Genomic DNA, 57787 nt, shown 5'->3' with positions numbered 1-57787 from the left:
AATATGTATATTTTGTGTATATATAAATATAAAATATATATGTATATTTTATATGTATGTATATATATGTATGTTGTGGTTTTTTCACTTAACGTGAAAATTTTTAAATATATACTGAAATGGTGAGAATAGTGATCTTTAAACTGGGGATATGAGGACACCCAGGGGTGAAGGATTCTCCAGGGGATCAGCTTTAGCTGAATATCCAGGGTAAAATTGACACCCCAAATATGCTTTGTCCAGTTTCCCCACCATATGGGGTGCAAAATGGAGATGGTTCTTGGTCATGAAACAGATACTATTACACATAAACGCACAAACACTGTTGGGAGGAAAAATTTTCTTTTGTCACCTTAGGTCCTAGTGCTTGGGGCCTGTGTATTAATTGACAGCCGCCAGTTTGAAGATCACTGTCAAGGGGTTTGCAATTCTTTGCTTTAAATCAAATTTTAAAAGGGTGAGTATAAATTTCCACTAAAATTTTACTTTCACTTAAAATTTGTCATGTTTTGATCAATTATGTGTTAACTCAATCAAAATAATTTTTTATTTTGTTAAACTCAATCAAAATAATTTTTTTGAACATTTACAGCTTTAAGATCATAAGAAGTGAAGTTTAAAATTTTTTAAAATAAAATACTTTTGTAGTCAAATACTTTTGTAGTCAAGAAGTATGAGCAGATGATCAGTAGTAGATCTTCAAGCATAAAAATATATCACAGTCCAATAAACTTCTTTGAAGGAAGTAGGGTGAAAGTGTAAGTTCAAAAAGAAAAAAAAAAGAATGATGTTAAGAAGAGTTAGTCAGGGACTTCCCTGGTGGCGCAGTGGTTAAGAATCCGCCTGCCAATGCAGGGGACATGGGTTTGAGCCCTGGTCCAGGAAGATTCCACATGCTGCAGAGCAGCAGCCCGAGCGCCACAACTACTGAGCCTGTGCTCTAGAGCCCCCCGAGCCACAACTACTGAGCCCACGTGCCACAACTACTGAAGCTCACACGCCTAGAGCCTGTGCTGTGCAACAAGAGAGGCCACCTCAATGAGAAGCCCGTGCGTCGCAACGAAGACTAGCCTTTGCTTGCCGCAACTAGAGAAAGCCTGCACGCAGCAACGAAGACCCAATGCAGCCAAAAATAAATAAAATTTTAAAAAAATATATTTTTAATGGATAATGACGGGTATCATATTGCTATGGTATTTAGATTCCACTGGATTCATTTCAGAAAGTAACGTTTTATTTCAAAATGTTAAGATTTATAATACATTGGAAATTAGATTCTTTGCAATTGCTTAAACTTGTGATGAATCATTATAGATGTCAACTGAAAAATGTACAAGGGAGAACATGCATTAAAAAAATTTTTTTAAGGGCTTGAGAAGGGAAAAGTGAAGATCACTGCTCTAGATGGATTGCTTCGTTTCCTTCTGGAGGGCCAAGGACCATTCACTAGAAGGTAATTTATTTTAAACCTTTTCTTCATAGTTTAATGAAGCAGAAGTTGATTCATACTTCACAACTTCATCTGTATTAGGACTGATAACTAATAAACTCTGCAAAAAAAAGTGTGCTTATGGAAATTACATGGATGTGTTTTGTATGTGCACGGCATTTTCTATCCATTCTCTGTCTGTGAAAGACAAATATGTCTGTATAGTACAAAGTTACTTTTGCTGTTGTCAGTACTTATCAATATAGCTTATGTCACAGCAATAATTAAATCATTCACTCTGATACCAGCCTCCAGTTCCTGTTAATTTTTAGTCTATGTGACCTATGTCTATAATCTGTTTTTTTTTTATTAATTTTATTTATTATCAGACCTCTCGGCAGTGAAAGTGTGGAGTTGCAACCACTGGACCTCCAGGGAATTCCCTAGTATGACTTTTATTAGCAGGAATAGCTACCAATGAAACTCACTTTGGTGTATGTTGCTCACACACTATTAGAACTACGCAGAGGCCCATACACTGGATGTGCTCTTACGTTTCAGTTCTCCAAGGCTTTGCTGACATGCTTTGCTGCCAGCTTTACCTGAAGCAGAAAGTTTTCATTTCTTATCAGTTACATTTTGTGCATATATGTATCTTCTCAAAGATGATCATTTTATCTGTTCAAAATGGTACACATAAAATGTAAAATATGCATGAACAAAATAAAAAAGTGAAAATCCTGAGATCAGGAATAAGTGGAGACAAGGATTTGTAGTCCTGCTTTAAGCTTTAAGTACATCAATAATTCTTCTGAAATTTACATCTGGAAAAACCTACATATTTAGAGTGTTTTCTTCTCCCTCAATTTATGCAATATTACTATATGACAACTTTATGGCTAGAAGAGTTTAATTTTTTTTCTTTTATTGAAATATAGTTGATTTACAATATTGTGTTAATTGCAGGTGTATTGTGTTAGTTTTCAGGTGTATGGCTAGAAGAGTTTAATTTTTCTTTTACTGAAGTATAGTTGATTTACAATATTGTGTTAAGTTTCAGGTACAAAGTGATTCGGTTATACATATCTATATATTTAAGTGTATACTTTTTAAAAATTCTTTTCCATTATAGGTTATTACAAGATATTGAATATAGTTCCTTGTGCTCTACAGTAAATCCTTGTTTATTTTATATATGGTAGTGTGTTTCTGTTAATCCCTCCATCCCCTTTCCCTTTGGTAATCATAAGTTTATTTTCTATGTCTGTGAGTTTGTTTCTGTTTTGTAAATAAGTTCATTCCACATATAAGTGATACCATATGATATTTGTCTTTGTCTGACTTACTTTACTTAATATGATAATCTCTAGGTCCATACACATTGCTGCAAATGGCATTATTTCATTCTTTTTTATGGATGAGTAATATTCTATTGTATATATGTACCACATTCTCTTTATCCATTCACCTGTTGATGGACATTTAGGTTGCTTCCATGTCTTGGGCTATTGTAAATAGTGCTTCTGTGAACACTGAGGTGCATTTATCTTTTCAAGTTAGAGTTTTCGTCTTTTGCAGATATATGCCCAGGAGTGGGATTGTTGGATCATATGGTAACTCTATTTTTAGTTTTTTAAAGAACCTCCATACTGTCCTCCATAGTGGCTGCACCAATTTGCATTCCCACCAACAGTGTAAGAGGGTTCCCTTTTCGCCCCACCCTCTTCAGCAGCATTTATTATTTGTGGACTTACTATTAGTGACCGTGTGAGGTGACACCTCGTTGTAGTTTTGATTTGCATTTCTCTAATGATTAATGATGTTGAGCATTCTTTCATGTGTTTGTTGGCAATGTATATCTTCTTTGGAGAAATGTCTCTTTAGATCTTCTGCCCATTTTTTGATTAGGTTGTTTGTTTTTTTGATATTGAACTGCATGAGCTGTTTGTATATTTTGGAAATTAAGCACTTGTTAGGCACATCATTTGCAAATATTTTCTCCCAGTCAGTAGGTTGTCTTTTTGTTTTGTTTATGGTTTCCTAGACGAGATTAATTTTTTTGAAGAGGTTTTTATTGTGAAAAATGAGAAAAAAAAACACACCCCATGAATTAACAGAATAGATTCAAAACCAAGATTACCTGAAACAGAGAAGTGGAAAAATGGACAATGATAAATAAAACCTGTGGCATATCCCAATGCACTTTTGGTATACATAGATACTCAAAATAAAATTTATCATTATTGTTATTTTTAACAACTCAGTCCCTTCAGTAAATACAGTTGCCTTGAAATATGACCGTAAAAGATAGCTAGAAGTAGATATAAACATGTTCATTTTTAATACATTTTAAAGAAGCAGCATAAATTGCTTTATTACACATAAATTATTTTAAATAAATAACATTTTATTATTAAACATGAAGCAAAATTGTTGAAAGATGTTGTCTCATTATCCTGCCAATCTCCAGTTAATCAAGGCCTGATTCAGTATCTACTAGGGCTCAGCACACCCAAAAATAGTGTTTAATGATGTACAAAAACAGATCCAGTTAAGGCTTTGTTGTGATTGTTACACGTTATACTGTTATATGCTATTTTTCAGAGCTATATTGAAACATATTAGCTCAATTAATATTTCTGTCTCACTTTATAGAAAATAAAATTTCACTTATCAGTGAAAAGGAAGAGGCAAAAGGCAAAAAAAAGAAAGAGAAAGAGACATTTAGCATTGATCAAGACGTAAGCCTCGGAACCTCTTTTTCAGAAAGCAGTGGAGATTAGCAAGAATGGAAATGAAAAAATAAGAAAATTGAATTCTCAGTGTTGACACAGTTCCTAAAAAGTAAGATAATTACAAGCAGCTTTTTAAAAAAAATTATTTTATTTTTGGCTGCACTGGGTCTTCATTGCTGTGCACGGGATTTCTCTGGTTGGGGTGAGCGTGGGCCACTCTTCACCGTGGCGCATGGGCCTCTCATTGCGGTGACCTCTCCTGTTGCGGAGCACGGGCTCCAGGCGCACAGGCTTCAATAGTTGTGGCACGCAGGCTTAGTTGCTCCGCAGCATGTGGGATCCTCCTGGACCAGGGCTCCAACCCGTGTCCCCTGCATTGGCAGGTGGACTCCCAACCACTGCACCACCAGGGAAGCCCAAAGGCAGCTTTAAAACATTTTTTTTTCTATTTTAATTTTTAAATTTTGGTTGCGCCTGGTCTTAGTTGCAGCAGGTGGGCTCCTTAGTTGTGGCTCTCTGGCTCCTTTAGTTGGTGGCACGTGCTCCTTAGTTGTGGCCTGTGGGCCCCTTAGTTGTGGCATGAGAACTGTTAGTTGTAGCATGCATGTGGAATCTAGTTCCTGACCAGGGATCGAACCCGTGTCCCCTGCATTGGAAGGCAGATTCTTAACCCTGTGACACCAGACAAGTCCCCTAAAGGCAGCTTTAAAAAAAAATTTTTTTTTAATTGAAGTACAGTTGATTCACAATGTTGTGTTAGTTTCTGGTGTATAGCAAAGTGATTCGGTTATACATATTTTCTTTTTCATATTTTCCATTATGGTTTATTACAGGATATTGAATATAGTTCCCTGTGCTATACAGTGGGGCCCTGTTGTTTATCTGTTTTGTACATAGTAGTTTGTATCTACTAATTCCAAACTCCTAATTCATCCCTCCCCCACCCACTTCCCCCTTTGGTAACCGTAAATTTGTTAAAGGCAGCTTTAAACAAAAAGGTGGTGAATGGATTAATACCAAGACCAGCCCCTAGTCTCCCAGTAGCTCACCTGCTTCGTGCTGCCCAGCACTCGGCCCTCCCTGGGATACAGCATCCTTCCACTCTTCCTGTCCCTTCCTTCTCCTCCCCATGCTTCCTCAGCGGGCTCTTAGTAGGAAAACAGTATGATTTAGTACCTCACGCTAACTGATCAATCACCGGTGGATAGGCTTAATCTCTCTTGCTACACCTTAGCACCAAATGCGTTATTCACTAGAAGGAATGGCCCCTCCAACTACATTCCTCCCTCTCCCAAAGAACAGGGAACTGAGAAGTCAGAGAAGTTCAGGAGAGGGCAGGGTTGGGCGGTCCAGTCTTTAGGGTTCTCCACATCCGACTCTCAACTCTGCTTTCTGCTCTGAAGCATCTTCATCACTGAGCAGAGGATGCTGTGCTGGGCCATCATTGCAGATCCAGCAACATCCCTCCTCCCTCCCCTCAGAAGGGGAGATACATATTGTTCCATAACCCTTTGCCGGGCGGGAACCATTATGTTTCCCCAGGGGGAGGCAGCTGCCTGAGGTGTGGGAGGCGGGAGAGGAGCAGCAGCCATCCTTCACCTCTGGCAGGAGGGTGGACTTGGGGAGGGGGTAGCCGTTTGTCTTGCACCGGCCAGGATGTGAGGCTGCAGCTCTTCCTCGGTGCTGTTGGCTTCTTGGCTTCCTGAGATTCCCTCATTTCCCCAGCGACCTCAGGGCAGTTCCTTGACCTTCACTTTCCCAGCCTTTAGGAAGGGGAAGGTTGTGGAAGCACCTGCTCCCTCCCTGCTTTCGGTTTTCCTGGTGGAACTCTGGCTGATAGGGGCACTTTGGCTGACTTGCTTGTTCTCTGCTGTCCTCAGAGTGAGTTGTTAGTTTTCCCACCAAGAATGCAAACCAGTGATGACTCTGGATGTGCTCTAAATTTGTAATTAAGCACATTCCTTGGTATTTCCTAGTCATTTTATACACTTTTCTTGAAATCTCCGACACCCCCTCCCGGAAAGACTCAAGAAAACAAAGGAAAGCACCATCACTATCGTTAAATCTTTTCATTTATCAAAGCTGCTATTGTTGTTATTGTATCTTGCTTCATACCAGAATTGTGACAAAGGGCAATTAGTTTTAGAGAAAGTGAAGAAAGGTAGGAAGGTTGCTTTAATTTTTCCCGGACCTGGCTGGAGGGGAAATTCACACATCCTTCCAGTTTATGAAACAGGCGTCGGATCTTTATTAAACTGGCTAGCAGAAGAAGGTCGTCCCCGTTCAGGTGTCGGAGTGCTGGAATCTCTTCAGGGTTTGGTAGCTTTTCAGGAAAGAGAGAAGGGAAGTTCAGGGTCCAGGGTGGAAATGGTGACTGCAGAAGCAGGGGGTGGGAGGAGGCGAGAGGCGACACTAATCTGGGGCTGGATTCCCTCTTGAGTCTAATTATCTATAAATAGGGGCAGTGGTGTTAATTCTAGTCTGAACAGGAATGAGTTGAGATGCTCTGGAGATTTGAGAGACTACAGCAGGCCAGACCACATAGAAATCGGATACTTTCTTTCAAATGCTTACAATGTGTTCAAGTCATTTACCGGCATCTGCTGGGGGAAGCACAGAGATGCTGCAGGCACCCCGTCCCTGGGACACGCCCAGTGCGGAGAGCGTGGTGGGTGCGGGCCTAGAGGCTGGGAAGGCCCTGAGCTGGGCTTTCCAGAAGGAGCCGGGATGACTAAGGCACCTTTCCTTCTAAAGCGCGCCCCAATCTCCAGGAGGCCCTTCCACACGACCCTCCTTGCCCTCCACCCTCCCCACTTCCTTACGGCCTTGAGTGATTCAGGCTGATGCTGTCTCCTCGCAGCTGCGGGAAGGTCAAGGGTCTGTTAGGGCAGCCTCGCCTGAGGTGTTTCCCGGCTGCGGCTTCTGAGGCAGCGCAGGAGGGCTGTATAGCCTCGGCGGGGCGGGGCGGGGCTAAATGCAAGCCCACCTACTACCTCCTGCAAAGCTGAGTGACCTCTTACCTGCCAGAGATGTGAGAACTCGCAGCATCTTCCTGCATTTTTATCCCTCCCCTCTTTGGAAGGGAGGAGGGAGGGAGGGAGGGGGGAAGGAGGATGAGATGCCTGAGTAATGAGGATAGATCTCCATTTTTAGTTTTCCTTCGATCCCAAATCCCATAAAATGGCAGAAAACATTTTCAGAGAGTAAATCAATAGGAAATAGGAAAGATTTTTTTTATCTGCAGGAATAATCTTAAGGAATTCCTGAAAATCAAGAAGCAGCTGGGACCACATCCGTACAGAGATAAATGACCAGATGGAACCACTAATCCCAAACACACACATTCTGAGATCAAAGTCAACAGCAATGGGAGGAGGAGAGGCCTTGAGGTAAATATTGCCATGGTCCCCTGGCCTCCCCTTTGTGTTGAGCCGCGGTGCCCCCAGGCTGAGGCTGGAAGCCTGGCGCTGGAGCTCGCCTTCCACCCCTCAGCAGCACATGCCGCTCCTCCACAGTTAGCAGAAGGACACTTCGGTAAGGAGAACATGCAGGAAAACAGGGCTTCTCAATGAGAGGCACCAGATTTACCTGTCAGAGATGCTAATATTCAGGGAAACAGACCTTAGAATATATATATACATACATATATATGTGTGTGTGTGTGTATAGTTAATATTTTCTGAGGGATTTGGGAGAATTATTGTTGTCAAGGAAAATAGAGGATTTGGAACTTAGTTCTATGCACATAGAAAAAAAGATACGTTACTTTTAGAATAACCATTAAAATATAACGTATTAAAAGATCAAGTCTGTTAAGTTGAGGAAAGCAACAAAAGTTAGATGTGTTTGCAGGGACACATCTAACTCAAAACTACATAAAAAGGTTGCAAATCAAAGGATGAAAAAAAGATGTATGAAGCTAGTGCAAACTAAAAGAAAGCAGGTGTAGCAATTTAACATCATATGAAGTAGCATTTAAGGCAAAGACCATTAAGAGGGAAACTGGGAATAATACATACTGATGACATTAAATTTTTTTGTCAAAATAGAAACAAAAACCCTCAGTGATATGCTGAGTCATGTAATGGGCACAGCTGAAAGGCAAATAAATGAGGTGGCCCAGGGGTGAAAAGTATAACTCACCATGAAGACAGTCGACACCTTTAATTTCCTAACCATAGAGCTTTAGGACAGATAAAGCAAAACCTGATAGAAATTGTAGGAAAAATGTACTAATTCAGTCATATTGGGAGACATTCATACATCTCTCAGAAATCAACCAACCATAATAAAAAGAAAAGGATATAGAGAGAAGTGTAAATAGAACATTTAGACATATACAGTTTTGTGCTAGTAAACCTTTTGGGGGGGTCAAATATACATGGAACAGTCATAAGTTATGTCATCAACCACCAAGAAAATATCAGTACATTTTGAACAGCAGGGAAAAAATGCAAGCCATATTCCTTGACCATTTAGAAGTTAACAAGAAAAAGAAAATTTAAGAACTCTATTTGAAAATTCAATAACTACTGAGTTGAAGAAATCAGAATACAAATCATAAACCCTTTATAGGTGAAAGAAAATGGGAGCCCTACATATTAGAACCTGTGGCATATATATGTGGCCAAAGGGGCACTCAGAGTGCCAGGGTAGGGGTGGGGGTCGTGCGAGTTTACACGGGGTGGTCAGGAAAGGACTCCGAGAGCAGAAACCTGAGGGAAGTGCAGCAGCTATGTGCTAAAGGGGGGAGGAATATTTTAAGTTGAGTGAATAGCGAGTGCAAAAGTCCTGTGGCAGCGACATGCCTGGTATTGTCTAGCAACAGCAAAAAGGCCAGGGTGGCTGAAACAGAGTGGGTAGGAAAAGAGGACTACAGAGGGAATGTTAATAGAAGGAAGTCCAGATCACATACAGTATTGCAGTTATAGGATCTTGGCTTTTACTGTGAGTAAGGTTAGAAGTCTCCAGTTTTGACCAGACTTTTGTTTTCAAAATATCACCTCCACTATCATGGCAGAATTGACTTTGGGATCATGGCAGAATTGACTTTGGGAAGACCGGAAGCAGGGAGACTTAGGAGGAGGCTACTGTAATAATTTAAACAACAGATGGATTAGGTACATGAGGCAGATAAGGGTGGTAGTCTTGAAGGATGCCAGGAGTGATAGAGTCTGGAGATATGTTGGCGGTAGAGTTTATAGGACTTGCAGATGAAAGATGTGGGGTTGTGAAACAGAGAGGAGGGTAGCAACCCCCAAGTTTTGGGTCTGAGCAACTGAAAGAAAGCAGTTGCCATTTCCTAAGATGGAGAAGACCCAAGGTAGAGCACGCTTTCAAATGTCATTTTGCTCTGTGAAGTTTCTAAAGCCCTTTAGACACCAGATGGAGATGGAGGGTTGGAATCAGATCTGCAAGTTTAGAGTTCCTGGGAGATCCACCTGGAGATAAATGGAGGGGTCATCAGCAAGCAGATGGTATTACAGGACAGAAAACTAATGAGATCACCTAGGGAGTGAGTATAGCTAGAGAAAAGATGAGCCCAACGACAAGCCCTGGAGCCCCTCAATATTTAGAAAAAGGCAGGGGTGAAGAAGATAGGCAAAGAAAAATGAGAAGGAGTAACCCTTGAGGTAGAAGTAAAATCAAGGGAGAGTAGGTCCTGGAAGCAAGGGAGGAAATTCTTCTAGGAGGAGGAAGTGAGCAACTGTGCCCAATGCCACTGAGAAGGCATTAGATTCAACATAAATTAACTATAGTACATATGAAATATTAGGTAGCAACAGAATAGGCAAATATGCTTGGATACGTAGACATGAAAGGATCTTTAACACGTTAAATGGAAAACAAAAATAGAACAAGCCTAATAATACAATCAGTGTAGTCTGATCCAATTTTTATTTTAAAAAGATGTATGTGAATAATTTATAAGTACATAGGAAAGAGAAGTACACACCAAATTTTCAGTGGTGATTACCTTTGGGAAGAGAATTAGAAGAAAGGATGAAGGGGGGTATCTCATTTTGTTACTCTCTATATTTCTATATTATTTGAATCTTCAAATATGAGAATGTATCCACATATCACTTTTGGAATTTTAAAAAAGTGAAAGGGTGTTCATGAGGATGATGAGAAAAGCAATCACTTTTAACATCAAATTCTTTCTTTTGCACCAACTCTCTTTTCTGATTAAAATTCATTTCGAAGGAGGGAGGTGAGGAGAAAGAGCATTTTAGACATTTTTGGTAAAAATGTATATTTACCATGAATGTAATGAACCAAAAAAAGGCTATCTTGTAAATTTCTAACCAAGGAAGAAGCTTGTTTGGAGCATGACAGCTGACTGCAGTAGCTAGACTGACTGGAAGTAGCTCAAATAGTGCTTAGCACATTGTAGACCCTTGCTCTGTGTTGGCTGAATCTGGAGTCTCCTTTTTGTTTGGTGTTTATGAAATATCCCTGCCTGTGTGGAATCCTGAAGTCGTATTTCCACTCGATTAAACGTATAGACTTTTTAGAAGCTGAAGATGTCTTTGAAGTTTGGAACAATCTCTTCCTTGAATAATTGATGAAACAAGGTCCTCAGAGTTTAGAGGACTTATTCAAAGTCACATACTATATATGCTCTATATGTGACCTAGATCTCTATCTATATCTTTCTCTACATGCCTGTATATATTTCAGCTTTACTGAGGTATACCTGACAAACTCTGTATCTCTACTGAGCTGTCATTTGCTAAGTACTTAGTTCCAAGCACCATGCTAAGTACTTTGCATTCTCATTGAATCTTCACAGCAATCTGTAAGAGGGGAATCATTATCCCCATTTTGTAGAGGAGGGAACTGAAGTTCAAGTTCAGCTACTTAGCTAAGTGGCAGAGCTGAGGTTTGAAACTACGTCTCTGTAACCTGAAGTCTGTGTTCTTAACCGTTGTGCAGCATTTCTGGTCACTGAGAGTGTACTCTGGGCCATGCCCCGGGCAGGATAAAGGAATCAGTAAGACAGATTCTGTCCTGCAGGAGCTCACCATCCAGTAGGAAAGACAGCCATGAAGGCGAGTAAGGCACATGGTTCAGCAAGTGCATGGACAGAGGTGAGTACACGGACAACCCAGAGAAGGACATTTTCGGCCCTGATTGGACAAAGGGCTAGGAGCTCTGGGAAGTGTTTCCAAGAAGATGGGGCTTGTGCTGGGTCTTGAACGTGGTCAGAACCCAGGTCTCCTGACTCAGCCAGGCGCTTTCTGCTAGAGCACAGAGAAAAGCAAACCCAATACAAAATCCCAAAACCAAACCCCCAAAGCTGCAGTACCTCAGTCAGAGAGTAAACACTCAGTAAATGTTATTTGGAATCAAGTCTGAACTAAAAGGAATTTCTGAAGAAGAAAAAACAGTAAGGTTGCCTCAATCCATATGAAACTTTCACTATATGTTTTTTCATTGAACTCCAAAATTCACAGTAGTGCACAGTGGATTACACACAAGTATAATCTATCAGTAATAACACTAACAAACATTGCTTTACTCTTATTATTCTAAATGCTTTCAACTGTTTATAAAAATGTACCTACCTTCACTTTGGTTCCGACACTGATTCTTGCCTGTTGGCCCATTGCTAGAAAAGTGATTGAAATCTTGTCTTGTTCTAAGATGCGGATTCCAACATAACGGTTCAAAGCCAGAAAGACAGGTTTAAATGAAACGAAGGGTGAGGAAGTGACGGAACTTGACCAGTTCCAAGCCCTTACTCTGTTGCCAGCTTGATCTGAACATTGACCGCCCAAGATATTGATGTATACCCTGGGCAGAAAGGAAATTAAAAATCATAAACAGTTACATTATAATTCAACCTTGAATTAGCCTGCTCACTTGCTAACCAAAGGGAATAGCAGTTTATACTAGCCAATAGCATATGAATAGTGGAAAACCTCAGGTAATCTTAGGAGCAATAATACTGTGACCGACTTCTATACTAATTTGAAGTACTGGGTATGATTTAAGATGTAGTAATAAACCAAAATGGATCCAAAGGCTGGAACCGGGATGGTAAAGGGATCTGGAAAATGATGTGCTGGGGAGGATGAAGAGGGAGCACAGAAGGTTTAGTTTGGATAAGAAGAAATACAGGAGAGCAGGCTCTACATGGAAGAGGGGAAAAGACTCGTACTTAGATTTTCCCTGTGTCAAAATGAAGATCAGTGAGTGTAAGTTCTGGGAAAGGCCAAATTGGCCTCAGTACAGAGACCTGTTTCCTAACAGTGCCCAGCAACTGGGGGCCAGGAGTCCTTCTAGGAGGCCTCTCATCAGGGCCAGTGTGGGCAGGAGAGGCTCAGGGATCATCTCTGAGATCACTGTGGTTTAGAAGAGTTTGGTAATGGAGCAGAAGGGGGAACTGAGGCCAGCAGGGCCTCCCCAATCTCTTAGAGTTGTTAATGCCACATTTTACCACATTACCTACAGATGTAGCCCTGCACAATCTGAGATCTAGTGGCACTAGTGACTGCCATCCTACTCTATGAGCTCCTTTGCATACCCTCTCACTTTCTTCCATCTGGGGTCACCATCTCTTTCTCAAGGAGAGAGGATAGGTAGAGTTCTGGGTACTTAGCTGGCTTAATTTGATAATAAATTATTTTTTTTTAAACCAGATGAATTGGCCAGGAGGGCTCCCTAGAGTAAGATAACTCACATAGTATTTTCCCAGCTTTGATGAGTGGCAGTAATCTGATAACAAAAGTACAACTGAGAAATTGAGGTGATTATCTTTGTATCTGGGAGGAGGGAGATTTAGTTTTATCTTGGTACGTGGGTGAAAATAACATTTGGCTAAAATTATCTAGATAAATTGTTTATTTAATAAACTTTCTTTGAGTCTATGCCATGTACAGATAAATGTTATGTAGTGGCAAAGGTGCAGGGTGTGCCTTCAAGGGACTTCAGTCCCACAGGGGAGGTGGGCTTGCTACACAAGAAGCAGCGAGAGGGGCTATGAGAGTGTCAAGGAGTCATGTCAGTGGGCCCAGGAGTTCAGTCGGTGGCTGGGAGGTCTTTACTGGTAAAGGGAGAAGTCCTAGAAGCCAGTGAATATCTGGTGACAGTTGATATAGTGCCCCACCAGATGTGATGCAGAGCTGCTACTGAACCCTGAAGGATAAGGAGAAAGTCTCCAATAGACTTGGAGGTAATGGATTGACTACTGCTTTGAACTAAAAGTACAAATACCTCCCTGTGTCCTAACTTTCTCAAGTACTGGCAGAGTGTTCAAATTTCTGTCAATTATTGGCAGAGTGTCTCAAGATAAGATTGTTATACCTGTAAATAAGTTAAAGGGAGAGAATATCTCTTTCTGAAAAGCTTCAAAAGATTAAATTGTATTTGAAGTTAGAACCCAAATTTCACTTTCTCAGACTAAATGAAATAATATGAAATCACAGAGTGTGTAAGTTAGTAGATCGAAGGCATTAGGACCTTCATTTCTCTAGAGATTTTGTTTGTATATTATTGTTGGTTGTGGCTATGGGAAGCCTACTTGTTAGGGATATATCTCAAACAGTAACAACACAGTATGGCAGCTGTCCATTGCGAATTATTTCCATAGATGAAGCCAGGATAACATTATCAGGGCATAGCATCTAGAGAGACTGCCTGGGTTCATATCTCAGATCCCTAGGATGGCCATACAATTTATTTAGAGATGTTTTTCTAATATTAAAATTGTATAGTTTATATTTTCTTTCTGTTTATAGAAAAAATATGATGAGCTTTGTTTTATGTAGTTGCCTGGGATTTTTCCACTAAGCAGCATATGGAATGACATAAATCAAAAATTTATCTGAGTTGAACATTACTATCTAAAGACCACTAATATAAATAAATCTTCTTAAAGCTACTTTTGTCCTTCTAGTTATAAGATGAATAAGATCTGGGGATCTAATGTGTAGCATAGTGATTATAGTTAACACTGTATTATAAACTTGAAAGTTGCTAAGAGAGTATATCTTAAATGTTCTCAACACAAAAAAGAAATGGTAATTATGTGACATGTTGCCTGTGTTAGCTAATGCTATAGAGGTAATCATTTTGCACCATATAAGTGTATCAAATCGACACGCTGTACACTTTTAACTTACACAGTATATGTCAATTATATCTCAATAAAGTCGGAAAAAGAAAAGGAAAAATAAAATTTTACAAAACCTGGGAAACAAAATGACAGCAGGAGGAACCTAGAAGCCTACCAGACATTTCCGTTGGGATGATAGCAGGAACTTCGACCCGAAGAATCTAGCACTGCCAGGATTGCAGGGTTAGTGGGCATGTCTTCTTGGACTATGCAAGTGAAGCCATTTATCTCATTGGGCACTCGGATGATGGCTAGGTTTCCAGATGGGTAGCTGAGATCAGATAAGGTCATTTGAGTTATGCTAATGGTCTTTATACTGGGAATAAATTCAATTTATAAGAGAGCCCTTTGAAACTATAAAGCATTCTGAAAACGGGAGGGTTATTACAAAATAATTTCATGCTTTTTATGTGGATCAAAATATATTTATGAAACACAAAAATCCTCAACAAAAATACCAGCAAATGGAATCTAGCAACATATTAAAAGGATTGTGTACCACGACAAAGTGGAGTTTATCCCAGGGATGCAAGGTTGGTTTACCATCTAAAAATAAATTAATGAAACATACTATATTGATAGAATAAAGAGCAAAAAACAGATGATTATCTCAATAGATGCAGAAAAAGCATCTGACAAAATCCAATACCTTTCATGATAAATGATTCAATGAACTAGGAATAGAAGGGAGGCTCCTCAACCTGATAAAGAATGTCTAACAAAACCCCAGAGCTAACATCATACTTAATGATGAAAGACTAGGTGTTTTCCCCCTAAGATCAGGAACTAAACAAAAATGTTCACTCTTTCCACTGCTGTTCAACCTCACGCTGGAGGTTCCAGTCAGGAAAATTTTGTGAAAGAAAAAGAAATGAAGACATTCAGACTGGAAATGGAAGAAGTAAAACTATCTCTATTTGCAGATAACATGCTCTTGTATATAGAAAATCCTAAGGAATCCACAAAATAATGTTAGAACTAACAAAAGAGTTCAGTAGGGTTGTAGGCTAAAAGATCAATGTATAAAAATAAGTTGTATTTCTATACACTAGCAGTGAACATTTTGAAAATGAAATTAAAATAATTCCACTTAACAATAGCATCAAAAAGTATAAAATATACTGAGGATAATTCGCTAACTGTTAATATTCAGTCCTATCTCAGCTGATCGGAAGTCCAGAGATGAAGTAAACACAAAATTGATTCTGAATCATTTTGAAAATCAGCCATAGCCTTCAAAGGAGTGAAAACGAATTAAGGCCAGGGCAGGAAATGATAACTAATGATACAAGCTGGGGAAGTTATTTAAAATTTTTTGATATAATTAAAACAAAAACCCTACACTCTTTCTCAAAGGGCCTAGGGAACTAAAACTTCATTACACTTCTATGCCATGAAAGCCATTTTTATGGTTTCTTACTGGGGTTTGACTAAACATTTAGGCAACTGTGACTAAAAATGACTTTCTCCTACAAAATGAGGCCCTTAGTTCGCCAAAAAGTCCTTCTCGTTTCATAGTTTTGTTTTACTTTCCTTGAGATATTAAATGGCCTTTGCGTCAAAATAGCAAATGGTCTGATCATCAGGCAGAAGTTCAAGTGATCAATAACTTGAACACTCAATAACTGAGTGTTGCATAAAATGGATACTGAATTTTTGTTTTAAAAAATAACATGCTGCTCATGGATGTGTAAACTGGTACACATTTTCTGGGGGGCAAAATCTATTAAACCTTTAAAATGTCCATAATTTCTTACCCAGAATTTCTATCCCTAGGTATTTAATTCAAGGAAGTAAGTGATAAGTGTGCAGCGAAGGATGCACAAAGCTGTTCATGTAGCTGTTGTATAAAACAGCCAAAAATTGTGAAACCACCTTTGATTAGTGATAGGGGATAGATGAAAGGAATTACAGTACATCACTGTGATGGAATGCCATGTGCTTATAAAGATGGTGTTGTTATCTCTATATTTATTGCATATTATATACTCATAACATTTATGAGTATTGTATAATATTATGTAAAGGGCGCAAGTTACAAAATATGAATAACTAGTTGAATTAATTTTTAAAGAATCATATAATTACTCATAGGAAAAAAGTAAGGCAAGATGTATAAAAAGATGTTAACAGCTTTGCTCTGGGTGGTAGGATTTGGTAATAACTATTTTTTTCTTCATATTTTTCAATCTATTTTTTCTTTATCTTTCTTTTTGTGAAGAAATAAAGCTAACGAAAATAAGTTGTTGAAAGAAAGGATACAATATTTGTGTTGTCCCGTCTGGAAATGAAGTCAGAAATTTGCTCCCATGTTTGTAGTGCTTTTCAAAGAGCTCATTTGTCATGATCTATACACCGTAGAAAACAAAAGCACAGTTACATGATGACAACAGACATCCTTTGCTTGCTAGACACTCACACAAACCATTTCTTAACTTAAATTTTTGATCCTAAATCAGCAACAGGGAACAATCCTTAGGAATCATTAAAGATTGTCCCTAACCCCTGCAGATAACCTGATTAAACCTTTCTGGCAGGAATCTGACATTACTTATCTGTTTGAAGAGTGTTTTTTGTTTTTTGTCTTTTTTAAAAAATTAAAAACAATTTTTATTCAATAGAACAAGATAGAAGAGAGTGCTCAGGCTTCAGTCAGAATTATATTTTAAGTAATCGTCATCATCATAACAGCAAACACTTAAAAAGAACTTATATGGTAGGTATTTTTTTTAATTGAAGTATAGTTGATGTGCAATGTTATAAAGTTTCAGGCGAACAACATAGTGATTCACAATTTTTAAAGGTTATACTTCATTTATAGTTATTGTAAAATATTGGCTATATTCTCTGTGCTGTACAATATATACTTGTAGCTTATCTATTTTATACATAGCAGTTTGTACCTCTTAAACCCCTACCCCTATCTTGCCCCTCCCCACTTCCCTCTCCCCACTAGAAAATACTAGTTTGTTCTCCATGTCTGTGGGTCTGTTTTCTTTTTTGTTATATTCATTAGTTTGTTTTCTTTTAGATTCTACATATAAATGATATAATGCAGTATTTGTCTTTCTCTGACTTATTTCACTTAGCCAAATACCCTCCATCCATGTTGTTGCAAATGGCAAAATTTCATTCTTTTTTATGGCTGAGTAGTATTCCCATATATATATGTGTGTATGTGTGTTTTATATATATATATATATATATATATATATATATATATATATATATATATATATATATATATATATATATATAAAACACACACACACCCCACATCTTCTTTATCTATCTGTTGATGGACACTTAGGTTGCTTCCATATCTTGGCTACTGTAAAAAATGCTGCTATGAACATTGGAGTGTGTGTATCTTTTCGAATTAGTGTTTTCATTTTTTTTCAGTTATACACCCAAGAGTGGAATTGCTGGGTCATACAGTAGTTCTATTTTTAGTTTTTTAGGAACCTCCATACTGTTTTCTACAGTGGCTACACCAATGTACATTCCCACTAACGGTGCACAAGGGTTCCCTTTTCTCCACACCCTTGTCAACATTTGTTATTTGTGTTCTTTTGGATGACAGCCATTCTGACAGGTGTGAGGTGATATCTCATTGTGGTTTTAATTTGCATTTCCCTGATGATTAATGATGTTGGCCATCTGTATGTCTTCTTTAAAAGAATGCCTATTCAGGTCTTATGCCAATTTTTCAATCAGGTTTATTTTTTATTTATTTACTTTTACTTTATATGCATATTGTTATAAAAACAAAAGAAGATTAAAAAAAAAAAACCCAGCCCTAGCACAGTGGAGATATTCTGTGTCCTGGTTGTAGTGGTGATTACATAACTGTCAAAATTAATGGAGCTGTACATATAAGAAGGTGAGTTTTACAATAAATTATACTTCAATAAACTGACTTTACACTCCAGTGTAAGCTGCAGCATCTGGTGTCTTTTCAAGGTTGCTCTTGAAGTTCATTTGAGAAAAACACTAGTGGAATATGGGAAGATGAAGAAAGAAATACAAAAGATATTCCTTGTTGTACCTGTAAGCTTAACTATTTTACTTTCTATGTAATACTCAATAGGGGAATGAATTTGTAGCCAACAATATTTTATTTTTTATAGACATGTCTTTTTAAAAAAATTAACTTATTTTGGCTGCATTGGGTCTTCATTGCTGCGGGCGGGCTTTCTCTAGTTGCGGCGAGCGGGGGTTACTCTTTGTTGCAGTGCGCGGGCTTCTCATTGCAGTGGCTTCTCTTGTTGCGGAGCACGGGCTCTAGGCACGTGGGCTTCAGTAGTTGTGGCTCGCGGACTCTAGAGCGCAGGTTTAGTAGTTGTGGCGCACAGGCTTAGTTGCTCCGTGGCATGTGGGATCTTCCCGGACCAGGGCTTGAACCCGTGTCCCCAGCATTGGCAGGCGGATTCTTAACCAGTGTGCCACCAAGGGAAGCCCCCAACAATGTTTTAAAATGAACTAAAGCTTCAGTTGAATTCTGTTTCTTCCTAATCTTGAATTGTAATAAAATGCATACAAGAATTCCTAGGGCTAAACAATGAAACAATCTAAATTTTCATGTAAATGTTGCCATTTATTTTGAAAGATAATACACTTTTCACTTTTATGAAATATAAAATAGATCCAGATAAGCACTAAAATATGCTATTTTGTTAATGAGCAATTATAATGTGAACACCCATGTTATCACCATCTGGGTCAAGATATAGAACAATGCTGATACTCTGGAAGTTCCCTCTGTGCTACCCCAAAGTCAGTGTTCTGTAATCTCTAAACAATATAGTTTAACTTTTCCCATTTTGAATTTTACATAAATGGAATCGAACATTATGAATTTTTAATACTTTGTTTCTTTTAGTCAACATTATGTTTTTAAGATTCATACACGTCCCAGTGTGTAGTTGTAGTCCAATTACTTCCATTTGTGTGTAGGATTGTATTGTATGACTTCATCATTATTTACTTATCCATTCTATTGTTAATGGATATCTCAGTTGTTCCCAGTTTTTGGCTTATAAACAATGATACTCTGAACCGTCTTTTGCATGTATGCTGGTACCCAGTTACTCTCAGATCTTATACCCAGAGGTAGAATTGCTGAACCCCAAGATATGCCTGTCTCCCACTTCACAAGGTACTGCCAAAATGATTTTCAAGTTGTACCAATTTGCATTCACACTAGAGGCAAATAATAGGGACTGTTACTCTATATCCTTTCCAACACTCAGTAGTATCAGACTTCACAATTTTTTTTTTTGCCAATATTATATGTATGTACTGATCTCTAATTGTGGTTTCAATTTTCCTCTCCCAGGTTACTAATGAGGTTGAACACCTTTTCATATGTTTATTGATTATTTGAATTTTCTCCTTGGAGAAGTGGTCAAGTTTTTTAAGTTCATTTTTCTATTAGGTAGACTTTTTTTTCATGTGGATTTATAGAAGTTCTTTATACATTTAGGATAAAAGCCCTTTGTATATCCTATGTGCTGCAAAATATCTCCCTTGGCTTGTCTTCCAAATTTTAATTTTTTAAAATATTCTATTTATTTATTTGGTTGCACCAGGTCTTAGTTGCAGCAGGTGGGCTCCTTAGTTCTGGCTCACCTGCTCCTTAGTTGCAGCTCACTGGCTCCTTAGTTGTGGCATGCAAACTCTTAGTTGTGGTGTGCATGTGGGATCTAGTTCCCTGACCTGGGATCGAATCCAGGCCCCGTGCATTGGGAGCGCAGAGTCTTAACCACTGCGCCACCAGGGAAGTCCCCCAAATTTTAAGTTTAATTTATCAACTACTTTATGGATACTGCTTTTTTAAAATTGGTTAGTAAATCTTTCCCTAACCTTAAGTAATAAAGCTAGTCTCCTATTAAAAAAAAAATCATTGTAGTTTTGCATTTCACATTTAGGTCTTTAATCCACTGGAACTGATTTTTATATGATGTGAGGTATGATTCCAATTTCATTAAAAAATATGGATATCCAATTGTCCCAACAGTATGTATTGGAAAGATTTTCCTTTCTCCATTACTGTGCAGTGCCACTGCTGGCATAGATCAGAAGTCTGTGTGTGCATAAATCCGATTCTGAACTATTCTGTATCATAGATTTATTTGTTTATCCTGCTCCAACACTACACTGTCTTAATTACTATATTTTGTAATAGATCTCAGTATCTGATAGAGCGTGTTCCCCTCCCTCCCAGGCTTCTTCTTCAAGAAAGTCTTGGCTCTTCTAGGTTCTTTATATTTGCATGTAAATCTTAGCATCAACTTGTCAAGACCTTCCTTCCCCCTGCACACGCAAATATACAACCTTGTTAGAATTTGAATTACAGTTGCATTGGATCTATAGATCAATTTGGGAAGAATGTCATATTAAAATACTCTTCCAATCCATGAATATTAGGTCAAATTTGTTAAATGGGTTGTTCAAATATTCTATCGTACTACTGCTTTTTTTTTTTTTTGGTCTAATAGTCCTCTCAATTATTGAGAGAAGCAGGCTAAAGTATCCCATTATGATTATGGATTAAATTTTTTCCCGTTTTACTTCCGTGAAATTTTGCTTTATATTTTTTGAGGCTATGTTAATAGGGGAAACATATTTTGTAACATTATACCTTCCTGGTGGATTAAAACTTCTGTCACTGTGAAGTGGTCCTCTATCTCACTGATGTTCTTTAATATTTTCATGATACGTCATTTTTGTTTATTTATATTTAATCTTTTTGTATCCTTTTATTTTATTTTTTATTTATTTTATTTCACTTTTGGCTGTGTTGGGTCTTTGTTGCTGCTCACAGGCTTTCTCTAGTTGCAGCGAGCGGGGGCTACTCTTCGTTGCGGTGTGTGGGCTTCTCATTGCAGCGGCTTCTCTTGTGGAGCACGGGCTTTAGGCGCACAGGCTTCAGTAGTTGCAGCACACGGGTTCAGTAGTTGTGCCTCGTGGGCTCTAGAGTGCAGGCTCAGTAATTGTGGTGCATGGGCTTAGTTGCTCCACGGCATGTGGGATCTTCCCAGACCAGGGATCAAACCTGTGTTCCCTGTGCTGGCAGGTGGATTCTCAACCACTGCACCACCAGGGAAGCCCCTATCCTTATATTTTAGATATAGTCTCTTGTAATCAGTATATGGTTGGAATTTTTCCTTAAAAAAGTTGTCAGGCAGTCTTTGTTTATTAACTGAAGCATTTACTCTATTTACATATAACTACTGACATTCCTTGACGTGTTCTATTTGTCCTCTGTTATGTGTTTTTCTTTTCCCTTATCCTTTCTTATCTTTTGGGGGGCATTTAAAGTGAATTATTCTAATTTTTTTGCTCTGCCTCTGATAGCTTGGAAGTTATACTCTCTACTTGTTATTTTTCTGGCTACCCCAGAAATTTCAGCAAGCAAAGTTAATTTATCAAAGTCTGAGTTTAAACTATGTTTGCCCTTCTCCCAAACCAAGGACTTTTATAACAGTATAATTGCATTTAGCTTTCTTGCCAAATCATGTACTATTTTTTCAAGTATTTTTACTCTATACCGTTTCTTGAAAGTCCTTGAGCCATTATTATTATTATTGTTTTATCAGTCAACTTTTAGTTTTATACATATATCCCATGAACAGTTTTCTTTGCTCTTCATCTTTCTTGAATCTCATACTATCCAGCTACACAAAGTACATTCTTTAGAATTCCTTTTAGTCAGAGGCTACTAGTGACAAACTCTGTTTTGCCAGACCATGTCTTTTGGGGGCATATTTTAATGAAAGATATTTTAACTGGGTATAGGCTTCTAGACTGACTGTTATTTTCTTTCAGCACACAGAAGACATTATACTGGCTTCCATTGTTGCTGTTGGGAGGTTATCTGATTTCTAACTGTTCTCTTTTAAATGTAAACAGACTTCTTTTTCTCTGCTAATCTTTAGATTTTCTTTTTGTCTTTGTGCAGTTTCACTGTACTGTGTCTAGGATTTATTTTTATTTTACTTTATTTTATTTTTTTAATTCATCCTGCTTGGGATTCTTAAATCTGTGAATAGGTCTCTTTTATCAGTTTTGGAAAATTATCATCCATTCTCTCTTCAAATACTGCCTCTGCCTGATTATCTTTTTCCTCTCCTTCTGGGATTCTGAACAAATACATTTTAGACCCTTCATTCTATTTTCATATTATACACACTTTTGTGTATTCCTTACCTTTTTTTGCCCCCATGTAAATTTTGATAGTTTTCTTTTAACCTTTCTTTCAGGTCATTAGTTCTTTCTTTAGTTGGGTCTAACCTGCATTTAACTCTCATCTTTTAAGTTTTTAATTTCAGTTTTTGTATTTTTCATTTCTAAAGTTCATTTTTTTCTTTTCAATTGTATGTCCCTTTATAGTTTTCTGTTCCCTCCATATATCTTCAAGCTGATCTTTTGTTTTCATAAACATAGTTAGATTACTTCAGTTTTCGAAGTCTTTGTAGATCTTCTCTTATTGATACTAATCCTCTGAGTTTTCATTTGTGGTGTTGAGTTTCCTTGTGTTCTTAATTATTTTTCACTGTGTGCTGGTAATTGAACTTGAAAGATAATTTGTAGGAGTGATTTCAGGGCTAGATAAGCGACCTTCCTTCAGACAGGATTTGGATTTGATTCTGTCAGAACCTCAGTTCACTGCCATGCCTTAAATTCTATATCACCCAGGAGAAACAAAACTGGTCTCAGGAGTTTAATTTCTAGGGATCTATTCTGGGGAACTATATTTAGTATAGTGTAAATTTATACACAAAGATATTGAAAGCAATGGTTAAACTATATGAAAAGGCACATAGATATTAAAATGATGTTAATGTAAGCTATGTAATATCATGGAAAAATTGTTGATAATTAAGTTAAAAGGATAAAAATTACATGTGTAATATAATTACAAGTGTTTTAACAGAAACCTATGCTTAAAAACTGTAGAACAGTGCTGTCTAATAGAACTTGTAGTGACCATAAAAATTTTCTATATCTGCCCTGCAGTATGGTTGCCTTTAGTCACACACAGCTATTTAACACTTGAAATGTGGCTAGCATGACTGAAGAATTACATTTTATTTACTTATTTAATTTAAATTATTTTAAATGAGTTATTTAATTTTAATTATTTTAAATTTGGATAGCCATGCGGAGTATTTGTTACCATATTGGGCAGTGCAGATCTAGATAATATTGAAATACTAATAATGATTTGGGGGATGTGGGTGAGACTTCTGATGATTTTCTCCCATTCTTTTTAGTTTTCTAAAGGGTTCCAAATGTTCCTTACTATACACTGATCACATTTTAAAGTAAAAAAGCTTTAACCAAAATACCCCCTCATAAAACATATGTAAAGCATTGTTATAAAGTCTAGTATAAGTTAAAAGGCCAAGTCCGTACCAATTCTTTTTGACAAATAGTTAAATGTGTCATGTAGCCACGCTGCCATATTCATCATGACAGCTTTTATAATTTTAGGTAAAACTGATTTTTAAAGAGTAGCAAATAAAAAACAATTACAAGCTAATTACCTTTCCACATGCTATCCTAGAATCACAACAAACAATGGATATATTTCTTTCGTCTAGTTGATAATCAGTTAGTTCTTCCTTAGCTGACTCTACTTCTGGAATATCCATGGAAAGTTGATAAGAAATTGTTTTAAACTGCTTTGCATCTAATGGGAAAAGAATCACATGAAATACATATACGATGTTTAAAACTTTCCAAAACCTCTCTTCTAAAATGAAATTGCAAACTCTGTTACGGATGCGTTGATTCATTGGACATTTTTTTTTTTTTTTTTTTTTTTTTGGACATTTTTTTAATGGAAGAAAAATGAGGACCTCCTTCTTTTGTTTAAAAAAATGAGAAATTCTCATTTGGTTGAAAGAAAAATAATGATGATTTTCATTACGTGGAATTTTCTGGCCTTAGGTTTAGTAGAAAACAGTTGAATACCAAGGAATTTTATACTAGGGGTTTCGTTGAAAAAAAAAAAAATCTTCTCTAAGTATCTTTTCAATGGCTCTGAGTCACAGAGGAGGAGCCTGATGCTCAGAAATATTAAATAATTTATCCCCAATTGGGCAGCCTATGAGGAGAAAAGCAAGGACATAAATCCAGAACTTCTGATTCTAAAATCGGTGCCCCTTCAGTCGTACCAGTACTACAGCTATACTGGCCAGCTGACCGATGGGGCCTGCCTATAAGAAAGGAATCTGATTTGTTTTTGACAGATTTTCCATATCCTAGCTTGAAACAAAATGGAATGTATGTTTGATAAAATGAGAGACAATGAACTCAAAAGCTCTTTCTAGCTATCTGTAAAGTGCTCTATAGATGTTGCTAATTTATTTCAATCAATAACAACAGTGAGCTGAAGACTAAAAGCTTCAAAAACCAGATGACGGAAAAGCGGGATTTTCTGAGCCATTTTGACTGATGTATTGACCAAGATGAAAAATTTAAATGTTATTTTTAGAATATGTCAATTTTTGCTCTTGGTCAAACATGTGAGCTTTCTGATCTATAACATCAGTGTTAAGGAACTTACCTTCTTCAGAGAAAGGAGTCTGTTCTTTTGTAAACATTGCATAGTGTTGGGCCATTCGTCGCTCCAGTTTTCTACAAAATCAAAAGATGATGCATAAGTCTGAAATATGTTGGAAGTTTAAAACAGTATACTATAAATTTTTACTGTTTAAATGCTATTCCTTGTTATTTTTATCTGTTACTACTTGTGAATCAAGTCATTTAATCAGTGTGTGTGTGTTTCTACTATATTTAGTGGACAGATTTCTCCAATATAGGAATTCCGAATTGCCCTGAGAATTTGGGATTGGCAAATTTCTACTCTAAGTCAGTGAGTTCACTGAGTTTCTGAAATCTTCTGACTCTTACAGTGTCCACCAGGAATTGCAATAGGTTTGCTTTGGCCAATTTTTGTTTCTTCACTGGGAATGCATCTTCAAAATTATCTATTTTGAGAAAATGAGGTTCATTTTACAAAAAACTAACTAAGTGGGCCTATCTGAGTTTCAATATCAAAGGCTCACTGTTACCTCCGCAAAGCTTTTTCCTTTGCTTTGAGTCTGTCGACTTCACTGCCGTGGGCGGCATGAGGGTCAATACAGATTAATTCAGCTTTAGAGCTTTGGATTTTTTGTTTTCCCTCATAGATGTAGTCAATCAGGTTTTGGAAATAACTACAACAGGAGGTCTGAAAAACAGAGTTCATTTTCATCTCATCAGTCCTAGATGATAATTACAGGAGGGAAAAAAACCCCAAAAATGTTAATGGGGTTTTGGATAACAATCTATCATAACATTTTTTTGGTAACAGTTTTATTGAGATATAATTCACATATCATACAGTTCACCCATTTAAAGTGTACAAGTCAATGGTTTTTAGTGTTGGGTTGGCCAAAACATTCGCTCAGGTTTTTCCATAACATTGTAGGAAAAACCCGAACGAACTTTTTGGCCAATCCAATATAGTCACAGAATTTTGCAACCATCACAACAATCAATTTTAGAAACTGAAACCTGTACCCATTAACAGTTACTCCTTATTCTCCTCTCGTCTCAGCCCCTGGCAGCCACTAATCTATTTGCTGTCTTTATAGATTTGCATACAACATGTGGTACTTTGTGACTTGCTTCTTTCACATAGCAAATATTTTCATTTATGTCGTAGCATGTATAAGTACTTCATTCCTTTTTTATGGCTGCATAATATTTCATTGTATGGATACCCCACATTTATTTACCCTTTCATCTGTTGCTAAATGTCTGGGTTATTTTCACTTTTTGGCTGTTATGAATCATGCTGCTGTGAACATTTGTATACACGTTTCTGGGTGGACATATGGTGTTAATATTCTTGGGTATATACTTAGGAATGGAATTGTTTGTTGGGTTATATGGCATCTGTATGTTTAACTTTTTGAGGGATTGCCCGACTGTTTTCCAAAGCGGCTGCATCGTTTTATATTCCCCTTCAGCAGTGTATGAGGGTTCCAGTGTCTCTACATCCTTGTTATTATCTGTCTTTTGGGTTATAGCCATCCTAGTGGGTGTGAAATTGTATCCCATTGTGGTTATGATTTGCGTTGCCCTGACGGCTAACACGTAACTCTCTTAAGAATGGCAATGCAGGGAATCCTCTGGCAGTGCAGTGGTTAGGATTCTGGGCTTTCACTGCCAGGGTCCCAGGTTCGATCCCTGATGAGGGAACTACGATCCCACAAGCCACGCAGTGCAACCAAAAAAAGGAAAAAAAAAAAGAAAAAGAAAGGCAATGCATTGGAAAGATGCAGAAGAAAATACTACTTATGCTTAAATTAGTGTCTAAAAGTAACACTATTTCCTCCGTGAACCTGCTTTAGAACTTACCTGTTCTACTAGTTCAGAGCTATTGTAGTCACAGGAAAGATCCACATTGGAGAGAAATGGTCTTAGATCGCTCCCACAGAACTCACACGTGGGCGATACCTCCTCCTCTTCTCTCTTCAGAGAGGAGAAAAAAAAATGAAGACATGCCCACAAGGAGGCCCAGAGCCTCTCAGAGCAGGCGGAGCCAGAGCCCTGGACGGGGCCAGCGAATGTCCAGTCAGACAACAGGTTGATGAGGGATGTACAAACCTGCTTGAGAACTCCTGTCAGACAACATGAGGGCTCCCAGCGGTGGTTCGTAGGGAACTTTCAGGGGTCTGAGATCCTATATCAGAAGGCACGAAGCCAGCAGGATCTGTGTATTCCAGAAATGAGACACCATTTCTATTCAAGGGCTCTTAAGGGCTGGGGAGGCGGAAGTGGTGTTTTGGAGGCCTCTGTCTGGTGCAGTTCGTTGGGGTGCAGCTGAGCCCATCAGGAGCTCTGTGGGTCCTTGGGATGCCTCCTCAGTGTAAGAAGAAAGTTGCAGAAATGATTTTACTGTTGACATCAGTGTCCCTTGTCGAGCAGGGGGAGGTACAGTGTGTGACTAGATGCGGGACACAAAGGATAACACATATTTGATTTTGTGTAAATGGTCTAAGGTGTTTAAATACCATAAACTCTTTCAAGACGTGTCGGCTAAGGGCTTCCCTGGTGGCGCAGTGGTTGAGAGTCCGCCTGCCGATGCAGGGGACACGGGTTCGTGCCCCGGTCCGGGAAGATCCCATATGCCGCGGAGAGGCTGGGCCCGTGAGCCATGGCCACTGGGCCTGCGCGTCCGGAGCCTGTGCTCCGCAACGGGAGAGGCCACAGCAGTGAGAGGCCCGCGTACCGCAAAGATAAATAAATAAATAAAAATTAAAAAAGAAGTGTCAGCTAAGAAAAAGTCTTGACATTACTATGTAGGCCACTGTTTACAATGCTCAACTTTCTAAAATAAATTAGAGTCCTTTCTCAAGGGAAGCCCCAGTTGGGGCACCACATTCTCCTGTCTGTGCTGTGAAGGTAATCCAGGAGGGGAGGGGAGGCTAGGGAACGCAAGAGGAGGCTGGGAGTTACGGGCGCAGGTGACTCAGTGAGGGGTGGATGCACTATGGCCCTCTTAGTGATCTGAGGTCATGGCTGTGACTACAGAGCCTCCTGGCAGGTGAGCAGCCAAGCCTCGGCACAGGCCTCCAGGAAAAGACCCAGATCATGACTTGCATGTCATGAAACCACCAGGGCACCTGTAGTTGCCATGGAAACCATTCTCCGAGCCTGGCAAAATGACCGCCATGGGGCCAAAGGGTGACTGAGATGGCCGGTGCAGCCAGGGACCGTAGAGTACAGTCCAGTATAATTAGGACATGGAAAGTACCCGATAATAAGCACTGCACATCGCTGAAAGCAGAACACTCAGGGAGGAAAGCCTTGTAAGAGAGAGATGGTGGTGACGAATCCAGGACAGCTACCAAATGATGGAATGGGCAGGAAGAGCTTGGCAACGCCAGGCCAGCTACAGACTGTGCTGCCAGCATGTCGGTAGTGAACTCCTCTGCCCATGGCCCCTTCACCCCTTCACTCCTTCACCTGGGGGCGAAGTAAGTAAAGATGCTTCAAAAGACATGAGTGGGGTTGGAATTTCCACCTCAAGAGGGTGTGGCTGAAGAGGAGAGCTGGCCAACCAGCTGCTGCTGCCCCTGAACTAGACCAGTGTCCAGGCCCATCTCAGAAGACCTGAAAGGTTGGCCCAGGGATGCAGGGGGAGCCAGCCCTGTCCAGGGGCCGGTGTAGGGACAGCTCTGTGGAAGGAAGTCCCCAAGGCCTTCCTCATGTTCAGGCGCATCTCTGGGTGTCAGGGGAAGAGAGCTCAAGAAACTTCCTGGATACAAGTCTTTGTGCTTCAGAAAAAGGAAGGTGCTATGTTTGAAGAAAGAATTTCAGCCTGAAGAGTCTATAAGGTGACCATAAAATTTAGAAACCTGGCAAATATGAACAGTAAATGTTGACTCATATTACGTTACGTGATGTATTTAATGTATCACCATGCATTAGATTGCATAGTTCAACGTGCTGCACAAAATGACAGTGAACACCAACCACACTGGTGCATCCACACGGCATTCCCGTCAACTCCTGCACACGCATCTGTGCCGTCCTGCCTCACGTGATTGGTATCTCTGATTTCTGTGAATAAGCCTGTACCTTTAGTGTACCCCAAAAGAAGTAATCAAGGAGGTTCCAGTCTGGGGAGTGTGCAGCTCTCTCCACATGACCATGCCGTGCAAGTTTGGAAATAATCATACCACCGGTCAGTCCCTTACGTCTGTGGCAAGGCAGGGTGGTTGGTGTCCTGTTGGAATTACTAAGGTGACCTCTCCCTTGCCCATTGAATGCAGACATTAATTGGTCATTTAATGTGATCAAATACAGCTCACGTTCACCTGTGCTGCCTGGCTTTATGACCACTGTTATAGGTTGAGTCGTGCTCCCCCAAAGGCTCTGTTGAATTTCTGACCCCTGGTACCTGTGAATGTGGCCTGATTTAGAAATGGGGTCTCTGCAGATATAATCAAGTTAAGATGAGGTCATTAGTGGGCGCTAATCCAATATGACTGGTGTCCTTGGAGAAGAGGGACATTTGGACAGAGACACACAGAGTGTGCTGGGACAACCAAGGCAGAGATTGGAGTGATGCAGCCGAAAGCCAAGGAATGCCAAGGATTGACGGCCACCACCAGAAGCTCAGAAGAGGCAAGGAGGGACTCTCCCCTCCAGGTTAGACTTGCTGACACCTTGATTTTGGACTTCCAGCCTTCAGAACTGTGAAACAATACTTTTCTGTCGCTGTAAGCCACCTAGTTTCTGGTATTTTGTTCCAGCAGCCCTAGGAAACGAATAGAGCCACCCTAAGTGCTATTCCAAGTAAATGAGCTCCTTGCCTTTTTTTTTGTAAAAGTATGTTCACTGTCTTTTGTGCAGATCATCATGGGGCTTTTTATACCATTTATTACAGTAAAAGCAAAAAGAAATATAGATGAAAATTACCTTGAACTTAATGCCTAAATTGGAACTCTCTTGTTTGAATGTGAAAATAGATGGTGGTCCGATGCTGGGTAGTGTTCTCAGAGAGGGCTCAAAAAGTGTTATGAAGTCTTCCTTAAACTAAATTTTAAAAAGAGGGAGAAAGAAAAAAATTGAAGATTGAATAAGTGATTTTTACCATGAGTTCAGTGTACTAGTTGGACTGATAAACATTTCTTACCTCCAGCTCACATAAAATATTTAGTTTTGGCTCTTCTGGGTTAATTACCCATTTTGCTGAAGACAAAAAGACAGATTTAGAAGGAATGTTTGAAAACTTTGTGCAGTGTATTCCATTTTCTCTAGTTTGAAGATCCTAGCCCATGACACACACACACACACACACACACACACACACACACACACACACACACACACACACACACACACACACACACACGCTGTCTAAATGCCCTGAAACCCTACCTTCACCACCTTCTTGCATATACTCCTAGGGGAGCTCTTTTCTAAAGGGGTTGGACACCGTCCAAGTTAAGGCTGGTTTCCTAAGGGCAGTTTGCCTTTGCCAGCAGAGGGGATGACGCCAAACATCCAGTTACCTCTTAATTTAGAAGCTAGATTTTCAGATTCATCTTCCTTCTCTACAGAGGGCACTTCCTTCTCTGTAAAAAGAGTGTACATTTGTCATCAATCCTGACAGAGGATGAAAGAAGTCTAATAGAAAAGAAAATATGCCTCTTGGAAAAATAAGTGCCCTTTTTGTGTTTTATTTTTAATTTTTTTTTGCCTTTTCCCAAATAACATTTTGTCAACAGTAAGTAAAAAACAGAGAAGGCTCACCACTAATGAATCACATTAAAAAATGCTTCCTTGCTTCTTTTTAGTCTTAGAATGTTACACGAATGCATATTTTATTTGATTATAATCATGGTTTGCAGATCCTTTTGTGTTCTGCCTTTTAAAATTACTATTCTGTCTAATTTATGACTGTTATTCTGCAAAAGGTTTTTCAGGGAGAAGAGTGCTGGCGTTGGGTGAGAGGGCAGTTCCCAGTTCAAGACAGTGAACTAAACCACCAGAATAATTCCCTCTGCAGATTCCAGGGCAATACTGGAAATGGGGAAGACAGCCATCTATCAACACACGAGCCGCTTGGAGTAAATATCTGGAAAGGTAAGCAGACAGGACTGGGATGATGAAAAACCAATCAGAACAACCTACAATGAAACAGAGGTAAAGGGAGAGGGCAGACCCATTTTCCCTGTATAGCCAGGGCTGGTGCTGGAGAAAGAGATGGGCTTCAGAAAATGACATACTTCATATGTTGAGTACCTGAACAATTTAAAAATATGTTTTGGGCATTTTGCCCAACAGGAATACCAGCACAGGTATTAAAAAACAAACAAACGAATGAACCAGACTTTCATTAAGGCATTATTTGTCATAGGGAAGAGGTCAAAACACAAAACCAAACCAAACCAAACAACCCTGCAACATCTAACAATCAGATGTATTCATAAGTCACAGTAACTGTAGGTATATAAGGCAATAATACTACATAGTCATTTCAAGGAATTAGATCAATATTTCTTGACATGGAAAGGTGTCCCTGATACACTGCTAAGTAAAAAAAATTAAAGAAGAGATAAAACTGCTGTTATTCACAGGAAATGTAATTGTCTAGTGGACTTTTAACTGATAAAATATTAGAATAAGAAAGTTCAGCAAGGGAATCAGATACAAAATTAATGCATTGAAATCAATAGTTTTCCTATACATTGACAATAACCAATTAGAAAATATAATAGGAAAAAAAATTCCAATTATTACATCAATAAAAGACAACTGTAAAACACCTAGGCATAAACTAATAAGAGGTGCATATCAGTTCTCTATTAAAAAAACCTACAAAAAAAGATATGAAAAAATTGAAAAGGTACATTAGGTTCCCGCTGTTAAACTAATCAAACAAGGAAGCCATTAGGTGAGGGGGCTCTAATGCCTTGGTAGCCAATTGTAAGCAAAGTGAAACCTAAGCCAGAGTCAGTTCCTCAAGGTTAAGAACAGCTCATAGCAAACAGCCAACCGGGCTTTCCCAAATACAGTTAAGTCCTCTACACACGAACCTTCAAATTGCGAACTTTCAAAGATACGAACGTGCGTTCCCACGTCCAATCACATAAATTAGTTCATGTGTCTGGCGTACATTGTCACGTGAATGCATCCTCTACAAGTGGTTGTGCTTTTGTGTACTTTACTGTACAGTACTGTTGGCTGTGCAACACGAGGAGCTGACTGATGAAGACCTGATGGAATTGGAGGCCCAGAGAAAGGACGAAGAGAGACAAGAGGAAGAAGTAACTGAAGAACCGAAGAGATTGACGATGCAGGAAATGGCAAGGGGATTTTCTTTATTTGAGGAGGTGCTGTTAGCTTTTGAGGCATAGGATGGTACACGAAGGTTGCAGCAGCCGCTCAGAATGCAATCCAGTGCTACCATGTCATCTATGACAAGAAAAAAAGAGCTACTACGCAGACATCGCTGGATCCTTTTTTCAAGAGGGTAGATAGAACTGAATCTGGCAAGGAACCAGAGCCTGTGCCATCAGCGTCAGGCATGAGTGAAATTGTAGTTTGCCCTCCGTCTCCTATTGCTGACGATCCTTCAGCTCTACCACCTCCCACCTCATCTCCCTTCTCCAATCAGTAACTCTTCTTGCCTGTTCACTTGATGCCAGCCCCTGGATGCCAGCTGTTGTACTGTACTACTGTACTTTTCAAGGTACTGTACTGTAAGATTAAAAATGTTTTCTTAATTTTTTTGTTTTTTATGTATTATTTGTGTGAAAAGTATTATAAACCTATTACAGTAAAGTACTATATAGCTGATTGTGTTAGTTGGGTACCTAGGCTAACTTTGTTGGACTTCGACCAAATTAGACTTACGAACACACTGTCGGAATGGAACTCGTTCGTATGTAGGTGACCTACTGTAATGCAACCTTGAGCAACAGCCAAATGATTTCCTTGCTTTGCTCCCACGACTTCTCTATAAAAACCTCTCCTTAGGTCTTGTCTGTGGACATAACCACTTCTGGTTTGGCACTACCTGTTTCCAATCCACATCTGCTCAAATAAACTCTTAAAAATTTGAAAATGCCTCAACTTATCTTTGAACGCTGCAGAGCAGGACCAAAGAATCAACTTGTCAAACTCTATTGAAAAACTTCATCACAATTACATTGAATATATAGATTAATTTGGGAATAATTAACATGTTTTAATATTAGGTTTAATATATTAATATTAATTATATGTCTGATTTTTAAAAAAAATTATTTATTTATTTTTGGCTGTGTTGGGTCTTCATTTCTGTGCGAGGGCTTACTCTAGTTGCAGCGAGCGGGGGCCACTGTTCATCGCAGTGCACAGGCCTCTCACTATCGCTGCCTCTCTTGTTGCAGAGCACAGGCTCCAGACGCGCAGGCTCAGTAGTTGTGGCTCACGGGCCTAGTTGCTCCGCGGCATGTGGGATCTTCCCAGACCAGGGCTCTAACCTGTGTCCCCTGCGTTGGCAGGCAGATTCTCAACCACTGTGCCACCAGGGAAGCCCAAATTTTTAATTTTTATGTTAGATTGTGTCACTCCTCTGTGCAGACCCTCCAGTGACTTCCCACTTCATTCTCATTGAGTAAGATTTGGTCCTCATTGTCTCTCATTTTATCCCGTAGGGCTCACCTCCTTACTTACCCCACTGCAGCCAAGCTGGCTGCCTCCTTGTTCCAGAAGGAAGCACTTGTTCTTCCCTGTGCCTGGAACACTCTTCCCCCAGAGATCATTATCACTCTCTCTCCTCCTTGAGGTCTTTACTCAAATATTTCAGCTTCTCAGTGAAGATTTCTCTCAGCATCCTGGGTAAGCTTGTACCCATCTACCCAACATTTCCCATCCCTCTCCCTGCTTTATTTTCCTCCTTAGCACTTACATTATGTAAGATATTGTGTATTTCCTTACTTTGTGTATCATTTATCTCACTATTACTTCCACCTCCCACACTTTAATAGAAGACCATTGAGACAGAGGGTTTGTCTGCTCTATTCATTGCTGTTACCTTAGAACAGGAAACTGACCTATGACAGGTGCTTGGTGTGTGCTCAATAAACATCTCATGAATAAGTGATATAACATAAAACAATAAAATTGAAAGGAAAGGCTATTCATAACGATCACTTCTGAGGAATATACTGGGATAAGTTAAAAACTTAATGTTTACATTATATTTTTCTTAATGGTTTGATGTTTTAAAAACGGCACGCCTGTTACTTCTATAATAAAAAATAAAGATGTGTTTCAAAATATGATGGCAGGTTATTTCTTGATGTGAACACAGGTGCTACCATTTATTAAAGGCTCAGTGCCAAGGAGTTTAAATGTTGAGTTTCATTTTGATCTCCATAACAGTCCTGTTGCAGAAGGATTATTAAGGCCAACAGAGAAAGAAACAGAGTCAATGAGGTTAAGTGACTTGCCCAGTTGTCATGGTGTTAGTTTGTTTTGGGGCTGGGATTCAATCCTAGCTCTCCTGGCCATCTACACCAGTGCCCTTTCCAGTGTACAATCCCATCTCCCAGCAAAAGCTAAAAAACCGAACTACTCACTCAGCTGCTGCATGCCTGACAATTCTTGAAGCCAACTTTCTTCTGTTTGTACTGATGTTGAAATTCTTGGATACAGATTGTGATAGACAGCCCTGAAATTTAGACAAAATGTTAGTTTTCAGTATACCTATAGAGTTGTTAGCAGTTCTTCTAAATCTAGTACATTTAACAATCAAATAACAGATGTTCTTAGAAGATCCTGATTTCTTTTTCCTTTGAAATATTTTCTTCCGTTCTGTGTCTTCAGTAAAGTCAGGCACAGTGTGTTTGCATCATATCTGTTCTTTGCAAAGCACTCCTCTCTCAATCCTGGAGGCTCCCAATACCGTAGTATTTCTCTCACGGAGTAAATTACTACCCCTCTATCTGTGCTGTGTGTTGCTGGTGGTGGTGGCGATGATGGTATGTGTGTTTAAACATTTACTTGAATTTAAATTAGAACGTGTTGTTCATTTTAAAATAGCTCTTTTTAAAGGGCTGAAGTTAAATGCGTTGTAATTAAGCAATCTGTATTCTTTCCACAAGCAGTTTAACCAGTTAGTTACCATCTGCATGATAGGAAGCAGGAATTTATTGACTTTTACTAGCTAAAATGACTGTTACTGGTAACAAGTAAACAATACCTATTGCTTTTCAAGTTCCTTTGCCTCTTTGAATTTCAATTTTTTTTGCCATAATTTGCTGGCTCTTCTAAAATTATCAAACAAAATTTCCCAAATAATTTAGTCAACTTTAGGATTGTCACTTTTTCACCTTTCTCAGTTCTCTTATGTCTCCACCTTCCTTTTTTGGTGCTTTGTTCCTTGAAACATTGTGTGTTGAGAACTCCTCTGCAGAAGCCACCTGAACAAGTGTCTGGGGGAGTCCTGATTGTCTAAGTTCCCATGGAAAGAAGTTATGGGACCAAGAGTAAAGGAACATTGACGAGCAATCCCTAGACAACATTTTACATTTCAGTGTTTTCCCAATACAGTAGTTAACAAAATCAATACATAACTCATCTAGGTCTCTGCCTCCCTTGAACCAACATGAAAGATTGTTTCTGAAATTCTGTGTAAAGATGGCAGACATTGGAGGATAAGAACAAAATTAACATTTCCTGAGAACTTACTGTGTTGTAGTAGATACATAGTAGTTGCTTTACTTACATTACTTCATTTATCTTTACAAAAACCAATCAAGGTAGGAATTAGTATACCCTTTCCTTTTTTTTTAAAATTTTTATTGGAGTATAGTTGATCTACAATGTTGTGTTAGTTTCAGGTGTACAACAAAGTCAATCAGTTATATATATATACGTATTTCCACTTTTTTTTTTTTTTTTTAGATTCTTTCCCCATATAGGCCATTACAGAGTATTGAGTAGAGTCCCCTGTGCTACACAGCAGGTAGTATTCCTTTTCTATAGGCAAGGAAATCGAGGCTCTGGGGGGCCTTCTCAAAATCAAGCATGGCAGAGGCAGATGGGGCCCAGACCTATTTGGTTCCAAAACCTGTGTTTCTCCCGATTCATCTGCCTCCTAAAGTTTGCCCCAGAATAGTAATAGGGCAATTAAAAGTGGAAATTGAGCCAATATTGGTTGCATTTCTGTTTCTTTTAAGGACAGATTTCCTTAAAAACAAAATCTCACCAAATTCACCAGAGAATGCTTTGAAGTACAGAAGAAGCATCTTCTTAGGAAGATTTATGAGGAGAAATTAAGAATTTGATTTAGGAAAGAGAAGTTCCCACATGATAGAAAGTCCAGGTCAAGATGGCACCTGAACACGCAATTCTCCCCTTCCTTCCAAGATCTTATTGAACTAACACTTCAAACCCACAAACAAGCAATAGCCCTGGAAAACAAGAGCGGTGTCGTCAGTAGCCAAGTAATATTGAAGAAGTCCTTGAAAGAAAGAAAATAAATGACCTCAGGTTGATGGAAAACTAGAGCAGAGACCGCCACAGCTCAAGATAAGAGACATAAGTAAAGTTCTTCCAAAGGGAACTCCTGAGAAGCTCCTAGCCCAGACTCGACCAAATGCACAGGGGAGGGGGCTGGAGATGGTCATCAGGGTAGTTCAAGGAGTGAACATGGGACAGCTGGCCAGTCAGACCCCTTCCTCTCCTCTTACACGGGGCAGTTGGCAGCAGTTGTGTTTATTTCCGGATGAAGCCCAAAGAACTGGTTTCTAAAAAGACTGCCTGGGGAAGTTTAGGTCTGAAAGAGAAGCAGAGTGCAGGATGAGTTACTCAGGACCTACCCAATAGGCTTGGGTGAAAGAGGAGGAAGGGAGAGTCCCATGAAAGAAATGCATGAGGAACTCCAGCCACACAGTAAAGTGTCCTTATCATAACTAGTAATAGTGGGCTTACCCACCTTGCCTGCTCCCTGCTGACACCCCACAGGAAGCTGGCTGTGACTGCCCTACCCACCCACGCAGGACTCACAGTCAACCTTCCCCTGCCAGCCCAGTCAAGAAACAGAACTACTTGGCTGCAGGACTCCTATCCTGTTTCAGCTACCTGTCAGTCATTCATTGATAAATACAATTGGATAACCAAGGATTACCAGTCACTGAAGGACAATCCATAGCATGGAATAGAAGGACCAAGAAAAACAAATAGAACAAGTGATCTTGAAAGAAAAAAGAAGAAATACAAAGAACAAATGAGAACTTTAGTATTTTATAACAGTACCCTCAAAGAGATTTAAACACACACACACACACCTCTTCAGAGAGTAAGAATCGGTTCTTGGAAATTATATGAATCCCCCAATAAAAAATTCTGTACAAAGGCTACATCATAGTATATAAACACCAAGAATCTTGAAGATATCCAAGAAGTCCAACAGCCAGCTAGTAGCAGTTCCAAAGGAAAGACTAGAGAAAATGAAGGGGAGGAAATAAATATTAGAAGGGTTTGAAAATCAGACTGATCAGCAATACTGGATACTAGAAGGCAATGAAGCAATGTCTTCGGAGCTCTGAGGGGAAATGGTTTTAAACCTATTCTTTTATTCCAGGTTATATTATTAATAAAGTATGATAGCAAAAGGAAGAAATTTCAAGACAGGCGAGAACTCAGAAATTTGACTATGCATGAGATCAATAAGAAATAATTACCTGGGGAGTTTCTCCAGCAAAAAGAAAAGGAATAAAAGAAAGAAAACAATATGGAAAACAAGAAAGTATGGCCGTTGAGCCCAACTCAGAAAAATTGAAGACAACTAAAAACAACTGAGAGTTGAGAAGTTCTTCTTTTAGGAGCCAAGTTTTACAGACATAGGATTTCATTTTCTTGTGCATGAATTCAGTCACATCATTGGGTTCTTAGCAGGAAATTGTGAGTATTGGTTATTGGTCTTCAATGTTTAGAATCAACTTGTACCCAAAGCACTAAGAGCTAGCTAATTATAATTACAAAATATGCAAACACTATAAAACTTGGTAAAGTAATATGACTTTATAGGACTATATATTATATATTTTAATAAAGTCTGTTACATAATTTGTTGTTAATTGGGAGAGGAAAGGGTGAGAGAGAGAAGGAAGTAGAAGTGCATTAAGGTGTTAATTTTTCAAAATAGAGTTAATAGTTACTAAAATTGATAAATCAAGAAGTAGAGGTTTAAATACTTTAAAGTCCTAAAGGTTAGAAAGTATAAAAATAATCTAACTACTGAAAATGGAGAGGAGGGAAGTAGTGTGTTACGTTCCTCAGCTTTCATGGTGGGAAGTCAGTAGCTATGTCAAAGATTAATAAATCAAGGAATGAAAATATGCTATTTAAATTATACTGGAAACAAAACAAACTGTTAACAATATGTTAACTCGGGTGAGTGGAAGTGGGAGCAGAGAAGGGTACAGAAATTTTAAATTTTATAGCTTTGTCTACTTTAATGTTTTAACCATGTACATATATTTTATTAAAATGTTGACTTGGATAAATAAAAACATATTAGTGGGGCAGAACAATTCTCTTTCTGCTTAAAAATGGAAATTTGCTTATAAAAGCAAAACTTAGGTGAACAATAATGTGAGATTGTGGACCCATGTTTGGTGTGAGGTTTCAGGGAAGACTGATAAAGATGTTCCAAATGTGTTTCTCTGGTGTCTTCCTATTATAGTTAGAAGTGCTTGGAGGCTAATAGCAATAACAACAAGAAAAAGAAACCGTACGGTCCACTCTCCACCACAGGTGTCCCTGATCACTCCTAAATTTAGCCAATAGAGACTTATGTCCTACAGCCTCATAGCACTTACTGTTGTGCACATGACATTTATGATTTCATGCTATATTAGTAAGTAGACATGTCATCTCTACAGGTAGATAATAAGCCGGTGATGGGCAGGGACCCTATCTATCTCCTCCAAAGTGTCTAACAGTGTAGATTAAAAAAACACCTTTTTGAATAAATTGGTTGTAAATGCCCTGGATGATTTTACTCTACTTCCTGACATGTTTATTCTAAAAGTAAACATCATCAGCTTCAAAAAAATAATAATATAGAACACTGAAAACAATTTCTTACCTATCTAAATTCGTTTCAGACATGTCTTTTTTAAATGTCTGAAGTATTTTAGGAAAACCTGTTGAATGAAACATTAAACAATTTAGCCATTCCCTTTAAATCAGTGGCTCTCAAAAGGACAGTTTTGCCCCCCAGGAAACATTTAGCAACGTCTAAAGACATTTTTGATTGTCACAGAGCCCGGTAGGGGCTAACTGGCATGGTCAGAAGTGGAGGCCAGGGATGCTGCTAAACATCCTGTAATGTGTAGTCCATCCAACTGCCCTCAACCCACGCGGCCCCAGCAAAGAATGATCCTGACCAAAATGTCAATGCTGGGAGATGGACAAATCTACTGTAAGTAACTGCTGTGCCTCTCTTTTTAAGGAAGTGGCTGGAGTGGTTTCAGTCCAGGAAGTTAAGCACAAAAGTGAATTATTTTTGGCTGGGCTGTTTCAGTAGCAGAGCGCCCTTAAAGCACTACTTCTTCAGGAGTGGGGCGCGCGCGCGTGTGTGTATGTGTGTGTGTGTGTGTGTGTGTGTGTGTGTGTGTGCGCGCGCGCGCGCGCTCGTGTTTGAGGGGGGCGGCGGGGGGAGAGAATGAATGTAAGAGGACGCGGTCACTGAAGGCACGAAGTGTTATAAAATGAGCACTCCGTACAGCACTGCCTGTTTCCAGTTTGACGAGGCTCAACTGTGGACCATCACAACCGCTCAGCCAAGATTTCAGTGTCTTGAGGGACTGAGATAAGGGTGTGTGTGAAGTCTTGTGTGTATTTGGAAACAGACTGCCGGGTAGACGGAGGCTCTAGAGGAGTTGGACCTGCCCTCCCCTAGGGACAGGGAAGCCTTCGAGGAACGGGTTGGGCGGGCCGGGGAACGGTACTTTTTGGGGAGGAGGTGCTGGAGGGTGCACTCTCGCTGGCCACCGGCGTCTGGCTCCACTTCAGGCTCGGCGTTCGGCTGAGCGTCGGCGTCGGGCTCAGGCTGGGGCTGACTACGCTGGCTGAGCGGGGACGAAAGGCTTTCCATTCTTCCTCATTGCCATCTCCGAAGGCCAAAAGCTTCCATAAGTACTCCTCGCTGAACCCCCCATCCTGGTCCGCCGCCGCCGCCGCCGCCGCCGCGTCCTCCTCGTCCTCCTCGTCCTCCTCCTCGGGCTTTCTGAAGCTGTGATTAGAGTGCATTTTGGCCGCGGCGGGAGGGAAGCGGGATCGCGGCCAGCGCAGGGGACACCGGCGGGTCTAGGCCTGGGGCGCGCAAGGCCTCCTGTGCGTCCGTCTCCCTGGGCAACGGCCGGCCGCGCGGCCCCCGAGTCTGGAGATTAAAGTCGCAGGACCCTTCAGCCCGGAGGACTGGCGCTGCGGGGAGGACTGGCGGAGAGGCACGGAGCGACCATGGGGGGAACTAGGACCACTGAAAGCTCCTTTCGCACCTGCTCTCCGGAGTCTCGGAGAACCCTAGCGGCCTGCCGTGAACTGATCTTCCTTTCCAATCTCTCTCAGCTCCTTTGGAGACAGTCTTTCGAAATTTTTTTTTTTTTTTTTGCGGTACGCGGGCCTCTCACCGCTGTGGCCTCTCCCGTTGCGGAGCACAGGCTCCGGACGCGCAGGCTCAGCGGCCATGGCTCACGGGCCCAGCCGCTCCGCGGCATGTGGGATCTTCCCGGACCGGGGCACGAACCCGTGTCCCCTGCATCGGCAGGCGGACTCCCAACCACTGCGCCACCAGGGAAACCCTTTCAAAATTTTTTAAAATTTAAAAAATGGAGGTATGGTCGACTTACAATATTGTATTAGTTTCTAGTGTACAACATAATGATTTCAATATTTTTGTAGACCATACTCCATTTAATTTTATTATAAAATATTGGGGAGCCAGTCTTTTTCTTTTTGGACTGGGGAGGGGGCGTGGCTACTAGCTATGGGCACCCGTAAGGCCTCTTGGTAGTGCTGATGCCGGCGTTTGGGTGCTTGCTGGAGCTTACAATAAAACTTTATTTACAAAAGCTGGCACTGGTCCTTGGTCGTAGTTTGCTGGCTTGGTTTTTTAAAACACTGCCTTAAATATTGTTTATCTTGATTAGTGAGATTTTTGATGCCGCTTACCTTTTGCGACCGAGGTGAGTGCCTTGCTCTAGTCCAGGGCCTGATTGATGCTTGTTTCATCCATCCATCCAGGAGGTGAAAAAAGCTTGAGGCATCTGGCCACCAAGGCATCTCCTGCGTCTTTCTGGGGCTTTGTTTTCAGCTCATTGTACTTGTTACCCCCGGAGCCAGAAACCAGCTCAGGTTTGGCTGCTCATTGCTCAGAAGTCGATGGTCAAGAAGCAAGGGTAGGTGGAAAAAGAAAGGGGCTTTGTTCAGGAAGCTGGCAACCTGGGGAGGTGGCGAACTAGTGTCCCCCAAACCATCCCGCAATGGCCAGATCAGAGTGCAAGAGCCTTTAAAGGAAAGCTCCAAGGATGTGCAGGCCGGGGCTATGTGCAGAGCAGCACAGTCAGCTCTGACCATCATCTTGAAACTGGTCATGCGGTGGTCTGGTCAGCGTCATCTTGATTGTTTTAAGCACAGTAAATCTTCAGCTCCAGGATCGGTGTGTTGCCATTTTCTTGAGGCCAGTCCCTGGAATGGTGCTAGCCATAGGTTCAGTACTGCTCAGAACGGAGCAGCTTATATTATGACTACAGTCTGGTCATCATGCAGTTAGCTTTTTCCCTCTTTTGGTGGTTATAGTATCTGCAAAACAACTCAGGAATGTGTCTCAGATATTGTTATCTATGTCCTTCAGGGAGAACTAAAGATTCTGTGACTGCTCTTTGGCTGATTTCCTGTTTATTTATTTATTTATTTTTGGCTGCGTTGGGTCTTCGTTGCTGCGCGCGGGCTTTCTCTAGTTGTGGCGAGCGGGGGCTACTCTTCGTTGCGGTGCAAGGGCTTCTCACTCTGGTGGCTTCTCACTCTGGTGGCTTCTCTTGTTGAGGAGCACAGGCTCTAGGCATGCGGGCTTCAGTAGTTGCAGCATGCGGGCTCAGTAGCTGTGGCACTCAGGCCCTAGAGCGCCGGCTCAGTAGTTGTGGCGCACGGGCTTAGTTGCTCCATGGCTTGTGGGATCTTCCCAGACCAGGGATCGAATCTGTGTCCCCTGCATTGGCAGGCAGATTCTTAACCACTGCACCACCAGGGAAGTCCCGATTTCCTGTTTAAATTGTTACCAGTTCTCTAGGTCTAATTGCTATTTTTGTCACTACATGTCTACATCCTTTCAATCATTAATTCTTGAACCAGGCTTTTGTGACTCAGGGGAGGCTCCTAGGAGACTAAAGCCTTCTTCTACAAACAAGAAACAGGGGACACAGAAGAACTGTTGTACCTGGGAGGGTCCCGCAGGATCCTGCTTGGTTTCATACTTGCTAAAATTTGTGTAAGATATTTGTATACACACAAAAAAGTATGCAGAATAATATAATGGACATCTGTTTACCTACTACTCAGACTGGAAGCTATGACTTCACCGTCCAGTTCAGCTTCTTTTGAAAAGCCTGTTAAGACTGAGAAGGGTTCCTGGTGGGAGGGATTCTGTTCCTGCTGTTTGACTTCAGCTCTAAGGAAAGGATGCCAACTGAGATTCTGTGTGGCTGAGGACATCTGGATGTTGTGAAAAGGGTCTGGATTGATCCCTATATTAAGTGACCAGGGTTAGGCCTAGAAGTCCCCTTGTATAATCTCTGCTAAATAACCCTACATTGTCCAGCCTCAGTTTCCCTGGGAGTAAATTGGGAATAATAATACTTACCCCTAAGATGTATGTGGAGACGAATACAGGGCTTTCAAGGAAGCAGAAAGTGAAAAGTTAAGAGTCGAGAATCACTAAGCAATATTTTATGATTATCGGATCAAACTAATATTTATTGAGTACTATGAGCCAGCTCTCTGCCGGGTGCTGGGCCATGAGTGAGTAGGAGAAGTGTGTCCTGCCCTCACTACCTGCCAGCAGTACCTGAGCATGGGGCAAGGGTCCGGCAAGCTCTCAGGCACTGGGACAGAACATGGCAGGTGAGAGGCACAAAATTGCCGTGCACTTCAGGGAGTCAGAGAGAAAACACACAGAATATTGTTGGAAGAAGAGCTCTTGCAGGCTATTGGAGCAGTCAACACAGATGAGAGGATATTTGAGCTGCTTTGGAAGGAAGAGGAAAATGTGGGTGTTTGGAGAGGAGAGTGAAACCCATTCAAAAGCATTCCAGCTCCCCCAGAGTAGGAAAGGGGGCCAGCGCAGGGAAGTATGGGTGGAGATGTCAAGATACAATTAAGATAACTGGATTGAAAAATTACCCAACCCTTTTCTGGGCAATAAAAACATTTTGATGCTGGACGGGATCCTAAAAGTCATGAAACTCAGCTGGCCACTTCTACTTTAAGGAAGTGGCTTGTTTGAGGAGAGGCAAGTTTGTTTGTTTCCAGAGTCCTCAGCAGAATGGGAATCAGGATGTGGGCTGGGAGAAAGCAAGGGTACAAGTGTTTATTTTCATGGCGGCCACAACCTCCTCAAAGCCACCTTCCTCCTTGCAGTCTCTGATTCCTCTCCTGGAACTTAACTGTGGTCTTCCCAGAGGACTCTTTGTCACTCCATCCAAGCACCTAGCAGGTGGTGTTATTGAGAAGGACAACAGTGACATGATGAAGGACATGGATTGGAGGAGCAAGACGACATGGGTTTAAATCCTGGCCTCCAAACTGACCAGCTGCACTACCTGGCTAAGATACCTGACTTCTCAAGGCCTCAGTCTCCACATCTGCAAAATGAAAATAATATTTTAATCTTCCTGACAAGCGCATGAAGTGGGCACTAATGTTCTTTGAAACTGGTTTATAGGCTGCTCACGAGGGTTCAATGAGTTGATATACATAATAAGTTAGAACAGCTCCTGGCACACTGTACATATTGCATTATCTGTTCACATTTTAGGGTGTTCATTGTCTGGCAATCAGAATGAAATTAAAGTTTGTGGCCAGAGGCAGCCATGTGGAGGCCCCTTTCAAAGCTTGTCATGGATCCAAAAAATAAGTGAGAAGGTTAAGAAGAGAGAGATTTAAATAGGCATAGATGATAAATACCCAAGTGTATTTATAGGCTGAGAAGGAAGCGGCAGATTGATTGGAAATTCCTTGCCAAGTCGGATTCTCCTCCACTCGTTAGCTCCCTACTGTCTGGAATTTTTTAGCAAATGAGTAACTGAATAAATGATGGCTGACCCTATAGGAATGTTACATGTGGGAAGAGCATAGAGGTGCAACGTCTGTGAGCAGGGAGATATGCACAGGTTTGCTCTTTACTCTATTTTCTGGATTATAGTTTTTATTTTCATCCTTACATTCCAGTAAGTGCTGACAACCCACTAGGCCTTGGACATCCGAGAGCAGCTGGCCACGGGGTTAAAAGTCTTGCTTTATTTCCTAGTGCAGCTTTAATGAGGAGGGTAAGGGTGTACAGCCTGTTGGTTCAGGAGAGGCCCTCTGAGGGTGTCTCAGGAGTCTGGGTCGTGTTTCTATGTTTACCTTGTCCCATCAATGATGGTATCAGTGAACAGGGCAGCCAGGGTTTGGTTGGGGGCTGATTTAATAAGCTGTGGCCCTATTTCTCCAGTGATGTCTCATTAAACTCTCACCCACTCCTGTGTTCAGGTCCTACTGATGTCTTTGCAGTCCTTGAATCCACCGTGTGCCTCTCCCCTCAGGGCTTGCAGCATGTGTTCCTACTCCTGTGTGCTCTTCCCCTTGCCTCACTTGGCTAACACCTACTCGTCTTTCAGGGTTTCCAGGAGGTGCCCCCTCCCCCGTCGCCCCTGATGCTACTCCCTTCAGAGATTGCACAGATCACAGGCATTTCTGCTTGTGTATTTGTCTATTTGCACTTACTAGTTTCTAAGTCCCACCAGGGCAGGAAATGTATCTATTTTGTCCTCCACTGTGTTCAGAGGGCCTAGTAGATACTTAATAAAAGTAGATGGATCCCATAAAAGTAAATGGGTTTTAGGTATAATTTAAAATAACCCCTAACCTCACAGGTGAACAACTCTGACTCAAAGATACTTGATGGTTTATCTTAGCCCAAAACTAGTTAGTGGCTGCATGGGAACTAAAACTCAAGTCACCTGGTTCCCAGGGCAATGCTATTTTCACAAAACCAGAAAAACTTCATGTCCTTGGCACTTTTATGATCAACCTGGGGCAATTTTTAAAAATGCAAACTTTTAGTTAAAATACACATGCAGTCTACAGTCGTAGAGAGCAAACGTATGGATACCAAGGGGGAAAAGGGGGGAGGTGGGACGAATTGGGATATTGGGATTGACATATAAACACTATTGATACTATGTATAAAATAGATAACTAATGAGAACCTACTGTATAGCACAGGGATCTCTACGCAATGTTCTGGGTTGACCTAAATGGGAAGGAAATCCAAAAACGAGGGGATATATGTATACGTATAGCTGTTTCACTTTGCTGTACTGTAGAAACTAACACAACCTTGTAAAGCAACTATACTCCAATAAAAATGTAAAAAAAATAAAACTATTGAAAGAAAAAATAAAATAAAATACACATGCAGAAAAGTGTATAAATTATAAGTGTACAGCTTGACAAATTTCATGAAGTAAACACATTAGGACAAGTTTTAGTGACTAAACATTAACTAAAATATGTATAATTAATATAAGCCTGAAAGTGGTCACACTCACTGTCTTTTCCAAGTTAATCACTTAAGCCCTTACCTGCCTGGCTGGCACTATCTCAACCGCGCAGGCTGCTGCCCTGAGTTTTCCAGAGAGGAGAAGCCACATCCTGGTTGCTGAGCGCCCCTCGCTTGGGTTCACAAACTTACAGCTCTTATCCCATTCGGTTCCCATCGTAGCTGCCCCAGACCAGGCCCCAGTACCCACCCCTCTCAGACCCAGAACCACTGTCTGCCTTCTCTCCCAGGCTCTGCCCTTGAGGGAGGAGTTTTCCCTTAAACACTCAGAGCACGAAGAATCTGAAAAGGAGGTGTGCCTTTCCCCTAGACACTGAACTTCTTGCCCTTCTGACCAGGTGAAATAGCATCTCAGAGAGACATCCCTAGGAATTCCCAGCTGCCCTACACATGCCCATAGGGAGTCTGGTCTTGAATAGGTGGCTACAAATTCCTTCCCTCCCCTCCTCTGTAATGTAGCTGTAACTTTGCGGCTTCTCCCCTCAACAGGTGGAGTCCATTGCTCCACTCTTTGAAGTTGGTTCTGGTCACGTGATTTGCTGTGGCCAATGGAGCATTAGCACACGTGACGTAAGCAGAAGTACAAAAGCACTCCTGCCTTGGGAGGCTTGCCTGTTTCTGTTGCTGGGAACCCCGAAGTCTCCGTAGGCTGAAGCCTGGGCTAGGCTGCTGGGGCCCGGCCCAGCTATTGCAGCTGTGGGCCCTGCCTCCACCAGTCAGTCGGCCAGCCAGCTGCCTGTGAATGGGCATTCCAGCCTACCCACCAGCTGACCCCAGGGAAGAACCAGCTGGCCTAGGTCAGGACCGCACAGCTGAATTCCAGAACTGTAAACGAAGTAAAATGGTGAGTGTCCTGGTTTGTTTTTAAAGTCATTACGTTTGGGGATGGTTTGTTATATGGCGATAGATGACGGAGTTAAAAGTGATTTTCTCTTCTAGCCTAGAGAGTTCAGTAGCTGAAACTTCTCTAAAGAAAGGAACAAACACACGTGTGATGCCCCTCAGGTACGGCAGGCAGCACCCTAGGTACAGATGGAGATAAACACACACGCATACGCGTTCATGCAGGAGAGGGCTGGCTTTTTGTTTTAAATGTTAAAAACAAATTCCTCTAGGAAGCAGGAATGAATGGGGGTGGGGTGGGAGAGTGAAGAAGTCCTTTAACTTCAGCTCTATGTATACCTGTGTATAGATATTTTGCAACACATGTGTATTTACAATATTACCCGAGTTATTTTGAAAAGTAAGTACATACCCGTAATCATGCTGAGGAGCTTTCATGATGTCCCCAACTTGTGGCCTGGAGGACTAAAGTCCCCTTCCCTCTCAGCCATAGCCCTGTGGGGTTGCCTTTCCCTCAGGAGGTGAGAGGAACCATGCCCAAACCTGGCTCAGTATGGGAGGCCTCGCAGCAGCTGGGAAGCTCTCTGCTCCCCTTTCACCTGCTGTGGGCACTGGTGGAAGCCGGGGTGAGCGGTGGGTTGGGGAGAAGGGGATGGAGGAGGAAGTAGAAATGTGTTCTGCTGTTTCCAGATGCGAAGAAATAACCTCAGGTCTTTGAGGGCAGTGCCTAGGGCCTTGTTCTGGTCTGTCCCGTCATCGCATTTGCTGACCCAGAAGCTCCTTCCAAATCTCACTGGATGGTGCAGTAGAAAAGCTGTGGGAGCTTAGGTTTCGAATGCAGAACAGAAAAGTTGCAAACAGTGTCTGGGCTTCCGGAGACAAAAGAAAAAGGAGGGGTTTGTGTAGGAAAAGAACATGGCTTGAGCAGAGAGGAAAATCTGATAGCTGAAGTTTTATACTAGGGGTGAGTTTGATATGGAAACATTATGAAAGGTCACGTTTCCCTTGGTTTAATTTCACGATCTGTCTGCTCTCCATCTGGTACTCGTGGTTATAAAGCCTTCTGGTGGACAGTGATTGCTGAGATTTCTTCTCTCTACTCCTTCCTTGTGGAGACCCCATTTCATGGGATTTCCATGAGGAGGATCTCTCGAAACCTCTCGCCATAATCAGGGGTTGGCACATGGTTTCCTAATTCTAAAAATGAATTTCCTAATTCATTTTTAATGTATATTTTTAAATATACATTAAAAAATCTTCTCTGTCCTTCATATTTTAATATTTTTGAATTGAAATTTTCAGACTTGTCTTTTGTCTCCTTTTTTTTTTTTTTTTTTGTGGTACACAGGCCTCTCACTGTTGTGGCCTCTCCCGTTGTGGAGCACAGGCTCTGGACGCACAGGCTCAGCGGCCATGGCTTATGGGCCCAGCCGCTCTGTGGCATGTGGGATCTTCCCGGACCGGGGCACGAACCCTGTATCGGCAGGCGGACTCTCAACACTGCGCCACCAGGGAAGCCCGTTTTTTGTCTCCTTTAACATTGTAGGCATAGTTATGTTTAAGCCTATGTCTGAGAGCTCCCATATCCAGAATCCTCTAGGTCTGTTTCTATTGTTTCTTTTTCTGCTCACTTGTTTTTGTTATTGTTCATGTAATCTTGTCACTTGGTTATTTTTTATTGCATGCCAGACATTGTTATTTGAAAAAATTGTAGAAGTAATTTGAGGTTTAGGATTATGTAATCTGTCTCTGGAGAGGAATTACATTTGCTGTAGGAAGGAACCTAGAAGAGCTCGTAATGCAGGATCACCTTAATCCAATTTCAGTGATTGCCATGATTTAATGCTAGATTGCATCCCTATGAGGGTTAATCTATTTCCACTTCAACCTGTGCTTAGAATGCAGCCTTCAGCGTCCCAGTCTCAAGTGTGGGGTTACCGGCACCTCTCTCCCAGACTTGGTGGGCTTAGACTCTTATTTTTTTTTTTTTATTCCCTTAGCCCATTTAAGGCTGTCAGAAATCTTGCTTGGCCTCTCAGTTGCCTCTTCTAGAATTGGCAAGTACCCAGGAAAGTAGCAAGTCCAAATGCATCTCTGGATTTCCCCCTTCTCCATTTTCTTAGTTTATTTTACCTGCCTTGCTAGCTCTTCAATGCCTGTAAGTAGATTTTTAAAATTAATTGCACCTGGCTTTCGTAGAGGTCCTCAGTGGGCAAGTTGGTCCAAATTACCTAGCCCATCAGTAGTGGAAGTAGAAGTCCTTTATGTAAAGTGGCAACTTGTTTTGGATGGGAACATATATAAAAGGTGGATTTATGGGGACAAATGCATGAAATCTCAGCCTTAGGAAAGGAAATAGGATTATAACTCTAGGAAGGAAGCTCTGCTCTCTAAAGAAGGTACAGGCTAGGTTACGACAAAGAGAAATACAGTAGTTCAAACAACGTCACAGTGCGTTTATTTCTCTCTCACATAATACTTCAGAAGAAGGTAGGTTAGGTTCTTGAGGCAGCTCTGATCGAGGAGTATCTAAGGACCCAGGTTACGTCTGTCCTGTTGCTGCCCCAAAGCAATGTCGTCCTCATCCTCGTAGCCAAATATCATATTAGCATTCCAGTTGGGGAGGAGGGGAGAAAGAAGAGGAAGGCAACCAGGTTTGCTTGTTTTTTAAAGATATAATCTGGAGGTCGCATGCATCACTTTCATTCATATACTCTTGGTCCAAACTAATTATTTGCAGAGCCGTATCTAGAGGCAAGAGAGGATTAGATATGTAGTTTCCCGCTTGTATTAGTAGGAGAGAGAAGAGTGGAATGGATCCTGAACAATTCATAGTCTCTGTCGTGGGTCCTGGATAAGAGAGGAAGAATGACATCTCATACCCAGGATGGGCTAATGGGACAAGGAGGAGAGACACCAGTATGACTTCACACAAAAATAAGGGCACCTGGGCTTCCCTGGTGGCGCAGTGGTTGAGAGTCCACCTGCCCATGCAGGGGACACGGATTCGTGCCCCGGTCCGGGAGGGTCCCACGTGCCGTGGAGCGGCTGGGCCTGTGAGCCATGGCCGCTGAGCCTGTGCATCCGGAGCCTGTGCTCCGCAACGGGAGAGGCCACAACAGTGAGAAGAGACCCACGTACCACAAAAAAAAAAAAAAAAAAAAATTAAGGGCGCCTGATGTCTCCGTGTGTTAGGGAGGATGAATTCGAGTGGCAGTTTTCAGATTTGAGCATGCGTCAGAATTGTCTAAAAGGCTTGTTAAAATATAGGTTGCTTGTTAGTGCCTTCCCAGAGTTTTGATCTGTGAGTCTGGGGTAGATCTGCGAATTTTCATTTCTAACAATTATCTGATGTTGATGGTACTGGTCCAGGGATCAAACTTTGAGAACACCGCATCTTGGGCAGGACTAGCTTAGACCGGCTTTGTTTCTGAGAGTTGACAAAAAGGGGTGTGTATAACAGTAATAATATAATTGAGCACCAAGTTTTCAGTTGTAAAGTTCTGGAATCCTTCACCATGGTATTATGGACGGGATTATTCAGTCTAGACTAGGTAAACTCCTTAACATAGACGAGCATAACCATTTTACTTTTGACTTCCTAATCCCCAGTTTCTCTCTCCCTGCTAATTCCAATAGAATATCCTGGAAAGCCACTTAGAGCTCTTCACTTGAAGCACCTCTGATACGCAGATTTCACTGGGTGTTAACTTCACTAAGATATGTGCAGCATATTATTTTTGCAGCTTTTTATTTATATTTCAATGAGAATTTTATGAATATAGGTCTTGGTTCTTCAGGACAAAATGAAACATGATATATTTATTTTTTATTGGAATAAAGTTGCTTTACAATGTTGTGTAAGCTTCTGCTGTATAATGAAGTGAATCAGCTATATGTATACCTGTATCCCCTCCCTCTTGGACCTCCCTCCCATCCCCCCTTCCATCCCACCCACCTAGGTCGTCACAGAGTGGTTTATTTAGTTGCTTCCTCCTCTTTAAAAAAAATTAGGAAAAATTGTATTTACTAAGTGAGGGACCTGAGTTTCTGTATACTCTTTATAGAATGGAATTGAGGGAATGCCCTGGCAGTCCAGTGGTTAGGACTCAGCGCTTTCACTGCCGGGGCCCGGGTCCAATCCCTGGCAGCTCGGCCAAAAAAAGAAAAAAAAAAGAATTGAAAACAAGGACAGATCAATTTGAAAATAATTGTTTCCTGAGGAAATTACCAAAGACTGGATGGAATGGATGGAATCTATTTCCCGGCTTCATTTTTTATTATTGATTTCCACCAATTGGCTGAGCTTTGGGTGGTTTTATTTCAAATTCCAAATGGCATTTAGCAGGCAGGTGGGGAAAAGAGAGAAGGGTGATCTTTAACCCCGCAGTATGGCCGTTGACCCTGAGCGGGACATTAGGGGACACAACTGGGAAAATGGGAAGGATCCCAAGTATGAAGAGAATAAGAAGTGTGGGAAGCAAGGCCAGGGAGGAGGCCACCATTCAGGTCAACTCCCAAGCAGCACGCGGCTCACCCAGGGCAGTTCTCACTTTCGCAAATCTAATATGGTGGGAACAAGCTGGAGGTACGGTTTGAAAGAAAAGTTGGTAAAGATCCTTATGTTAGTTTCAGAGCTAGATTACTGCAGTCATTCTGTCAGAAATCCAGGCAAAAACCCGGAATGGAGAGAAAACGTCAAGAGACCTATGCAGGAGGTCAGGTAGGACTATGGCCACCACCCAACAGTGTCTCTGAAACATTCAGGCATTTAGATATCATGCGGAGAAGTAACTGTCAATCCACTCGTTTTCTGGGCAAGCACGTTGTAGAGAAGATCGGAACAGTTTCTTGGCCGTTTCAAACACTGCCTGGGCTGACCAAGTGACTCTCCCTGGGGCTGAGGTTTTTTGGATACCCAGGCTGAATCAGGAAGGTGCTTTCTTTAAAGCTACCTATTCAAATGTCTTAACTAAACGGAAGACCTCAAATCCTGAGAAGACTCAAAAGTCTTTTCCTCTGAAAAGCGGTGCCTCTTAAACGCCTTCCTTAGAGTCTGGGGTTATTGCCTTTGTAGGAACAATGCAAAAACCTATTGCTGCTTTGCATCTCAGAATGTATGTACTTACTTCACTAACCTGATAAAGGAACTTGAACTTGAAAGATGGCTGTGGGAAGTAGTAAGAAGTATTTTTTCCAAATATATATGTCCTTTATAGAATGTTCTTTTAAAAATTATTATTAAAGTACATATTCGTGACCTCCCCAGGAAACGCCCCTTTTGTCCAGCCCTCCCCTACTTCCAGTCACTACTCACCCCCAAGGGGAATCCCTGTCTTGATATCTAACAGCATTGATTAGTTTTGTCAGTTTTGTCCTTTATATAAGTAGAATCACAGAACATATACTCTTTTGTATCTGGTTTCTTTCATTTTTATCACTGTGTAGTTGTGGATTGTATATTCTCATTGCTGTAAGTATTCATTGTCTGCATATACCAGTTTGTTTACTGATTATTCTGTGGATGGATTTTGAGGTAGCTTCCAATTTGAGGCTATTATGAGTCACGCTGCTGTGAACTTTCTAGTTTATGACTTTTGGTAAGCACATGTTCACGTTCTGTTGGTACTTTTTTTAAAATTAACTTTTATTGGAGTATAGTTGATTTACAATGTTGTGTTAGTTTCTGCTGTACAGCAAAGTGAATCAGTTATACATATATCCACTCTTATTTATTTTTTAAATTTTAAAAAATAGTTATTATTTATTTAGTTTGGCTGTGCTGGTTCTTAGTTGTGGCAGACTTCTTAGTTGTGGCATGTGGACTCTTAGTTGCGGCATGCATGCGGGATCTAGTTCCCCGACCAGGGGTCGAACCCGGGCCCCCTGCATTGGCAATGTGGAGTATTATCCACTGGACCACCAGGGAAGTCCACCATTCTTTTTATGATTCTATTCACATATAGGTCATTACAGAGTATTGAGTAGAGTTCCCTGTGCTATACAGCAGGTTTCTTATTAGTTATCTATTTTATATATAGTAATGTGTATATGTCAATCCCAATCTCCCAATTTATCCTTCCCCCTTCCCTTGGCATTTTATTTATTTATTTTTAAAAATATTTATTTATTTATTTATCTGGCTGCACCGGGTCTTAGTTGTGGCACGCAGGATCTTCATTGCCACGTGTGGGATCTTCGTTGCGGCAGGTGGGATCTAGGTCCCTGAGCAGGGATCGAACCCGGGCCCACTGCATTGGGAGAGCAGAGTCTTAGCCATTGGACCACCAGGGACGTCCCAGGCACTTTATTTTAATTGTAGAAATAGTTTACCATCGCCAACATCCTCTTTGAGTCAGGAATTATATGGTAGGTGCTGTGAAGAATTAAAAGGCAGCAAATGGGTGTCTCTAATGGCAAAGCTCAGGTGAGGGGTGAAAATAGTCAATGTGGCTTTGGAATCCTGCATTGGCAAAGTAACTCAATCCAAACCTCAGCTCTTCTTTTATTTAACACTCCCAATGGAAGTTCCATTTTCTCTCCATTTTACAGATGAGAAAACTGAGGCATAAAGAGGCCAAGCCACACAGGCAGCAAATGGAGAAGCCAGAATTGAACCCAAGTGGTCTAGCTCTAGAAGCCAGACCACTTGGGTTGTCTCTCAGCTTTGTTGCCTTTCTGTATCTTCATCTTCCCATCTCTACCAGTAGGATGGATTCTTCTCATTCACATTTAAATATGCCTCATCTTACCATCTTAAATTCAACTCTCCCTTGACCTCACATCTCCTTCCAGCTACTCCCCCTCTTCTGCTCTTTACCTCCATAGTTCTTGAAGGAGTTGCCTACTAGCATCATCTCTGTTTCCTCACCTCCCACACACCCCTCACCTCACTCCAGCCTGGCTTCAGCCCCTACTGCCCAGCCATGTTAGATCCTGCTGAGGTCAGCAATGACCTCTGTAGGTAAATTCAATGCATGTCATGTTATACATCTCGGTAGTTTCCAATATTGTTGATCACTAGCTCCTCGAAACTGTCTTATCTCTTGACTTGAATAACTTTCCCATTTCTCATCCTACCGGTTTACTCTCTCCACAGCCTCTCTCTTCTGCTGGCAAATCCTCTTCCTGTATGACCTTTAAATATTGCAGTAATACATGGGCTCCCTCATCCCTGAGCTCCCTTCTCTTCTAATTCTATACCTTTACCCTTAAAAAGCTCATCTTGGGCTTCCCTGGTGGCATAATGGTTAAGAATCTGCCTGCCAATGCAGGGGACATGGGTTCGAGCCCTGGTCCGGGAAGATCCCACAGGCCGCGGAGCACCTAAGCCTGCAAGCCGCAACTACTGAGCCCACATATCACAACTACTGAAGCCCGCACGCCTAGAGCCCGTGCTCCGCAACAAGAGAAGCCACCGCAATGAGAAGCCCGCGCACCGCAATGAAGAGTAGCCCCACTCGTCGCAACTAGAGAAAGCCCGCATGCAGCAACGAAGACCCAGTGCAGCCAATAAATAAATAAGTAAATAAATTTATATATATAAAAAAAAGCTCATCTCCACCCAAGGCCGCATTTACCATCAACACCCCGAGTATCCCACATGGGTACCTCTAGCTTGGCTCTTTCCTCTGAGTTCCTCTGGTGTTTCCTGGGCACCTAACTTTAGCTTCTCAGCGATGAACTCATGATCTCTCTCATCCCCACCCTGCTCCCTCCCTGGGGTTTCCATGATCAAGTCTATGGCTCCATCTTCTATCCAACTGCAGAGTCATCCTTGACTGTGCCACTTCCTAGCCCCCCGATCTAATTATTCACCAAGTTTCTTTAACATTTCTCCTAATTATCTCTCACGTCTCTCTACTGTTTCCAGCCCTAGACTTAAGTTACCTTTCTCTCTGGCCTGGAATAGTCAAAATCGCTTCCTGAAAGGTCTGCCGATGCAGGGGACAAGGGTTCGTGCCCCGATCCGGGAGGATCCCACATGCCACGGAGCGACTGGGCCCGTGAGCCATGGCCGCTGAGCCTGCGCGTCCGGAGCCTGTGCTCCGCAACAGGAGAGGCCACGGCAGTGAGAGGCCCGCGTACCACAAAACAAACAAACAAAAAATGACTTCTTGTTGTTCTTGGGGAAAAGGTTGAAACCCTGAACACTAGTCGTAGTGCTTTGCGTGACCTGGCTTGCTTTGCCAGCCTCTCCTCATTCAGTGTCTGCACCCAGTCTTCACACCGAGACACACAGTAATCAAATTGGCAAAAATTAAAGACAAAGAAAAATTATTGGAAGCAGCGAGGGAAAAACGGCAAATAACATGCAAGGGAACTCCTGTAAGGTTAACAGCTGATTTCTCGGAGGAAACTACAAGCCAGAAGGGAGTGGCATGACATATTTAAAGTGATGAAGGGGGAGAGCCCGACGAAGTCAGGACCCTGTGTTATATGTCTCACAGCCTCCGTTACCTCTCTTTCACAGAGATTTTCATGACTGTAATGATTTCATTATGTAAATAGTTGCTTAGTCGGTCTCCCCTGATAGACTGTTAAACTCCAGGAGGACAGAAACTGCCCCTGTGTGGCTGTCCGCCCCATTCCCAGCACCCAGAGCAGTCTCTTCCCTCTAACAGGGACTCAAATAAAAGAATAAATGAATGACTTGCCATCTTCAGAATTTTCAACTCCATCTCCTCTGATTATTCCTTACTCATATTTTATCTGGGGTGTTTAGACTATTAATAAAAGTAAAACTAGATTAATTTGGCCTTTGTGGCTACTGTATTACTAGTATCAGAAAAAGTGATTTTATACACTCAGCATCATTAGCCATCAGAGACACGCAAACCAAAACCACAGTGAGACACTACTTCACATTCACTAAGCTGACGATAGTAAAAAAAAAGACATGTGTTGGGCTTCCCTGGTGGCGCAGTGGTTGAGAGTCCGCCTGCCGATGCAGGGTACATGGGTTCGTACCCCGGTCCGGGAGGATCCCACATGCTGCGGAGTGGCTGGGCCCGTGAGCCATGGCCACTGAGCCTGCGCGTCCGGAGCCTGTGCTCCGCAACGGGAGAGGCCACAGCAGTGAGAGGCCCCCATACCGCTAAAAAAAAAAAAAAAAAAAAAAAAAATTGTGTTGGGAAGAATATGCAGAAATCGAACTCTCAGATGCACTTATGGGAATGAAAAGTGGTGCAGCCACTTTGGAAAACAGTCTGGCAGTTCCTTGATATGTTAAACGCGGAGTCACCATATGACCCAGAAATTCCACTCCTAGGTATGTGCCCAAGAGAAATGAAAGCATATGTTCACATAAAAACTTGTACATGAATGTTCATATCAACATTATTCATAATATATTTTTGACTCTTCATAAGAGTCAAAAAGTGGAAACAACCTAAGTGTTCATATACTGATAAATGGGTAACTAAAATGTGGCATATCTATACAATGGAATATTATTCAGCAATATAAAGAAATACAGTACTTACACATGCTACAACATGGATGAACCTTGAAAACATTACGCCCAGTGAAAGAAGCCCGTCACAAAGGCCCATGTGTTGTGTGATTCCATCTTTATGAAATGTAGCATAGGCTAAATAGACAAATGTACAGAGATCGTTAGTAGATGAGTGGTCGTCTAGGATCAGTAGGGTTTGGGGAAATGGGGAGTGACTGCCTGTGCGTATGTGGTTTCTTTAAGGAGTGATGGAAATGATCTAAAATTAATTACGGTGTTGCACGTCTCTGTGAACTTACTAAAAGCCATTGAATTGTACCCTTTAAGTGGGAGAATTATATGGGATGTGAATTATATCTCAATAAAGCTGCTAAAAGAAAAAAAGATGGTTTACTTTTGAGGGTAAACTGAAAGCACACCACCCAGACATTACTAACAATTAAACAACAGTATGGAGCGCTGACCACGCCTTCTGCATGTGGTTTTTCACTCCGGTGTCCTTGCTCTGTATATCATGTGCCCCTTCGCTTTGTTTTTTTATTTATTTTTATTTATTTATTTTTGGCTGTGCTGGGTCTTCGTTTCTGTGTGAGGGCTTTCTCTAGTTGTGGCGAGCGGGGGCCACTCTTCATTGCGGTGCGCGGGCCTCTCACTGTCGTGGCCTCTCTTGGTGCGGAGCACAGGCTCCAGACGCGCAGGCTCAGTAGTTGTGGCTCACGGGCCCAGTTGCCCCGTGGCATGTGGGATCTTCCCAGACCAGGTCTCGAACCCGTGTCCCCTTCATTGGCAGGCAGATTCTCAACCACTGCGCCACCAGGGAAGCCCCCGCCCCTTTGCTTTGTTTTGACAGGACATCTTATGTCCGTCCCCTCCCTTGAATTCAAGACACTGCACGAGCTCAGAGTGACAACTTGTTCTCGCCCTTAGGATTATTATGAGGACTAAATGGGTTAATATATGCAATGCACTTAGCATTGTGCCTCGCACATGGGAAGTGTACAATATATATTAATTGTTATTATTATCCCAACCAAAAACTAGCAAATTTTATGTGGTTACAGAAAATATAGAGCCATGACTTATGTTTTGCAATTGAAGTGGCGGTTCTTTGAGTGCTTTTGACGGTTCTATCACACGTCCGATACACTTATTTTTTCCTTCTGGGAAGTTGAGGGACCCAGACCTACCTCCACCCTATCCTCACCCTTTCCTCACCCTGTTACAACAGGGTGCAATAATGTGGATGAACACTAGGGGGAGACATGCAATTGCAGTTAAAAATCACACTTGAAACTCAGACCATAAAAAGACCTAAGCTGTCTAGTGTCAAAGGAAAGTGAAATGTCTTCCTTTAATATAGTATCTTATGGTACTCTTCTATAGGAGGAAAAGGTTATTATTATTATATCAGAGGGGTGTTGCTTCCGGAAGGATGGCTGCAGCATTACTCAGATTCTACCTATGTGCGCCTGCATAAAGAGGGTGTACAACCATTTCCTCACATGCTACACGCCGTGTATCAGTTCTCTTGAGGACACTTAGCTTCTCTTGTGAGTTGGTCCTGCTTATGGGAAGTATTTGAGAGCCCACATTACTATAGTGCTGCCTTTCAAAGCACTTTAACATAATATCTGGTCTCTGGGAGGCCCAGCTGTGCTTCAAATCCTAGACTTCCCTGAGATTGCTGATGAGTTTCTGTTGAGGTGTATGTGTCCCCACTTGAGATGAGTCCTGCAAGGGCAGGGACCATATCCCCTCTTCATCTTTGTGTCCTCAGAAGTTTGCAGTGCTTGGCATGTCCCACTGA

The 57787-nt window shown here is 41.2% G+C and overlaps 2 protein-coding genes across 4 annotated transcripts; one reads left to right on the top strand and one right to left on the bottom strand.

Annotated features, from left to right (window-relative positions):
- Positions 1-1368: 1368 nt before the first annotated feature.
- LOC307186561 (uncharacterized protein) lies at positions 1369-32886 on the top strand. 3 transcript variants are annotated; one of them, XM_079921822.1, is made up of 5 exons: positions 1369-1453; positions 7409-7553; positions 18251-18337; positions 30775-30943; positions 32036-32886. In XM_079921822.1, the coding sequence occupies exons 3-5, from the start codon at positions 18299-18301 to the stop codon at positions 32215-32217; spliced, it is 390 nt and encodes a 129-aa protein (XP_079777948.1). In that variant the 5' UTR covers positions 1369-1453; positions 7409-7553; positions 18251-18298; the 3' UTR covers positions 32218-32886. The 3 variants fall into 3 exon arrangements, 2 of the variants coding, with proteins under 2 accessions (XP_079777948.1, XP_079777949.1); XR_013828407.1 differs by lacking the exons at positions 18251-18337; positions 30775-30943; positions 32036-32886 and adding exons at positions 11104-11258; positions 16909-16980; XM_079921823.1 differs by lacking the exons at positions 1369-1453; positions 7409-7553 and having other exon boundaries at positions 17989-18337.
- On the bottom strand, positions 6190-40130 carry ERICH6 (glutamate rich 6). The gene is made up of 14 exons (XM_079921821.1): positions 39811-40130; positions 38946-39003; positions 34429-34520; positions 30370-30432; positions 29991-30046; positions 29774-29890; positions 26705-26818; positions 25372-25529; positions 24864-24934; positions 23839-23984; positions 16550-16635; positions 14403-14558; positions 11736-11964; positions 6190-6487 (listed from the first exon to the last, which is right to left on the bottom strand). The coding sequence occupies exons 1-14, from the start codon at positions 40109-40111 to the stop codon at positions 6224-6226; spliced, it is 1911 nt and encodes a 636-aa protein (XP_079777947.1). The 5' UTR covers positions 40112-40130; the 3' UTR covers positions 6190-6223.
- Between the last annotated feature and the right edge of the window lie 17657 nt (positions 40131-57787).

Source organism: Stenella coeruleoalba, assembly GCF_951394435.1.
Source record: "Stenella coeruleoalba genome assembly, chromosome: 5".
NCBI classification, from domain to species: Eukaryota; Metazoa; Chordata; class Mammalia; order Artiodactyla; family Delphinidae; genus Stenella; species Stenella coeruleoalba.
This window is presented reverse-complemented; position numbering and strand designations above follow the sequence as displayed.

Excerpts from the sequence above, each read along its gene's own strand:
- LOC307186561 (XM_079921822.1), top strand. The coding sequence starts at position 18,299 with ATGAAGAAAGAAATACAAAAGATATTCCTTGTTGTACCT. Across the intron at positions 18,338-30,774 it reads AGATATTCCTTGTTGTACCT|GTTTTTCAGGGAGAAGAGTG; the intron begins GTAAGCTTAACT and ends ATTCTGCAAAAG. Across the intron at positions 30,944-32,035 it reads TGGAGTAAATATCTGGAAAG|TACTGTTGGCTGTGCAACAC; the intron begins GTAAGCAGACAG and ends TTTACTGTACAG.
- ERICH6 (XM_079921821.1), bottom strand. The coding sequence starts at position 40,111 with ATGCACTCTAATCACAGCTTCAGAAAGCCCGAGGAGGAGGACGAGGAG. Across the intron at positions 34,521-38,945 it reads TCTGAAACGAATTTAGATAG|GGCTGTCTATCACAATCTGT; the intron begins GTAAGAAATTGT and ends TCTAAATTTCAG. Across the intron at positions 23,985-24,863 it reads GACTCCTTTCTCTGAAGAAG|ATGCAAAGCAGTTTAAAACA; the intron begins GTAAGTTCCTTA and ends TTTTCCCATTAG.